This window comes from Daucus carota, chromosome 1 (genome assembly GCF_001625215.2).
Source record: "Daucus carota subsp. sativus chromosome 1, DH1 v3.0, whole genome shotgun sequence".
Lineage (NCBI taxonomy): Eukaryota > Viridiplantae > Streptophyta > Magnoliopsida > Apiales > Apiaceae > Daucus > Daucus carota.
In genome coordinates, this window is record NC_030381.2 from 16,560,782 (window position 1) to 16,632,870 (window position 72,089).

At 36.0% G+C, this 72,089-nt stretch overlaps 5 protein-coding genes and 1 long non-coding RNA gene across 8 annotated transcripts in view; 2 read left to right on the forward strand and 4 right to left on the reverse strand.

The window, feature by feature from the left end:
• Nucleotides 1-5,297: 5,297 nt before the first annotated feature.
• Nucleotides 5,298-8,878, forward strand: LOC135152214 (uncharacterized). The gene is made up of 3 exons (XR_010291325.1): nt 5,298-6,783; nt 7,087-7,228; nt 8,133-8,878. It is a non-coding gene; the product is annotated as an uncharacterized LOC135152214 (long non-coding RNA).
• Nucleotides 8,879-13,380: 4,502 nt separating this feature from the next.
• On the forward strand, nt 13,381-15,468 carry LOC108204795 (L-type lectin-domain containing receptor kinase S.6). The gene has a single exon (XM_017374411.2). It carries the CDS (start codon nt 13,381-13,383, stop codon nt 15,466-15,468), a length of 2,088 nt encoding a protein of 695 aa, XP_017229900.1.
• A 239-nt stretch (nt 15,469-15,707) lies between these two features.
• Nucleotides 15,708-16,640, reverse strand: LOC108204797 (U-box domain-containing protein 28-like). The gene has a single exon (XM_017374414.2). The coding sequence runs from the start codon at nt 16,638-16,640 to the stop codon at nt 15,708-15,710; it is 933 nt and encodes a 310-aa protein (XP_017229903.2).
• Nucleotides 16,641-17,141: 501 nt separating this feature from the next.
• LOC108204796 (F-box protein SKP2A) lies at nt 17,142-20,962 on the reverse strand. 2 transcript variants are annotated; one of them, XM_017374412.2, is made up of 5 exons: nt 20,724-20,962; nt 20,146-20,364; nt 18,889-19,237; nt 18,659-18,800; nt 17,142-17,899 (listed from the first exon to the last, which is right to left on the reverse strand). In XM_017374412.2, the coding sequence occupies exons 1-5, from the start codon at nt 20,942-20,944 to the stop codon at nt 17,535-17,537; spliced, it is 1,296 nt and encodes a 431-aa protein (XP_017229901.2). In that variant the 5' UTR covers nt 20,945-20,962; the 3' UTR covers nt 17,142-17,534. The 2 variants fall into 2 exon arrangements, with proteins under 2 accessions (XP_017229901.2, XP_017229902.1); XM_017374413.2 differs by having other exon boundaries at nt 17,269-17,899; nt 20,146-20,338; nt 20,724-20,873.
• Nucleotides 20,963-46,921: 25,959 nt separating this feature from the next.
• Nucleotides 46,922-53,246, reverse strand: LOC108205081 (ACT domain-containing protein ACR3). 2 transcript variants are annotated; one of them, XM_017374863.2, is made up of 9 exons: nt 53,006-53,246; nt 52,004-52,060; nt 50,956-51,069; nt 50,644-50,689; nt 50,221-50,335; nt 49,954-50,021; nt 48,694-49,311; nt 48,331-48,435; nt 46,922-47,382 (listed from the first exon to the last, which is right to left on the reverse strand). In XM_017374863.2, exons 3-9 carry the CDS (start codon nt 51,021-51,023, stop codon nt 47,059-47,061), a joined length of 1,344 nt encoding a protein of 447 aa, XP_017230352.1. In that variant the 5' UTR covers nt 51,024-51,069; nt 52,004-52,060; nt 53,006-53,246; the 3' UTR covers nt 46,922-47,058. The 2 variants fall into 2 exon arrangements, with proteins under 2 accessions (XP_017230352.1, XP_017230351.1); XM_017374862.2 differs by lacking the exon at nt 52,004-52,060 and having other exon boundaries at nt 53,006-53,245.
• A 17,509-nt stretch (nt 53,247-70,755) lies between these two features.
• Nucleotides 70,756-72,089, reverse strand: part of LOC108211163 (pentatricopeptide repeat-containing protein At1g43980, mitochondrial) — a 6,231-nt gene continuing 4,897 nt past the window's right edge. The window contains exon 3 of the mRNA XM_017382690.2: nt 70,756-71,107. The gene's annotated coding sequence lies outside the window, so the exon portion shown is untranslated. The remainder of the gene's footprint in view (nt 71,108-72,089) is intronic.

The following is a 72,089-nucleotide window of genomic DNA, read 5'->3' on the forward strand; positions in this document are numbered from 1 at the left end:
GTCATTTCAGGAACTGTTAACTCCACGACTTTCCAATCCTGTGAGGCTGCTGGATTAATCATACTGCAGTTCTTCTCTATACGAATATAGATCATATTGGTGGCCATGGAAAATGGGTCTGACCCATACCCACTTTCAATTCATTTTGTACCATTCATGTATTCACATTTCTTTCCATCTTTCATTCTTTGTTTCTCCGTCAATGCAGGCTTCAAAGTGCCTCCACTTTGTTATACTTATCAATTTTTACAGTCTCCGTTCTTGATTTTAAACTTTGTGCAGACATCATATCACCGTCACTGTTTGTATCGTTCCATCTATGGACCACGGAGGTATGTATGCTTAGTGTTCTTATTGTTCCATGATTTTCTGCATTAAATTTTCTCTTGCGACCTACATTGGTTTACTCTTTTCTTTGATTTTGATTACATAATGCTCTATAAGAGTTTACATAATAGTATTACTATCACTGAATATGCTTGCTTTTAATCGAGTAATTTTATTTTTGCTTTGAACTAGATCATGTTGTTCTCATCTCCAAGCGACATTGTAATGGGTAATTATATTTAATTTTTATATATCTTCACGTCGCTTTCCACGTGTTTGATTAAAGGCCGAGTAGAATTTTTGACTGTTTTTTTTAAAGTTTTTGTTTAAATGTGTAGTGCATTCTAAGTGTTAGGAATTCTACTACTGCGCCCATTATTTCGTTGGATTCGCTTTCTGCTGATTCACAGGATTCAGGTTATATTATGTTTACCAATGATATTGGTCTGTGTTTCCTAGATATATAAACAGTTTTGTCAATTTTAAAGTTAATGTCTTTGCAGCATTTAATCGTTTTCATGGGAGAAAAAATTTCAACACCCAGGTTTAAGTCTGGTGTCACACAAACCATCAGGTGCGATTGATAATGCTTAATTTCTCTGCAACACGTTCAAGTCAATTTTGTTGTAATATTTTACGCCATTGCAAAGGAGGCTCCACGGAGGTGATTGTCTGTTATATTTTAAAAACATCTAATGCATACATGATCCTTATATATACAAGCTCTACATGTGTTGCTTTTGTCTTCACAGCTACAAGGTCACCTTTTTCAGTTGTAAGGGACACAGTGAGGAAGACTACATCCCTTGCAAAGTTGCCTCCATTTCAATTACAATCCTCTACAATCTCTTCCGGTTTTAAGTCTCATTCATCCGGCGAGTGTGATATTTTAAAGGACCCTATTTTAGGACATTTATATTTTTACTGTTTTGTTGATCATTTTTTTGCACATATTGTTTCAATTCATATTATTTAATATTAGGTATCATTGGCCTATTGTGAGCCACGTATAAATTAGTTGTTAATGAAGAAAAGATTTTCATAAAGAAACTCTATTTTGTTGCTGATGTGTGTAAAAGCAAATAAGTTAATGCGGGGTTCTAGGATTTCTATTGGTCTATTTTTTTAAACGCAGATTCTTTGCTTTCTACAGTGAAACATATAAGTCCTGACAATATATATCGCTGGGTAGGTACCAGCAGAATCGTGTTTTTTGATGTGGTTGAATTACAGCAATGACTTTGTTGCAGAATTCTTTGAAACTGACATTTTATATTGCTACAGATGGGGCTATGCTCTAATGCAGAAGTCTTGGCAAGATTCAAGGTGAACTTGATGTGGGAATCTTTTAAAATACTGAACTTGATGAACTTGGTGAGAAACTCTAATTTTGCTTTAACTACTGGATAACTTGAAGTCATAAACTTTCCCTTAGTTTAATTTTCATACCAGTTTTCAATACTGCTTATGGTGTTTATGTTAATAGTATGTTGTCTATGTTGTTGGATAACTGAAGAGAAAATAGAACAAGTAATAGGGCTTGCTATATATATACATTATTGAATATTGATGTCCGAAAAAGTAGGAGGGATATTCATTTATCAAGTTTGGATGAATTTTTCAAGTTATTAGCCTTTTCATTCTAACGGATAAAGCAGGTTGATAATGTATTTGACAAAAAATGCTAAGTTTGTATAAAGTTATCTCAATACATATTTAGGCTCTTGATATATTTTTGATTTTTTTTCCAGATTCCAAGTGTGGCGTTATGACATGTATACTACCATAACTGTTAATTCAAGTACCAAACTGGATTCAAATTGTAAAATCATATAAAGGATTCAAGGATTCCGCATTGGCTATTAGTGAAGTTTCGGGCAATGCATTATAGAAGATTTATCAGGTTCATAGTTTTTAAGATTTATCAGGTTAGATCTATCATAACAGTTGCTGAGGAATGTGCTGGGCGAAAACTTGCTAGCCTAAAGGTTCTCAATTCTTACCGGGTTAATGAGGTATGCAGACATTTCTATGCACTTGACATGATTTTAATGATGTATCAGTCTAATGGATGAGAAATATTTACTTTGCCAGTCATCTCTATGCATCTGCACTTTTATTTGTTCAGAAATTTACTGTAGTGCTCATCTGTCATTGGTTTTATGGATGTTAATTGTTAATAGAGGGGCCATTAATAACTACGTCACATTTGTTATTAAGGATTCAACATACAAGTACTTTGAAGTAATTTCGGTTGATGCTGCTCACACTACTATCCGCAATGACCCAAGGATCAACTGGATTTGTAACCCCATACACAAGCCATTAAGATTAACAAATGTGATGTTTGCTTAGTACACATTTTTTTAATTTGGTGAGTTCCTCTTGCACTAAAAAGAAAAACAGAATCTCACCATACTAAAATTCCTAAATAAAATAATTTCTTGGAAGTTTCTAATAAAAGACCTTATAAGTTGTTGCGTAGTGAGGTGTACAGAGCTTATCACCCTGTCAAAATCTGTTTGCGTATAAACCATTCCGAGAAGTCATTGGTTGTTTGAAGTGTAGTTTGTTACTGAGCTTTACATTGCTTTTTTACTGTCTACTCATATCGTTAAAAGACGGGGCCAACTTAAACATTGTTGTTTTGCAGTACATGAGAGTACATGAACACACAACACAGTTTTATCAAAAATAAACTATTTAATGTTCGGTCTTTGTGTTAATCTTTTGTCAATTATGACTCTTGCCTGTATGGTTTATCGATTCTTTTGATCACTTTGCAGAATTGGACAATTCATGGGCTTTGCTTGGAAAGTCATAAATTAAACAAACCCGGAGTTCTTGAAGATTCGTTGAATGAACTGCTAAGGGTTTAATTACCATTAATGTGTCTCATACTTTCAGCCTGTGACAGGTTACATGCTCTTAGTCACTTTTTTTTTTGTATCGAAGTGGTCCTTATTTTTTATTTTTTTTTTAATAATTCTTATAGTTATTAATGTCTAATATAATTCAATAATTTGAGGCTATAGGAGTTTTGCTATATGATAGATTATGAGTATTTTTGCTTAAAAATCACATGAACTGTGTTGTACTGTTATCTTCATTTCGGATTAGACAGTAGAACTAATATATATATGTTATGCTTTTGGCAGGCCAACCTTGCATTTGCTGCCACTAGGGATAGAAAGGTGATTGGAAAGGTGATGATTGTTTTTGATGATTTAAAATATGTCAAGTCTAAGCTTTAATTTGTTTAGAATTGTTTTTGGAATTGGCCGCATAAACTCGGCAATTTACTCGAATATTACTTTCACACATCAAATAGCAAATGATTGTCCTGTTTCCAGCATTAAGATCACAGTCTGGGTAGTATGGAGGTAAACACTCAGCAGCCGACTTAATAAATGTAGTAATAATATGCCAGTGTGTGTGATTATGAATGCTATTGTAACTTAAATAATATTTGAGGTAGAAGGAGGAAGACATGAGAGTGTGCCACTTGATGAGAAAACAACTTAAAAGTTTGAGAAAAAAATGAGGTGATTTTCTCTTTTTTTTCCTAATGTTTCTGCTATAGGTATGTAAGAAGCATTTAATTTTTTGCTTCTATTTTTTAAATATTCAAGCATGGTCATGTGTTGAATCACTTTCAGATGTTTAGTTATTAACTGTAAAATTTGTAAGTAGCAGTCATCACATCATGTATCTGTCGAGCATTATGTTTTGTAATATTAAATTAGACTAGACCATCTCAGTATGCGCTTTACATTTTTGTAGATTCTATTTATAAAAATTGGATCAAAGTTTTCACCCTGCCACAAGAGTTTCTCTACAGATGCTTTCAACAGACATGTCGAAACATAACCTCCAAAGTACTGTTGATAGAGTTCCTGCTGTCCTGTAGTTGGAAAAAGAAATCAGGGTGCCGCATGCTTTCCATGTTGTTGACGTGGACGAGGTTTCATGTCAATATTTTGTACATTAAGTATATTGCAAATTTTTTTGACCCGACTGGACTACCAAATATCATAAAAGTGTGGCAGCTAAGAACTGAATTATGTAAGACTCCGGAAATTGTCTCCAGTTATGTGTGGTTGATAATACCATTTTATTCGCTCCGTTCTATGGCTATAGTTATTTTTTTTAAATCCTTTTTAATGGCATTTATTTTTTATATTATTAATATTTGTGTTTTTCTTAATTTTAGTTTATGTAAAGGAGCAACTTTTGTGTACTAATCTTATAAATTAACTCCGTGAACAGATTTTGCAGTGTAAATCTAATTTGTTAGAGCGATAAGCGACCTTCTACTATGGAAACAATAATTTTCACATTTACAGGTCTTTCGCTCACTTATGAGTTATGACATTTAAAAACAATGCCTGTCAGTATTGGAAATAAGCTGATCTTCTGAATACCAAAACTAAGCTAAACGCGCACCGCTTCAAAACACTGGTTGACAAGCTCAATAAATATGCAATTTTAATGGAGATCAATAAATATGCAATTTCAATGAAGATCTTTTCCAAATGACAATATCATGTTACAAGCAAAGTAACCGATTTCTAATTCTTTGATCTGCAGCTTGCATTATGATTTAAGCTTACAGATTCCATACGGTACTTCTGCCATGAGGAGAAGTAATATTTCTTTCAATTGTCTTGGAGCTTATTCTCCACTGTTAGCAGTGGTTTCGTGCAGTTCATTAAACTCAAGTTTTGTTCAGACCTTTTTATCATACATGCGGAAGCAATCTTGCCCTTTATCTGCAACAGGCACTTTACTATGTTTATTGGCCAAAGTTTCAAGACTAATGCTCCTCCCGTGTAAAGTATGATATTCAGTTTTGAATAAAACTTTATTTCGTTAAACTCCGAATCAGATTAATATTATATTGTGGGTAATAACTGTGGTTCATAACATTATGAGCGATTAATATTACATTGTGGGTAACAAATGTGGTTCGTAACATTATAAGCATTTATTGTATTTTTATTAGTTTATGTTATAATTAAAAACATACCCTAAGTGGTGGGCTTATCCTCTGTTGTCCCGAGACACCGGGTTCGACTCTTGCTCACCCAAGAATTATTAGAACAGATACTAATTTGTAAGGCATATAAGACCGCATTGTCAAAAAAACATATTACAATCGATTATTTAAAATTAAAAATTCAAACGTTACCCGTGTGCGAAGCACGGGCAAGATTGCTAGTTTAACTAATAACTTCTTGCGGTCATCAATTACCCGTCCAAAGTAATTAACCGATATTTAAAGTGTGATATTTAAAACAATTATTTTAGGATAAAATGTGTAATTTCAAAAGTAAATAGTGGCCGAACCAACCAGCTTTTGCCAAGATCGGTGGAAAAGAGGAGTCACGCTTAGTGCTTGATGAAATGCCTGAACCGGATTTAATTTCCTAGAATGTTTTGATTTCTTATTATTCTCCGCAGGGATTATTTGAGATATTGACTTGATGGGTTTGAAGCATAATTTAGGTAGCCTTGCATTAGATTGGATTGCTTGTTTATTTGAGTTTAGCACAAATGAATATGCTTATAGTTTGGGATCAGTACTACTGTAAGTTGTTACTCTGACTGTCGTTTAAATGATTGCGGTTAAAATGTATGATAGTTCACTACATTGATTCTAAACTTAAGGCTTATAATCTTTAGTTGCATTGATTAGAAAGTGTTGGCTCATATCGCGGTTGGATTTTAAAGCCAAGGGGAAACTAAAATTCTCCAGCCAAACTTGAAACTTAACCAAATAAGAGTAGGAAATCACTCTTTTAACACTTTATTGTAATGTACGCGAAGAGGGAGAAGAACTGTCTGACCGTCTCAGGCCCCCTGAGCCACCCCAGAAAGAATGTGCATAGTAATCAAAAAGTAATAAAACCTTCACAGTAGTGTTTATAAAACCTTAGCATGCTTTTGTAGATTGTCATAGTCAGAACTAGTCATGCTGATTTTCTTGTGGATATGAGAATGAGTATCATCTGTGACTTTGTTAAGAGGCTTAATAAAGGCATGAAATATAAGCTTTGATGATGTCTTTAAACTGTGAAGAATATCGAAAGTTAACACAACATATGCTAGCTATTAAGTCCCTGCATGGTGTGCATATGGTTCACATAAAGCATAACTGCATAAGCATGTATAGTGGTAATGTCAAGGAGAAGAACATGAGCTTCTTCAGTTGTCGCTCGTGTGCTAGCTTATACATTTGATACTGAGCAAGGTTATCACAAACATTGTTCTTCAAATAGTCAGGCCTATGTGGAATTCCAAAAACAATTTGGCCGCGAAGAAAGTTCTAGATTAATAATCAACTCTGACTACGAGGTTTCTAATCCAGGCACTGCTTGAAGTCTTGAACTCAGATACAGAAAGACCGTTGAATCCCTGCAGTCCTGCAGAACCAGTAATAGATCCTATTTGAAGGTGAATCTTTTGAACAAGTAGTAAATCCTTCTGATTTGTGGGCAAATAGCATTAGTAAATCATAACCTTCTGGTGTGGATTCTGCCTCGTATTTCTTTCCAGCAGAATGCTGAGCTTTTACTTTGTACTTTTATAAAAACATCCACTGTTATATTAAAGTAGGCACAAATTTTTCTGTTTAAATTTCTATATTTTTAGTACTACGATGATGTCCTCAAAGAGTGTTTAGGAAAATATTGGAGTGCTATTAACAGACTGTTGTATTGGAGTCTGCCTTAATTTCTCTGTAAAAATTTCTATTAGGCAAACATTATATCTGCAGAGTGTTCAGGGACCGCAGCTTGATCTGAGCAGAAAAAATATATGATGGTCTGATGTGTCATCGATGAAGGGACAGCGATTAAGGAAACCTAGATACATCAAGATCAGCAATGCTACGATTCTGGTGAGTCCTCTGAACAACTTTTGCACTCAATGTCTGTTGTTTCTTTCAATTTATATACTATATGATCACTTCAAAGCTCGGGGATTTCCACAAAATCAACAGGTATTACTTGTATATATCTAGGAGTGGAAATATTTGATGCCATTTTTTTGTTTTCAACCTCACCGAATTGCATTTGCTATAGAGTATTTGAAATGTGACGTGATTTTAACAATGTGTCAGGCTGTCGGCATTTGAATGCTAATTCGCCAATTTATATTAGTACTACATAGAGATATAGAAATATGTAAATCAGCCTTAAACATAAAAAAAATTCTCAATAAGCTGCTTTGTAACGGGAATAAGATTACACCACTTGCACAATTGAATTAAATATCTGTTCCACTTCTAGAAATTGTATAAACCAGCACATAATTTCCCACCTAACCTCATCAAACTTGGAACAAATATATATAATACTGGAGTGAAACACCACTGTTTTCCAGGGTTGGATACCTAAGATAGATCAATCTTATCATTCTACAATAATAGTAATTGACTATCAAATAAAGGTAAATTACTTGAAGAGTCCGAATGTCCCATAATCAGGGTCCATTCAGGCACCTGTCAGTTGATATCTTCATAAAACACTACATAGATGAGTTTCCAGGGACCCTGGTCATGGACTCAAGGCCGTTTGTCTAAGCTTTTTTTGTTAACTTGTAAGTCAAAAAATTTGCGGAAAGTACTTTTAGCTACTTGTATGTCAGAAAAGAAAACTTACCCACACTGGAATGTATGGCCCTAGATGTCATAGAAATTTATGAAATAATCTTGGGAATTAGGCGAATAGGCCATAATTTTGGGGGAAAATGCATTGTTTGAATGAGTAGGCTCTAAAGTAGTGTGATCATTGTCCATATAGTGTTTGCCACCAAGAGGACTCGTCTCAGACAACGGTAAAAAGATATCTTGTGGAATAGGTGGAAGAGAACTCGGAGGAGGTGACAAAATCCCTGGAAACATCCCAGTAATTTCATCTATACCTGCTCCTATATCAGCTTCACCCATTGCTCTACTACCTGTTTCCCCTTTCGATGCCCTGTCAACATATTCAGTCACCGCAAAACGAGCAGCAGGAGAGATCACGCCACTATTCCTGTCAAAAACCGCAGAAGATGATTGGCCAACCGGGCCTTTACGGCCAGTGAGTCTTTGAACAACCTGCATGAACTCATTTGGTTCTACTTTATAGACTTTTGGTGAAAGAGTATAAATAATAACCGGCGGTGGATGGTGATGATGAGGTTGAGACACTCTTTGCGAAACATTAACAGGTGTTTTTCGGATGACATGTGAGTCTTTTCGTACTTGGAGTGGCGTGGGGCGCGGTCCTTGGATTTCTTTCCGGGGAGAATTGCCAGAAAAATTGTTGGAAGAGTTCATTTTCAGTAGAATATTTCAAGGGGAAGCGAGGCTAGTAAGTTTTGTTGTATGAAATGAGAAAGAAACAGAGATTATTTATATGTATGCATGAAATGATTTTAAGAGAACAAGTCAGTGACTCAGTTGTATAAGTGTGTCTGTACATGTAACATAGCGAATACTCGCTTTTTTAGCTGCTGGCTGTTTCTTTGCTTCCTTAGTCTTTGAACTTGTCAACTTTTTTTCTACGCGGCCACTTCAGTCTCCACTTAAGTTTTGTTCAGCGCTTCACCCATATGGTTAAACTACTTATAATATATACTCGATTAAATTTTTAATTTAATCATAAAGATTATTTTTGATTACCAAAATTTATGAATAATCTTAAACATAATTAGGTTATTCAATTTTAATAATAAACAAATAATTTTTAAATTAATGAAAATTATGTCATTACTCGGAAGTGAATATTAATTAATAACTTAGATATCGAGGGATCGTGACTTATCTTAAAATAAGTGTTTATTATTTGTAAGTGACAGGTAATTTTTAATTTATGATTTTGATATATTTTTTATATTTATAATTTATTGGGTATAAAAATTATTAAATGTGATAATAAAATATTTAAATTATCTTTCAAAGCGGTTCATACAAATTTGTAAAATTAAATCATTAAAAAAATTAGATTATTAAAAAGTTTAGAATTTTCAAATTATGATATTCAGATTCATAAATCCAAATTTGACATATAAATATTTATATAAACAATTGTTTACAACTCGGTGTTCGGAAGCTCTTTCGATTCTGACTTGTATATGTAAAAAGCGAACATCGGACTTAGTCGGTAAAAACACCGTCTAGCGATTATCGGATCATTAATCGGAATCAATTTAATATTATTTTTTTAACTAGATAAATATAAATATAAATATATTTATATTTACAATAGATTTATAATCATATAATATCATAAGTTAAAAAATCAATGATTTTATCCACAAAATATCCATTTTCTAAATATTCAGGTCAATTTATCCCATAAGACAATACTACAATGTGTTTAAAAATTATTTTTAAATTTTTCAATTTTTTTACTATGATTTTTAATTTGTTTTAAATTTGCCGATTTTACCGTCTTTTGACCGATTATTCCCGTCTTTAACCGATTTTTCAGAAAAAACATTTTTTCCATCGATTAACACTTAATCGAGACGGTGGCCGTCCGAACAGCGTTTGATCCCGATTAGTCGCCGACTTTTAAAAGACTTGATATAAGCCCGCCCATAACCTAGAAACACCCCGCAACTTGTTAAACTCAAACATTAAAATAATGTTCCTGAAGGATAACGCGACTTTTTATTTTCATTTTAAAAATAGCAAATTTTGACTTTTTACTTAGCAGGAATAACCGGTCAAAATAGTTAGTTTTACTGTTTCACCGACGTTAGCTACTGTATTAGGCGACTGATAACCAGAATGATAACCAGAATTATTTGATTCTATATTACCCCGCAAAGTGATCAAATCAAAGCAACTAACTACAAAACAAGTAATAACGCCCTACTCATTTATAGGTAAATAATTTTTAACTCAAAACCTTATCTGAAACATTTAAAATTCTGAATTCATAAAAAATAATTACTTTATTGGTTTAAATTATATTTTCACTTTTAAACAAGATAAGCAATATTAAAAAAAATTATTTTTTCTGACGGTTTATCTAGTGTGTGTCCATGGTTACATGCTAAATAAGCATATAATTTGGGATTTAGCATGTGCCTATTAGCACACCATTATTAAAATCGTTTTTATATATAATAATATTTATTTCTTTGACCAAATATAATTAATATACATGATATAGTTGATATTATAATATAAACTAAAAATATGTAACACAAAATTGATATTCATAATATAATTAATGAGCCATATTGGAAGTTGAATTGCACAACTATTTTGAACATTTTTCTTCTTTTCTAATTCTAAATGAAGAAAGTAACGTAAAATGTTCTCAATTTTTATCTAATTTTCTTTGCTTTCAGAGAAGGCATTAATATCGGTAGGATAAATTTTATATTACGGTCCACATGTAATTCGGTAAATTACTATATATATAATATTATATTATATTCATTCCATTGATTTTTCATTACTTAATGAAATATTTTTAGTAACCGGTCAAGGCAGACAGAATTCAAAGGCCAAGTGTGCACAAAATTAGAATAATTTAATATTAAAATCGTTTTTATATATAATAATATTTATTTCTTTGACCAAATATAATTAATAAACATGATATAATTGATATTATAATATAAACTAAAAATATGTAACACAAAATTGATATTCATAATATCATTAATGAGCCATATTGGAAGTTGAATTGCACAACTATTTTGAATATTTTTCTTCTTTTCTAATTTGAAATGAAGAAAGTAAGGTAAAATGTTCTCAATTTTTATCTAATTTTCTTTGCTTTCAGAGAAGGCGTTAATATCGCTAAGATAAAATTTTAAATTACGGTCCACATGTAATTCGGTAAATTACTATATATATAATATAATATTAAATTCATTTCATTGATTTTTCATTACTCAATGATAATATTTCTAGTACCGGTCAAGGCAGACAGAATTCAAAGGCCAAGTGTGCACATGATTAGAATAATTTAAATTATTTTTGAATTATGATATTTAAAAATAAGAAATTTAAATAATTAGTCAAAAACACGTAAAAATGTGTTAAAAAACAGAGCAAAGTTTTTTGCAAGTCCATAATTTAGTTTATATTTTAAAAAACAAATTGTTTATTTGGTTCCTAACCCTAATTCTCTCTAGCCTCTCTCTTGTCGTAGCCGCCTGGGGCTTCCATCGGTTTTCACCGGTGGAAAGCCCCAAATCACTTGATTGCTTTGTTTTTCTTTCTAGTTTTTGAATAATACATCTTCTCGAAAAACTTAGATCTAAAACCATCGGAGATTTCGCTGTCTCTCTTCCAAGCGGGTGAGTTTCGGTCTGATTTCTCTTGTTTTTGTGGTTCTCATTCGGATCTATTCTCGGAAGAATTCTTAGATCTAAAACCATCGGAGATTTCGTTGTCTTTCTTCTTTGTTTAAAGCGGGTGGATTTTCAGTCCGATTTCTCTTGTTTCTGTGGTTCTGCTCAGATCTAAGGTTGTTTTCTCTCCCTGGTGAGAGTTTTGTTTTTCGCTTCTTAATTGTAAGCGGGGTCTTGATTTGATGATGAAAGTTTGTATGGAATCGCCGTTTTGGTCGATAGCTCAAACGATAGCTCTGTTAGGGCATGATGAAGAGGGTACCAGTAATTCAACGAGGATGCATGAAGCGGGTACTTGTATTTGTATATACATTTTCTTCAAAATATCGTTTAACTGTCTCTTTATGAGAACAGGCGATTGCAAATTACTGTTTGTTCGACTCGATCATTGGTGTAGATGCCGTATGGCTTTTTATTATTAAAATTAACACCTTTGTTTCAAAAAAAAAAAAAGAAAAACAGAGCAAAGTGGCGTGCGATGGCATGACAGTAGGAGATGAGCAAAGCTCTAAACTAGGGAATTGACCAAGACATGGGTGCGATAGGGTCAAGCTCATTTCTCCTGTCTTGGCTGATTAGTCAAGCTCTCTTGTCTCGTGCAGTAGAGCCAGCCTTACTCAAGTCCCCATAGCTTAAACCTGGACCAAGTCTTGTGAGCTGCTTTTTCCTCTTTTTCTTTTTAATTTTCCAAACCAAGTCTTGAGAGCTTTATGGCTTCTACTTGGCTGAACAAGTCAATAACCAAATCATATGTATTCGACATGTTGTTTTTAGTTTACATATATAGATTATAGATAGGTTAGATTATATAGATAGGTTCCAATTCAATAGAAATCTCTTAGAAATAAAATTTAGGATTTTGAACAAAATTTTTCTAGTTTGTGGTGCGGTTTTAGAATCGCAAACCAGACGGCATGTTAGAACCGTAATCACATCGTGCTAGGATAAAAACAGCATAAATCATATCACAAAAATCTTGTGTGTTTTGATTTTTATGTATAAGAATAAATATTCTTAGTTAAAATTGTGAATTAAATTTAAATATATGATAATTAAAATATTTTCTTATAATAAATTTATATGGTACTTTATCATTTCGGAGTTACAACAACTAAACATATAAAAAACTTGTAAATATAATAATAATGAGTACTAAGAGACGTATTACTTCAACAAAAAAAAAGACGTATTTTAATATTATAATTGTTTTATAAAATTTGGTATAATGATAATGATAAATTTATAAAATAATATTTAGTTTTTATTTAAAATTTTCTAAGAGATATATACCTAACATGATTATAAATAACCATACATTTATAAATATGTAATACAATTTTACTTAATAATTACTAATATATTAATATATGTGTTTTATATTGCACTGCGGTACGATTTAAACCTAATTACTGATATGTCAATAAAAATGAAAGTCGCGTTTTATAGTTCGATACATGCCATTTATGCGATTTTGTGATTATCCCGAGTCCCTACCCCCACCTCTAGAGTCTGGACCGATTTCTTGAATTTACTAGTGAAATTAGTACCCACATGAGTCTTTTAAAGTCATGAATGAACCAAGAAACACCCAAACACTTAAAAGTTGAAATTACACAAGTATGGTCTGTGTAAAATCTCCAATTTTACATAAAACCCATCAGCCTAAACCCTGATTCTTGAACCACAATGCCTTCAAACTCAAAAATTCTCTTCTGGGTACTTGTCATCTTGTTCATTTTCACCACCCTTTTCACCTCATTCACTTTCTCAACCCCTTTAGTCAACAAAGATTTCACCTTTCTTGGTGATGCACATCTCAAGAATGCCTCCCTTATTCTCACACAAGAAGCACCCTCATGTTCTTCTTCAATGTCCAGTCCTTATGCTTCTGGTGTTGGGAGAGCTTTCTACAAGTACCCAATAAGGTTTCTTGATTTTTCCACCAATAATGTTGCTTCTTTTACGTGTAAGTTTTCATTTAGAATTGACCCTTCTGCTCCTTATTGTGCATTTGGTGATGGCCTTGCATTCTTGATCACATCTAATGTTGATTCTGTCAGTCTTTCTGATGGTTATATGGGTCTTCCTCAGTCTAATGCTCTAGATTCTTTTCTTGCTGTTGAGTTTGATACTAGCTTTAATGCTAATCTTGGTGATATTAATGAGAATCATGTTAGTGTTGATTTCAATTCTCTTCTTTCGGTTGCTACTGTTGATTCTTTGGCTAGAGGGATTGATTTTAGGAGTGGGAGGAAAATGAGTGTGTGGATTGAGTATAGTCATTCGGAGAAAGTGATTCGTGTTTGGGTTGGTTATTATGGGTTCTTGAGGCCTTTAAGTCCTTTACTTGTTGGTAATGTTGATATTTCTAAGAATTTTAAGGAGTTCATGCATGTTGGGTTTTCTGCTTCAAATGGCAGAGGTTCTGCATTTCATGTTGTCGATGAGTGGCGGTTTAGGACTTCAGATTTGGAGTCTTCGATGGTGGTTGATAGATTTACGGATGAGTTGGAGGAGTGTTTGATCTGCTTCCCTGGGGAAGATAGTAGTACTAGTATGAATGTTGATGACTCGGATCATCTTGGTCAGAAACATAAATCGCCACTACAGGTAGCCCTTGTTGTGGGTGGCTTGGTGCTCTCTGTCATTTCTGTCATTGGATTTCTTCGTCTGTTCTTCATGTTCTTGCAACAGAGGAAAAGAGACGTTGCTATAAAATGCAGTGAAAGGCGAGTAAGCAAAATTCAGGCCAATAAAGTACCAAAAAGGTTGTCGCTGACTGAAGTTAGATCAGCTACCAAAGGATTTAGCCGGAAGAGAATTATTGGTGCAGGAGCATCAGCAGTTGTCTATGAGGGGTTACTCCCTTCTCTTGGTAGTGTCGCGGTCAAGAGGTTCAATGAGGTAAAAAGAACTAGTGCTCTGTATAATCGGTTTACTAATGAATTCGGGACAATGGTGGGGTGTATGAGGCATAAGAACTTGGTTCAGCTTTTGGGATGGTGCTGTGAGAGGAATGAACTAGTGTTAGTTTATGAGTACATGCCTAATGGGAGCCTTGACAGGACTTTACACTCTCGCTCTCGAGCCACAAAACTCCTCACTTGGGAGCGCAGGATATATGTAGTTCTTGGGATCGCTTCTGCACTTGCATATCTACACGAGGAGTGTGAGAAACAGATAATTCATAGAGATTTAAAGACTTCTAATATCATGCTTGATGCTGAGTTCAATCCCAAGCTTGGAGATTTTGGCTTAGCAGAAGTCAATGAGCAGAGTTCTAAAGCAAGAGAAGTGACTCTGCCAGCTGGAACCATGGGATATCTTGCTCCCGAGTATGTTTACTCTGGTGTTCCGTCTCTTCAAACAGACGTGTACAGCTTTGGCGTGGTTGCTCTGGAGGTAGCAACAGGGAGGAGGCCTGTCAATGACGATGGGACTGTGTTGACTGATTCAATGTGGGATATGTGGGAGAAAAGGAATTTAATGGCTGCTGCTGATCCTACACTCACGGGGAACTTTAACAGGGTGGAGATGGAAAGGATCATCTTGGTTGGGCTCTCTTGTGTGCATCCGAATTATGAGAGGCGACCTTCAATGGGGGAAGTAGTGCGAATGCTAAGAGGGGAGGCACCATTGCGTAAACTTCCTACTACCAAGCCAACTGTGAGGATTCGGGCTTTGAGTGAGAATTCTGAAGATATGATACAGTTTAACGAAGGGTTGGATGGCACGCCGTGGTCTACCCCCAGAACTCATTTAAGTAAGACCTAGTTATAGAATGATCTGCTGATTCAATTTGTAAATTTGCATCATTTCATTTCTGCATTTTATCCTATCATGTAGTGTATTCTACCAGCTCTGGTATATGCCCTTTACTTCAATGTAATTAGCTGTACTTTGAATATACCATGTTCTGAAGATTGAATTAGAGATTGAATTACTATGAACAATTTGTACACAGAAAACACTGGTAAACACTGATGAAACAGATTGAACACGAAGCAGTCGGGTTATGAAACACGAGTTGTCCTGGTTTCGTAACTCTTTAGCCATGGCTTAGAGTTAGCCTGGAACAGCTTCACCAGATCCCCGCACATTAGTCTCACACTACCTGAACACTTGCTCTGCATTACCAACACCACCTTCCTGTCTCCGTTACTCTTGACCAATGCTTGATTCGCCATCCTGTCACCGGAGAGATAACACACGCTCCACAATACTCCAATGCCATGCTCCGTGGCTGTTACTGATACATTCATCAGCCTTGTTATGATCGCCTTTAGGCATCCGTCGTCTATGCAAATCGCTGTTCGGCCTTCTGGACACATCGACACAATTTCTAACACTTTCATCACTTTCTCAATAACTGCAACTTCTGTTTCCTGATTGGAGAGTATTTTCCCTCCAGTGCGGACTATTCCGAGACGGACGAGCTTAGTTTTTACGTTTCTCGATTGTGAAACAGCGATCAATGACGATAAACCAGCAGCACGAGCTGTCTGGTTCGTTTCCAAACTCACTAACTTGTATAATCCTGTTAACAAGGCCTGATTTTCAAACATTGTTGTTTGAGAATTCATCGTCGATGCAATTGATTCCAACACTTTCGCAGAACTAATCTTCGCCTTGAAATTCCCTTTCTCGAGCAACAAAACGAACGGATATAAACAATCTCTCTTGTTTCTGAAGATCAAATCATGCAACTGTCTTTTAATTCTACTATCTTCCTGTATAATCAACTCCAAGACCTTCATTACCAATTCGATAACTTCAACTTCCGAATCATTACTCAAAATCTCAACAATAGCCGGAACAAATCCTTCATACTTTGCAATGAAATCGCGGTTTTCAGCAGACAGCTTTGTGAACTCATGTACTCTGAACAGCAAATCCCTGCAATGTGTAGAACCATGATTGACAATGCTATCGAGGTGATCGAGCATTGAGCTGCTACAACCATTGCACGTGAATCGGATCGTTGAGGCCGCGGATGCAGGACAAGGAAACATTCCAGGGCTGCAGGTGAGTTGTAGCTCCTCCTCCTCATTGAGTACCGCCAGTTTTGTACAGTGTGTGTTTGATCAAGTAGAAGAAGATGTTATGGTTGCAAATTAAGCAACATGTTGCACATGTATTTAAATTGCTGAGAAGAGGAACCCCCTTTGAATTCCGTGTTGGCGGTTGCGAAAGTTCAAGACGCGTTTCCCACATCTGCATGTAATATTATTTGTGGGCCGAAAGTTAAATCAGATATCTGGCTAGAAAGTTCAGCAGACCATTCTTACTTGTAAAACTATTATGATTAGTTTAGTATCAAGCATTTCTTAAATCCTTGAACAAAAATTTGGACAATAATATTACTAACTGTGTTACGTGTCGATATCTCGTGTGTTGCGTGTTATTTCTGTGCAACTAGCATCGGTGACGAAAAAAATACGACCAGCTTATCTAGAAAAGCAGAAGCCGACTTTTATGAAAACAAGAACCCTTCCGAGTCTAACAATGTTTGGAACATTGCATGTTTGGTTTGAACCAGACCCAGCCCGGAGCTGAAGGTAGGTGGGGAAGAAATGATCAACATTTTATGCATAATCTGTGGACAGAATAGCCAAATTTGGTTCACGGAAACACAACCATAGAAAAACTGTTGACAATATACAAACTACACGCGGACCGGACCATCAAAGGGTAGTCGGAAATAATTGTCCATTTCACAGTCAGGCAAGTGCACAGCCTTAACAAATTTCATTGTCCATGCACAACATTATTTTTACCTTCCTACGCCTGGAGGCCCGAACCCTGATCTTACACAATAGGGCTTTCATCTTGGTTCTTGCTCAGTGAGCCTGAACATTACCGGTCGCGCGATGAGCTTGAAATGCACAGGCACAGTGGACAGACGTTAAGTTGAGACACCCACTTATGATCAGCGAATGTCTTCCTGGGCATGTATGAAGTGCAGGACATGAGTCACACAAGGCTTGCACAGCTGGAGGAGTAAGAGCTGTGCACTGACTGATGTTCAAACTTTTAAGCCCTTCTTCCTCGTACCTATTCCTCACAGATTCCCACACACTCTGTTTGTTCTTCACTCGAGTGTGAGCAAGGGCATAGATTGCTCTATCTGTGATATTTTGGCAGTAGTAGAGACCGAGAGACTGCAAACGAAGGCAATTGTTTGCCAAAGCAACTACACTCGCATCTGTAAGAAAATACCAAAGTAATTAATATAGCATAAAGATTTGAGAACAATGAAGATAAAACAACCACATGGAAGGATATTCCAGTAACTATATGTAACTAACAATCATCAAAAGGTGCAATTAGTTTCATAAGGCAACAGAATCTCCAAATTAGGCCTGTCAGATATCAAAGTACATTAGAAGTACAAGTCGATGTGATCCACTCTCTCAGTTGCACACATATACAACTTATGGTTAAAACATATAATAATTACTTTCTAACAAAGGTGATGAATACAAGGAAGAATTCATCGCCAATTTCGAGTAATAACAGTCCAAAATCTCCATGACTGCTGGTCAGAAGAATATAAAAATATCAAAGGTGACATGCCAGCCAAATTTCACCACAAAAATGATAATAGCTACATTTAGAGGTTACTAAATGGTATTAAAACAGCGTACACCTATCTCAGCACACAGGCATTCTCTAGCTAATACAATTAAGAACATTTGCATCAGTCAATGACACAAATTAAATTCGAGGCTAGACTAATGTTACAACTAGTAGTGAATATTGGCAAGTAGCTGAGTACGATGTTAATCTTGTTTTTAAGTTTAAAGCTGTTAAAGCTTTTAAAATCATGACACAGATTATATTCATATTACGGAACGCAAATATTGTCAGCCTAGGGTACTTTGTCATACGGTGCTATATCCAAAGATGAAAGAACAGAGAATAGTAGTATATACACTAATGCCCATTTCAGCTCTTATTATACCTGTTATAAGAACACAACCGCACAAATCAAGTACTTTTAGATCAGGGCACCCATAAGCTAGACTCATAACACCTATATCTCCAACATTCTCACACCACCCCAGGTTAAGATACTGCAACCGAGTACAATTATATCCAATAGCCTGCACACAGTCCATGAGAAAATTAATAGACATATATAAAGTGAAGCACTGGGATACTACAAGTCTACAAGTGCCAACCCTTGCCTACCTTCAAGGCAGAGTCAGATGCAGCTTTGACGCATCCACAGAGATTTAATGTTTGAACTTTTCTGCAATAATCGCTTAAATATGAGAGAGCAGTATCACTGAATGCCGAGCACCCACTGATGTTGAGCTTTGTCAGATTAGGGCAACCATGAGCCAAGGCATATAGGGAGCAATCAGTGAGTTTGAAACTCTTGCTTAGGTCTAGATCCTGCAGGTCAGGACAAAAGTTTGCAATAGCCTGAACAGCATTATCCTGCAGCTGTGAGTTATCCTGACGGAGAACTAAAACTTGCAGTTTTGAGAATTTAGGAGCCAGAGATAGCACCAAGTTATTCATGTTCTTCTTGGACCTTGAGAAAGTAACAGAGATAACCTTAAATCACAATGGAAGCATGAATTCTACATGGAAATGGGCATGAAAAACATAGAATTTAAAAATACAATGGCAATTTTTTTATTGTTTACCATTTAAATTTGTCATCATCGGACAGTTTAGTAGCCACCAACAGTTACTCGTTCATATAATCAATAGCAAGGAAGAACATAACCCATTACATAATTAGGCAGTCAAGCAACCAAAAATTACCTAATACAGTGTATGGAAACATAAATTCATTATAAATGATAAATTTCATACAATATGGATTGAGTAGTCATTCAAATTCTCAAACTTATGCTTGAACACGAATGACTTGAAATTTAATCAAATCCAAATTATTTTGATTATCCAAACACGCATTTATTTAAATGCAATATTTTAAATGAATTCTAAGTGTTCCCAAACAAGCCATAAACTTAATGTCCATGTTATGTAATACAAATAATGCAGAAAAGAAAAAATATACACAGCACCTGGAATACTTATAAGTATAATCAATCAGTAATGAAAGTGCACATAAAGATAATGGCTACAATTAAATTATATGCTTTCACACAGGAGACTTTTAGTCTTATGTTATTCCCCTCTCTAAGCCTTCAAAAATAAAAACGATAAAAGGTGTACTGCCCAACTCTATTTTTCTCATAAACGTACAAAGTGAAAAAGTAAAGATTAATATATTTTGGATGAACAAAATGGATATCATGTAATTAGACAAGTTAAACAAGAAGATAAAATCACTTCAAGCACCGTAGATATAAACTTATGTTGCTAAGGTATCAGAACAAAAGGATAAGAACCTGGGAAATCTGTTTATTCTTATTATCAAGACATCAAAAGTATCGTAATCCAAATAGTTGGATAAGTTGAAGAATATACCAAGAAAGGGACAACCGAGTTAATCCCCAGCAAACAGCATCTCTCCAGCCACTACAAACACCCGAAGTAACAATCACTGTTCGATCATCAACGAGCGACACAATCCGCAGCAGAAGCTCCATTGGAATGTCTTTCCATTCATTGATCGCTCCACCACCACTTATCTTCATCCCCCCACCAGCAACCATTTTATCTGATAACAAAATGCACTTCTTGATTCTGTAAAAAGACACAAACTTTATCTAACAAAAACAAAGGGAGCAGTTTTATCTATCAATATATTATATATACACTAATGTTCTGTATTTGAAACAACAATTTATCAAAATCATCAAAACCAAACAAACCCCACCACAGAAATTAAAGTTAAAATACAATCAGATAACTTGCAAATCATATATACACATGTAAAGAAATAAAATTGAACTGGGTATTCATATTTATAGCAAAAAAAAAAATGATCATCAAGCCTAATAACAATTAATTTTCACCATACACAACAGTTACACTAAAAATTACTCAACAAAAACACATGGAATTGAGTGTATATGTGTGAAAAGATGGGTTGTAGAGGATACCTATGATCTTTCTTCAAGTTATGTTGTGTGAGCTGCTCTTTCTTGTGTGTATTATTATAAACAGCTCTCTCTCTCTCTCTCTCGCTCAGGAGATGCGTACGGGTAAGAAAGAGAATTAGGAGACGCAAGGAAGCCACCTGGCACGAGCGTGACTGGGACCTTAAAGTGGGCTCTACATCAAGTATACATTTTTTTAAGAGGATATCTTTTTTTATTATCATGATTATTCAACTTGTTTATAATTTAAATTAGTCCTTTTATCAGGCTGTTATTCGATTCCGGTAGTCAAGTTTAATCGAGTCCTTATATTCAAGTTTAATCGAGTCGATCTGAACTAGTTTGTTTAGTTAATCGAGCCTAAATCTCTGCTCGAACTCGACTCGTAAAATTCCACGAGTCAAGCCAAGCCAATAAAAGCCGGTTTTAACGAGTCGAGTGGAGCCAACTCGTATAATTTTACACTTAATCGAGCCTAAACCTCTACCCGAACACGACTCGTTTAATTTCACGAATTGAGTCGAGCCGGCTCGTTTAATTAAACGAGTTGGAACTTTTGTCTGAATTTGGCTCGTTCAAAGAATCGAGCCCAATTAAACGAGTTCAAGTTGGGCGAGCTCGCGAGCCACCGACTCGAATTACAGCTCTACCTTTTATATAATGGTTTTTTCAAACATATAGAGTTTCTGAAATATTTTTGTAAGAATGTTGAAAGTTTTTAAAAATATTTATATAATATAATTTCATAAATAAAACTTGTAAAAATATTATTTTTTATAATTTTTCGTAAAATTATTGTTTATAATTTTGAAACCGTATAGGTAATTATTAGCAATTATATTTCCCGCTACATATACAATTTCAAGAAAACATTATCAGGGATTGTTTTTAACTAAGAGGGGTGTATTGGATTGGGATTTTAAAGTATTTTTTTGCATTCATGAAATCCGAGGGTATTCGATTGGGATTGTTAGAAATCCATTAAAATCTTGAGGTATTCAATTGGGATTTCAAATTATGCTACAAAATCTTGAGGTATTCAATTGTGATTTTAAATTATGCTTTAAAATCCGGTGGTATTCAATTGGGATTGTTTAAAATCCATTAAAATCTGATGGTATTCAAATGCTGATGGATTTTTTTTCATTTCATAAAATGATGGATTTTGTGGCATTCTTCAGTGTATTTTAAGTTTTTTGAAATCCCACCAAAATCAATGGGATTTTGAAGCATTGTACCTAAATCCTATCAACTCTACGACATTTTATCAAGAATCCGTAAAAATCAAAATCTCATACAATCCATTAAAATCCATAGACTAAAAACAATCCATTAAAATCCCAATCGAATACACCCCCGTAAGATTTTAATGATTTTTCATCGACTAATCTTAATGAATTATATTTGATTTTATCATACGAACTCTTGATAAAATGTTGTAGAACTGATGAAAATATTTAAGATTTAATCATAATACTTCAAAATCTCATAGATTTTGATTGGTTTCAAATATCATAAAATACACCAAACAATCCTATAAAATCTATCATTTTATAAAATCCAAAAATCTTCCATCAGTATTTGAATAACATTATATTTAAAATAGTCTCTATCGAATACTATTAAATTTTAAAATATAATTTAGAATCTTTATTGAATATCACTAAATTTTATAACATGGATATTCCAAAATTCCAATTGAATATTTCAAAATTTTGATATAATTTTTAAAATTCAAATTAAACATTCTTGAATTTCATATATCAAGAAAAAACAATTAAATCCCAATTAAATGTACCCTAAAACCTTCAATACAGCAATCAGACACCCTAATCACGACATCACAAGATCATATCCATAGCAGCCACCATCATCATAGCGGCGGCGGCTCTGTAACCACCCCAATCATATTTCCTTTATCGAACGGCTCTGTAACCACCCCAATCATATTTCCTTTATCGAATTTTCCGTGATGTGTTCATAAGCACACAATAATAACTACTCCCTCCGTCCCCCTGAATTGTATACATTGGGGGACGGGGACGCGGCACGGACTTTAATGTTCCTGTAAAGTATAGTTGTGTAATTTATTTTTAAAATTTTCTTTTTCTGAATTAAAGTTTGGATATTCTATTTTTATTCAGAAAAAGAAAATCTGAAAAATAAGTAATGGAACTATATTTTATAAGAGCATTGAAATGCGTGTCGAACAGTTAAAAAGAAACGTATACAATTAAATGGGACAGATGGAGTAATTCACATGAGAATACTAACTTTTGATTGGTGGATAGATAATAAATGTTAATAATCCAACTGTATTTACATCAATTTCATCAATCAAAAGAAATATTTTTTATGAGAATTGGTGCTTATTGTGTGTTCTTAGCAAACATTAGAAAGAACGTTCTTTTATATACCCGGCTTGTTTACTCAGTCTACAAGTGATAATTATAGATTTTATTACTCCCCTCGTTAATAGATGTATACTGTTATAAAATAATATATTAAGTGATTGTCAAAAGCTTAGTCAAGAAGACTCGCAAATCTTATCAAGTAAGTTTGGTGAAACTTACTAAGGAAGACTCGCAAAGCTTATCAAGGAAGTCCGGCGAAACTTACTAAAGAAGACTCGCATAGCTTATCGAGGAAGACTTACGATACTTACTCGAGAAGAATCGTAATACTTAACCTAGAAGTATTGCAAATCTTAGTTAGGAAGATTCATCAACCAACCTCTATAAATAGCTGGTTCAGTTGAAATGAATTCAATTCTGAAATATTCTGAAATACAACTACTTTCTCTCTCCATCTCCTATTCTCTTTATACTTTCCAGAATAGTTTCCTTTTCTTATTTTTGTATAGTTTAATAGTATATATTACAAGATTTACAACACGTTATCAGCACGAGACTCTGCCGAACTGAGATATGCCAAAGAAGGACTCTGCCAAACTGAGATAAGTCAAACAGGTACATCATAAACAGGTACAATCTAACCAACTCTAAATACTGCGACTTTCACAGAAATAAGGTACGATCTATCTCTACTCATTTTACGATTATTACTATCGTTATAGCTTATGACTTTACTATTGCTTGATTTGTTAATGGCGACAATGCCGTTAAAACTTTTTAGTTATATCATACTGTATAGATATTAAATTGTTTTTGTATTAACTTGAAATATTGATAGGTCATGTTTTAAATATTTATTTTACATTCAGAATGACGAACCTTGTAAAATTAGAATTTGTTGCCTTGGATGTTTCTGGGAATAATTATCTATCTTGGTTCCTTGATGTGATATTACACCTTAGTGCTAACAGCCTAGGACACTATTGATTTAGAAAATAATCCCCATTGTTTAACAAAATGTCAAACCAATTATCTTTCTAAGACATCACATCCATGAAGACCTAAAATCTGAATATCTCATTATCAGAAATCCCCTTACCCTTTGGAATAATCTCAAGGATAGATTTGATCACCAGAAACCTATTCACTTACCATCTGCCCGTTTTGACTGGTTGATTTGAGGTTACAAGATTTCAAATATGTAGCTGAATATTATTCTGCTTCTTTATGGTGAAAATATTATTGATGCTGAAATAATTGAAAAGACCCTATCAACTTTTCACCCAAATACTATGATTTTGGCACAACGATATAGAGAGCGGAGTTTCCAAAAATATGGTGCGATGGTATATCTCCTTCTTGTGGTTGAAAAGAATAATGAGTTGCTATTGAAAAACCATCAGATTCGTCCCATAGGCTCTGCCCAGGTACCTGAAGTACATAACACGTCATTCCTGAAGAATGAACGTGGGAAAGGGCATAGAGGAGGACGAGGTTATGGACGAAACTGTGGACGTTGAAATTTCCATAGTCGGTTTCGAAATCAATATCATTCTGGCCACCTGAAGGGGCAACGTGATGGTTAAAACTCAGGCCACTAGAAATGACAACGTGAAGTGCCAAAAGAAAGGCATCCAAGAAGGAGAGAACCGAGGCATATGTCATTGGTGCGGATCTGAGGGACATTGGCAATGTACCTATCGCACACCTAAACATCTTGTTGATCTGTATGGGTTATCCAAAAGAATAATGGAAAGAGAGTAGAAACAAACTTTTCTAATTATAATCTAGTTGATGAACCAATCAATAAGGTCTCAAATGAAATAGATACTGGTGCTAACCTTTATTATGGTTGAGAGGACTAGACTTCATATGTATTGTCTTGCTTTACTTATTACCTTTATGTTTTACTTATTTTCTTTATCTGCTTGTTTCATGTTGTTTTTTGGTATACTCGGTGTGTTTTTAAAAGATGTTTTTCATTTATATATGTATAAAGATGGAAGATATATGCATTATTGATTGCACAACCACACACTATTTTAAAAAGTTAGAAATACTTTCACAGTTGACTAATAAAACCAACTTACATGTCTGGACGGTATCGGGTACATCATACATAATAGAGGTTTCTGAGAAGCTAGTTTTATTCTGCCAAATAAGACGCACATAAGATGCTCTATACTCTAGAAAGGCAACTAGAAACCTACTAAGGTTTAAAGATACTCGTTTGTAATGGTTTCACGTTGAAACTACTGATGAGAATGAAAAAGAATATCTTCTCATCACCTCAAACACCGTTGACAATAAAAAGGTCTTTGAAAAATTTCACTCAATTTCTTCAGGATTATATGTTACAAGAATAAGAGCTATTGAATCTCATAGTGTCAACATTCCCAAAGTCACAAACCTAAAACTACTTTTCCCTTGGCATGAAAGGCTTGATCATCTAGGAATATCTATGATGCGTCATATTATTAAAGAATCTAGAGGACATCCTTTTATAACTCAAAAGGTAATGCCCAAGGTGAACTTCCTTGTTCAGTATGTTCCTTAAAAAGTTTTGATTGTCTGATCATTCCTAGTTAAGCTTCAAACTGAATCCCCGAAATTCTTAGAAAGAATTCAAGGTGACATTTGTGGTCCTATTCATCCATCTTCTGGCACATTTAGGTACTTTATTGATGCGTCAACTCGATGGTCCCTTATATGCCTTTACCAAATTACTTGCCTTAATAATCAATAGAGTAAAGAGCTATGTGAGCTACAATTATTTAGTATCTTGTCAAATAGTAGTTCACAAATAAAATCGAATCATATGATTGTCATAGACAATCTTTTGGTTAACTGGTCATTAAAAAGATTTTAGAGATACTAGTGGGGGACTTTTGATAATTGAAGAATGTGCCCTTATTGCATTGTCACAAAGAACTACACTGAGGCACAATAGTATATATGCTGGTTTTGATTCTTCGTTTGATATAAGGTATCTAGAGCCATTAACTGGTGATATTTTTTCTGCTCAGTATGCTGATTTTCATTTTGGTGAATCTATATTCCCTAAATCAGGGGGAGAAAATATTTTGCATAAATTATGTGATATCTTCGAATGCATCAGTTTTGAATTATATTGATCTACTAATAATATGGGTCATAACTTCAAAGAGTTATTTATATGCAAAATATTGATAATCAATGCCGAATTCTTTTAGTGATTTTTAGACATATTATCACACATACATGCTATTAATGCTTTGGTAAGGATTGAAATCCTGATTTATAAAGCAATTTTTGAAGAATTGGTTAGAATATAATAAGCACGCCGGAAGCGTGGGAAATCTATTCGTACATATGATATTGTACTGTGAAATTACAAATTGATTATACTTGCCCCAGAAGTGGCAAGCTTTTTGATATATACCCTAAAAGCGGTATTACCCCTTGTAGAGGTTATTCTTTTATGAAACGGAAATTAATTAGACTTGCCAAGAAGTGGCAACAATTCCATAAAATACCCCAGAAGTGGTATTACCTCCTGAAGAGGTTTGAGCCCCTGAAGTGGCTGAAATAAAATTCCTAGAAATGGGATTATCTCTGAAAGATGATATTGTCCCAGAAGTGACAAATACATACCCCAGAAGTGGTATTGCCTCCTGAAGAGGTTCAAGCCCCTGAAGTGGCTGTGACAAATCCTCCTGAAGAGGAAATTGCCCCAGAAGTGGCACATGCCCTAGAAGTGGCAAATGCCCCAGAAGTGGCAAATGCTTCCATGGAAGCAAAGGTACCTGAAAGTTATGAGATCTCTATAATTTATGTACATAAAGGGAAATTATTGGATCGTGAGAGTACTAAGATTGATGATGTGTATGTTTTTCCGTGATATGTGATATTATTATAAACTCCGATCCTAAAGTGTCGACAATGAGATGATTGGATCGTGGGAGTATTGAGATTGATGATATGTATGTGATATTATTATAAACTCCGATCCTAAACCACAAAGTGTGGAGAAGTGTCGACAATGAGATAATTGGATCGTGGGAGTATTGAGATTGCGATATGTATGCAATATTATTATGAACTCCGATCTTGAACCACAAAGTGTGGAAGAGTGTCGACAATGATATGATTGGCCAAAATGAAAAATTGCAATCTAGGAAGAATTGCAATTCTTGCGCAAGGTAAATGTATATGGACCTATAGTTTAAACACCAGCTGGTGAAGTCCCTGTTGGGAATTGATGAGTATTTGTATGAAAATGAAATGAGAGATGAAATTGTGAGATATAAAGCTTGGTTGATAGCCCAAGGATTCTCTCAGAGACCTGGATTTGATTATTAGGAAACATACTCTCCTATAAGGGATAGAGTTACTTTTATTTCCTAATGGGTATAATTTTAATCACCAAGAAATATACTCTCCTGTAATGGATGGAGTTACCTCTCATTTTATAATGAGTATGGCTTTGGAAACACGTCTGATGGACGTTGTGATAGCATACTTTTATATATCACTTGATAGTGATATTTTTATGAAAATCCCTGAAGGATTAGAGATAGAGGACACTAAGCCTTGACATTTATATTATGTTATATCCCAACGATTATTATATGGTTTGAAACAATTTGGTCGTATGTGGTACAACATGCTTGGTAAATAATTATTGAATGATGGATATGTTAATCACCAGGTATGTCTTTGCATTTTTATTCAACGTTCACCAACCGTTTTTGTTATAATTGTTGATATGTGGATGATTTGAATATTATTGGTACTTTTGAAGATATTACTAATGCTATTAACCATTTGAAAAATGAGTTTTGAAATGAAAGATCTTCGAAAGACAAGATTTTATTTAGGTATACAGGTGGAACACTTATCTTCAGGCATATTTGTTTATCAATCAAACTACATTGAAAAGGTCCTTGATCGGTTCTAAGTGGACAAAGTTCATCCACTAACCACGTCAATGGTTTGTCAATCACTTGAGGTTGAAAAGGATCCCTTCCGTCCTAGAGAACAGGATGAATAAGCACTCGAATCTGAAGTTTCCTACCTTCGTGCAATTGGAGCCCTTATATTGCATTTGTTGTGAACCTGTTGGCGAGATTCAATTCTGGCCCAACTAAAAGATGCTGGATACATGTCAGATCTTCACTTTGGGCGATTACAAACAAAGTTACTGGAAATTCATGAAGCAAGCAAATGATGTATTTGGTTAAGACAACTCAAGAAAAGACTTATCTAAGGAGATCGAACAAAACACATATTGTCAGAATTCTTCTATACTCAGGAGTTTCAAGAAAATGGTGATATTGATGTACAACAAGTTCGTTCATCCAATAACCTGGTGGATAAACCTGCAAAGTCATTACCGACATCAACATTTGAGAAGTTACGAAGTTATATGGGTATACGAAGATTAAAAGGTCTACTAGATCAAGATGTCGAAATGTGAGTAATTTAATTCAGGGGGAGACTGTACTCTTTTTCCTTCGACAAGGTTTTTATCCCACTGGGTTTTTCCTTGCAAGGTTTTAACGAGGCAGTCAATCTCTATGATAACTCGCATTTGACAATCAAGGGGGAGTGTTATAAAATAATATATTAAGTGATTGTCAAAAGCTTAGTCAAGAAGACTCGCAAATCTTATCAAGTAAGTTTGGTGAAACTTACTAAGGAAGACTCGCAAAGCTTATCAAGGAAGTCCGGCGAAACTTACTAAAGAAGACTCGCATAGCTTATCGAGGAAGACTTACGATACTTACTCGAGAAGAATCGTAATACTTAACCTAGAAGTATTGCAAATCTTAGTTAGGAAGATTCATCAACCAACCTCTATAAATAGCTGGTTCAGTTGAAATGAATTCAATTCTGAAATATTCTGAAATACAACTACTTTCTCTCTCCATCTCCTATTCTCTTTATACTTTCCAGAATAGTTTCCTTTTCTTATTTTTGTATAGTTTAATAGTATATATTACAAGATTTACAACATATACATTGATTATTTATATGTACTAGCCTTTAACCCGTGCGAAGCACGGGCGGATATATAATTCGTAATTTATTATTTATAATTTAAATTTTAACATCATTTAATTAAATTCAGATTAAATGTACTAAAATCCTAATATGAAAATATAGTCAGTTGAATAATATAATTTAAGTACTAAAATATAGTTCGTAATTTATTATTTATAATTTAAATTTTAACATCATTTAATTAATTTTTTTTTTTTAACGTAGGAACCCGCAGCCGCTACCCTTCGGGTGCGCACTGGGTAAACCCACGAGCTCACGCAATAGCCTGCAAACTACGTGAACCAAGGTAAACCGCACCTAAACGCGACAGGCTCTGATCCAGGTAAACCGCACCTAAGCGCGAACCAAGGTAAACCGCACCTAAGCGCGACAGGCTCTGATCCAGGAGGCATAATCACAAATTCTGCTCCCTTCGGGAGTCGAACCTGTGACCAAGAGGATACATGTCCTCTCTTTAACCAGCTGAACCTGTTAGGTCCAAAGTATCGTAGAAGGGGGGGTTGAATACGATACTCACTACAATTTAAAATTCTTTCGAATCTTGCGGATAAACAAATTGCAGTTCTGTAATGGGTTTCGTGTTCCGGATATTTATTAGGTCGGTTTCTGAGGATATGAAAATATTAAACCAACACACAATATTTTCCAAGGTATATCTGTATATTGATAAATACCTCGAAGGGTGCTATAAATCCAAACCCGAAGGTTGGCTACAATGACCACTCCTCTAAATATTACAAGCCCTATCCACTATAAATATTTACGGTACAAAACTAGGCTAGGGTGTGTGTATATTTGAGAGAGTTTGTGCATAGCACTTGGCCATCCATCCCGAAGGATGTTGTAAATTGTGAGAACCACAATCACATATTTATAGGCTTTCATAAACTAACCATGGTTAACGAGTTCGTCCTGGACGACTTGAGTTCGTCCTGGACGGATTCGATTTATAAAAATAAATCTAACTCAGAAAATACCAAGGGGTGGCGCAACTTACATATACATATATATGAGTATATATATATATATAAATCAAAGTTGCGCCTCAAATACATTCCACCTTTACAGAAGTCAAACTTTGCGCCACTTCAGTCAACAGTTGCGCTTATACAGTGCTCCACAGTGTTGATCAACTTAGAATTTTCCACAGCTCTTCAAAGTTGCGCCTAGAGATAATGGTTGGAGGCGCAAACTTTGACTTAGTCAAAGTTTGCGCTCCAGGAGACTCTCCTCTGTGCCCAGTGGATTTTCTTACTTAGAAAAACAATTCAGGAGAATTGTTAGCGCCAAGTTTGACAAAGTCAAAGGTTGCGCCTTTGACTTTGGTCAAAGGTGGCGCCATTCCCTTCAGTCAAACTTTGCGCCAAACACTCATCCTTAGTGTGACAGTGGTGACTTAGAAATTTTCTAAGTGTTTAAAGGAAGGTTGAGGCGCAAACTTTGACTTAGTCAAAGTTTGCGCTTCATCAGTGATGATGCTTCCCCTGTAGTGATCACTTAGACAAATTTGCACCATTATATATATTTATATTATATTATATTCATAATATTATATAAATATATGTATAAATAAAGATATATATATAAATGTATATAAATAATATTTATATAAACATATAGTAATATATATATATACATATATTTAAATATATTCTCATATATTTAAATATATATAATATACATAAAATTATATGTAAATATAAATATAAATATATATATAGGTATATATATATAATTATCTATAGATATAAATATACACATATTTATGTACATAATATAATATATATATACACTTAAATATATAAATGTTTATGTAAAATATAAATACATATACTATATACATATATATTTATTTAAATATATATACATATAAATATACATATACATATGTTTAAAAAACATATATACATATATATTATATATATTATATTTAATTAAATATACATATATACATATATAATTATATTTGTACATATACAAATATATAAGTGCACACATATATAAAATGTCACTTCTGGATATGGCTTTCTGTGGAAGCTTTGACATATGGCATTTGAGCAGTAAGCATTGGCATAGCTGGCATTTGGCTTGACTTGGCTTTGGAACAAATGACTTGATATGACTGGATCAATTCTTCGATCGATAAATACTTTGCAAAGCTCCGTACGTGCTGACGCTTAGTGCACTGGTCTGGTTCACAAGCGACTAACACTGAAGTTAAACATTGTACCGTCTTTGTCAGCAAACATTGATCAGTCGGTTCCGGGTTAGTTTATGCTTCAGTTTGTTGATTATAAATAACCAACCAAGATACATAGAAATATCTTGCTTCAGGGGTTGCACTGAAATCTTTCGAGTACTTAAACAACATCTTCATTGCTTCCACAATCTTGAATACTTCAATCTTTATTCTTCACTGAGGCATGAACATATTAATGAACTTCTTCCAGTGAACTTATTCCTTCAAGACTGTAGATGGCTTCTTCAACCTTTGTCTTCGTATCTTCCGATTCCGGTGCAGGCGTAGTGTTATTTACTTGTCCTGTTCTATTGTTGAGTTATTATCCCTATGTAACAGATAGGGTTGTCTTTACATTTAGACTTACAATCTCCCCCTATTTGTTTGTTAATCATAACAAGCAAATCCTCTGGAGGATAACTCAACTAACACTAGAAAAAGTAAAGTCCTGGACTAGTAAATAATGCTACAAAGTTTCTGGATCATATAATACATTTCCAGATTTCATGAATAGAAATAACAGATGTGCATATCACCTTCATTTCTCTGGTTTTTGCTTACCTGCCAGATAATCCTCATAGTCTGTCTTGAAGAGAATTCAAAACATTCCATTATGCAAAGAACAATCAGCAGCTTCATTGAATTCTCCAGTGGTAATGAATAAGTTCCTGTCTACCACTTACTGAAGAATAGATGTATCACCATGAATCCTCACAAGTAAAGAACAAGTCTTTGCTTATGCTTCTCCCTCTGTCAGAGATAGTGGTGAACCAATACCACTGTTTCTTAGGAATCATACCACGTACCACCTGAATAAAGATACAACACAGTGGTGAGGTGTACATGAGTTGTTATTACTTCTCCTCCCATTACCTTGATCAGGTACCCCTTTGTGATAAGTAGCTATCTCCCCTTAGATGAAAGATCAATCCTCCCTCTTAGTTGAAAGAAGAATCTCCCCCTCAGTAGTACACAGCTAAAGAGTAGTTTAATCCCCCTTAGTCGTAGACAATAGAAGAAAGCTAACTTACTTTTTCTTCCCCCTTTCATATATTCTCCCCCTAAATATATTCTCCCCCTTAGTTGTGGAATCCTCCGAGGATATGTGGTATCAAATAGGTCAAGGAACGTGTACAATACTTCCTGTACCAAAAGATAATCTCCCCATAGAGAACTAAACAACGCTAAAGCTGGGGTCGAAGAAAGAGTTTAGAAGAAGGGTTTACTTTGATTGGGTTGGTCCCTATGCTGAAAGAATAGGTTCCAAACGGAAAAGTAATGAATAAGAACTGACATTCCAGTAACAACATCCACTTTGTCTTTAGGTATAAATTTGGTAATTAGTAGGTGTCTCACTAAAATGTTCTGCAGGTGTATCACTCAACACTCAATTTTCTCTCGGTTTTAGGGTAAGGGTGTCACTCACGAGTTCTGTAAGTGTATCCCTCCACACAAATACTGAGCTTCCAAAATGCTGAGTACCTGCAAGAAAATCACCTTAGCCACCCTTAAAGGGGGTCACCGGTGGTGCAATGGGAGTTCGTAATTCCCAGTCCCTGTAGACTCATCAGATAAATCTGAATCATGGTCCACAAGTTGCCAACCACTAAGTGGCTTATCCAATTGAGGATCCAGAGTTGTTTGCTCTGGGAGGTTAGACAAAGGCTTAATTATGGCAAAGGCCTAAGTCCTCCTCAATGTCTGTGAAGACACTTGATTCAAGAGAATCATCAACCATAAATTCACACCGTGAAATGGAACGAACCGTAGTTGCTTCCGTCAATTCTTTCAACAACTTGTGAGCTTTCAATACCAATTATTATTATATGTACCTCACAAGTGTTTCACTCTTCTCAAAATCCTATGTGTTTGCACTCACTCATGCTCACATATTTCTCATTCTGATGTCTCACTGGTTCTTCTCAGAATCTCACCAAGTGTTTAACTCTCAGTGTTTGGCTCACAGTGTTTCTCTCAGCACTCAAAGTATGGTCTTCTGTACCTGCATGAGAAAATCACCATAGCCCCTTCAAGAGAGGTCACTGGCGGTGCAATGGGGTTTCGCAAATCCCCGATCCTCAACTGACTCATCAATAAATTGACTCATAGTCAGAGAGTTGCCGATCTCCTATAAATAGGAAATCCATTCCGATTGGATCCAGATCTGTTCTTATCTGGGGAGGGAGACGAGAATCCTGAAGATTTGGCAATTGAGATCCTCGTTTCCTCCTTACACCTGTAAAGGCATCAACCATCTTATCTACCGTAAAATGGTAAATGAAGAAGTTGCTTCTGGAACAAAACCTTTAACCTTACTGTGCACTCTCTTGTATTGTGTCCATAAAAAATTTTTGTTTAGGCTCTTCATCAGAGTGATTACTGATGATGTGCTTGACTCAATACAAGATGCTCTGGCTGACGAGCGAATTTCAATGGACTCATCCTGTTGAGAAAATGATTCCAGAGACTGTTTTATTGCCTTTTCAGCTCTATATTCTTTTGGGAGAATACAGATGAGCAACAGTTACCTCAAGTTCAAAAACACCTTTTCTCCTTGAGAGGTAGAGCTGTGGGTACACTATCCCTCACATCCTTATTTGCTGCAACATGTACAGTTTCTCCCTCATTGACCTCTAGTCTAATAAGTTCCTTATTACTCCAGGGGGAAAGTTGGGATGTGTTCTGAATTTGGTTTTATAGTCTGGGATAAAGATTGTTGGTTTTCAACCTTATGACTATTTAGGAAAGCCAAAAGGCTGATTAAGTTCCAAAGAACAGAATGAGATATAAATGCACTTTAGAAAATCTATGATTTTAAATGAAAGCAATTGCATTTAATCTTTTGAGGAAAAATGAATCAGTTGTGATTGTAAAAATGATTTTCATAAAGAATGACAATCACAACCGATGAAAGAATCAAAGTTTTCCATTAAAAACTGGTTTGAGTACGAGAGTCTGAATCTATGCATAAAAGGTTTAAATGAACTTGTCTTTGAAAAAGACACAGACTCCTGTTTCTCACTACAATTTTAAAAAGAAAACAAGAAAATTTATGCGCTACAGTGTATAAAGCACTCGCCACACTAATTAGTGAAAAGGCCTCATACTAGCACATCGTCAAAACAGACGTTGCAAGTGACAAAGATCACCAAGTACACAAATACAAGATAATCAATGTCTCGTCCTATGACGCTACATGTATAGATGCAAAATATTCTAAGAAATATTTATGAAATAGAGTAGTGGATACCAATTGTTGAAATCAAATGATAAGAAAATTTCTTTAAAGAAACTCACCACTCCAGAACATAAATATGAGACGGAATAAAGATTTTGGTTGTCTCCCTTGTACTCAGAATATTAAACACCTAAAATATATTAGCACTAGTGGTTTTAAGAAATATGCAACAATATTTCACTAGTGCCAATACATCACAATCAATTCAAAAATAAAACATCAATAAAGCATCAAAAATAGATACCAATTAAATATTTCAAAAATGAATCAATCATGCTTCGATTATTCTATCAAAGTTAATCATGAAACAAATAAGCATATAATTGTCATGGATCACAATTTAACTAAGATAAAATAATAATTACTTACGGAATATCATATAATTATCATATCAGCATATAACAACAAAAATCATGATAATCATACAAAGATATTCGTAAGCCCGAGGGAAAGTTGAAGAAAAGTTTACAAGTCTTATATAGATAATCATTAAACACAAGTGAACTCACACAACTCCTCGCAGAAAAATATTAACAATTAATATTAGTGATCTATATATAAGCATGCAAAATATCACTAACACTAAAAGTATCACAACTATATGCAGTTAGACATGAAATAAAATATCAATTAATAAATCATCAAATATCCAACACAAATAGTTATGCTTCAAGTATATACACTAATATAAATGGATTCAGCCTAGAGAGAATCTAAGTAACTCCACAAATACTAGTATATCATGACTAAATTCTAACTAGATTCAAACTAGATACCAATTACTGATACAAGTCATAAGTCTAGAAACAAATAAGTCATGCAACCGATTATATATCAATATAAGTGAATTCAACCTAGAGAATCATCCTAAGTATGTTCACATATACAGATATATCACAACTAGATTATGATAAATTTCTCTACTAGATACCAATTGTTGAAGAGGTATAGATCAAGAAAAAAATAACATAATTAAGTCATGCTTCATGTCATCCCTAATTTTTAAATCATGAACAAATAAGTCACTTAATTGTCATGCAACACAATTTAAATAATTTGAAATAACAAACATTCATGCTAAAACATATAATTACCATATAAGCATATAACATATTATCATGGCAATCATATATAATGCACAAAGCACGAGGTAATAGATTTTAAATAAATTCACAAGTCCTATGTATAGACAATTTAATACTCATGAATTCATTCAAGAAATACGATAGACATGCTCATGAAAGAAGTAATACCTTATAGAAAATATAACATGTGATCATTTTGCAGTTAAGTAAAGTGATAAGTTGAATACCTCTTAGACTTGACATTTCAGTTGATGTACCTCTCTTGTACTGATCAAGTCCAGTGGTTGTTGGCATAAGTCTTGGCAGATCTAGAATCTTCCAAATTGCGCATATTCAAAAGATCCTTGACTTCCTTTTATTGCCATCATTCTTTAGGCTAACTAGTAGACCATAAAGAATTGCAACTTTCCAACAAACTCATCATACCACTAATCTGCATTCACTTAGCAATTATCTTGCACAAGTGACGTTAGTCCACATATAATATAATCATGGTATCACAGCACAGATAGTTGTATTGTGTGTGCCTTGTATCATGAGAGGTAATGATTTGAATACCAAATATGACTCTAGCAAATAGATATTTTAAAATAATATGCTAGTCAGAAGTCATACCATGTCCGTGACGATCATCAGGTGTTGGATAGCAACTCATAGAGAGCTGGTGAAGAAAGAGAATACAAATTCTATTGGATCTGCAACTGCAAAGTCCTTCAAATGTTGTATGAATCTTCATCCTCTAGATCACTGTAATATCCTGAACCCGAGTCTTGTCAATGGTGCTTTAGTTCAATCATGAAGGTTGTTGAGTCCCCTAAGATGTAGAGTCCCGAACTTGAAGATTCTATTTCCATCATCTTCATAACCTTCTCTTTTGTAGTAACTCTTAGCAACCAAATTGGCTTGTCCCTCGTAACAGAGCCAAAAACATCCAGTTGGAATCTAAATACCCGATAAGTACAATGTAATGAATTGTCATTAGGTCCGGGTATCAGAATCCGCATAATCTGCTTTCAAACTGACTGAGATCATCTTGCTGTGCAATCACTCAATCTGGATCTCTTTAAGAGCTTCTGAATCTTCCTCTAGTTTCACTTCAGATTGAAACCCAAAGAAATAACATCCTTTTACAATAGCTCTCCTAGTCTTCACTTCACCATTCGGAACATTTAAGAACTAGAACCCGGGAATGATATTGACTCCAAACCCTTTGTCTAAGCAGATACGTTCTTGATATGTCATGTTCATCTTCAATGTGGTGTTGAGTTTGACTAGTGAATCCACCAAATGCTCCCCCTAAGCTGTTGCTGGGATTTCTTTAATAATCCTTATCCTTGCAAAGAGATTCTGCTTGGATCTAAATCATTATTAAACCAATAATATCACCTTTAACAGCTTGGAGCAAAGTGTCGTTCAATCTCTTGTCCAGACTTACAATCACCTTCTGTTGATTAATCACAATCACCCTGTAGACTGCAGACTCCATAGGGTAGCCGAGGAAAATATTCTTTGATCTTCAAATGCAAGACTTGTAAAGAGGCATTTTCCTCCAAACACATACCAAGAGTTAGTGTTTGCTTCTGATTGGCCACTGGCAAAAATGGTGTCTTTCTGGATTTATCAATGATCAGGGTTCATCTTGATCAACCTTCATTTGTGACGTCTCGTCCTTCGAACACATACGAACAACACGAAAGAATCTAGAGGAGTCAATGATCATCGCAAAAAGATATCTAGCTTTGTTTGCAGACATGACATTAGCTGATCCGTAGAAATCCATACGTATCATCTGAAGAGGCTCAGTAATGTTAGTCATATCTTTGCTTCTGTGCGATGCTCCTTCGACTTCCCTATTGACATACCTCATGAGCTTCATCCATATTGAATTCCAGATGAGGTAGTCCTCTCACCAATTCTCTTCTTACGAATAGAAAGAGCTCCTTGTTTTGACATACAAGTGCGAGAGCTTCAAGTGCCATAGCTAATACTCATCTGATGAGGCTTCACTATCAAAACAGCTCACTCCATCTTCAGTTGAAGTTCCATATTAGCTACGAGCAAAATTCACATCCTTCCTGATTTGAGATAAAACACTATTCCATGAACTGACATACTGTCATTTGTTAGAGAACAGTCTGATACTAGGAATTTGTGTGCTTTGACTCTTCCAAGAAAGATATGCTTCCATGATGACATTCCAGGAAAACAGGCATGTCCCGCAAGAGAATCTTTGTTGTCATCTTTCAAAGATTATTGACGGAACTGCTCATACGATCACATTTGCTAACAGGGTACTTTTGGTGAATCATATGATTTCAGCTACTCAGCAAACAGAGTGCACCAAAAATCACATGGAACATATGTAACCTGCAATCACAAATGGAAAGAGTTCTATGGTCCCCAATCATAACTGGGTCCTGATGGATTAGAGATTTTTCTTTAACAATGGTAACAACAGAAGCAACCTTAACATGCTAATTCTTATCTAGACATTGCCCTAATGTGATTCTCAAACATGCTTTTCTAAATTCAATGCAAGTACAAAGAAATGCATTCATGACATGAAAATAAGCAGACATGATGTTGAATACACATGGCAAACAATCAAAGATAAGACAAGAGCAAGACAGGCAGTTATGCAATTCAGAAGATTCAGTACTCTCTACTTAAACCAATTAACACAAGTGCAACAGGTATAAAGTAGAATTACATATATTCAATAATCTTCTAAGAGCATAAGGATCTGATTCCAATCTGTTGTTATATGGCATTATACTATCTCTATTACCTAAGTCAGTTTTAGATCTAACATGAATACCTGAAAGTTCTACTGACACAAGGTAGACATTCCATCATAGAACAAAATAAAATCCTTAACAAAAAATTCAGATTAGATAAGCAAATCTAATTGTACAAAGTTATACATGCTAGGATCATAACCCCTAAAACTAAGAGTTGTGTTCCAAAGGAAAGCTTCTAATCTCACCATTGCAAATAATCAAATCCTAAATATTCATACACATGTTAAGAATCTGCTAAAGACACATGCACAAGATTATCATCAATCCTAGTTACCAGAATAGTGATCTAGCATACTAGTCCAATCATTATCTATTGTGATGTTATCATGCTTGTGCTTGTGTGTTAAACAATTCTACTCAGAGATTTATAACATGCTTTGAATATAAAGAAATATGTATTGCATAGTTAGAAAGAATTCGTACCTGAGATGTGCGAGTTGAGTCATCTTCAGAGAATGCTAGGATAGCCAGATAACCATAATCATCCTTCTCATCAGCAACTGATCCAGCTCACACCTTTCCTAAAATAGCATAAGAACTTGTTGTGATGTTTCTTTCAAAACATCCACTTGAATTTCAGACAAGCCTTATCATCCTTGTTTGTCGAGGCTTCAATATATATAGCAACCCTTCTTTGCTAAAGATACCAATCAATATTGTGTGTACTGACCAACTCAGTTTTCAAACAACCTGTCGAACTGAACCCTGAAGAGTCTCCACTTGAAACCAATGGATTCCGTCTGAATCTGACATGACTAAACTTCTCAGACAGTGTTATGCTAATCCTTGAAGTTCTTTCCTCACATTCTTCAAAAGTGTTAACTTTCGTCGACTTGAGCTTCCTCAAATTCAGCAGTTACAAACTCTTCTGTTCAATTCTAAGGTTCTGACATAAATGCACGAAACTGATTTGGTGCGGTAGTAACTCGATAATTATATCCTTAAACCTCCACAGTTTTCTGTCTTTGATTCAGTTGATTCTGGATGGATTTAGCATTTCTACAATTCACTGTGTAATTGTATATCCCCGAATCACTGAGTTAGATTGAAATCCCTTGAAGATTCGTCCGTAAAAACTTCTCTTTTCCTACTACCAGTGGTGCCATTCAAAGTTGACATTTCGAGCCCTGGAAAGATGCTTCATTGTAGATGTAGCAAATTTCCATCCTGATCTGGTGATCTGATAATCAAGTCGGAGTAATTACTCAGATCAAGGCCTGAAGTGCCTTCTTCAAAATCCACTCTTAGTAGTACCAAATTAGTCTTCAATAGAATCTTCTTCGAATCACAATCAGCTTTGTCGAACATAGAAAACTGCTTCTAATAATCCTTTGAGAAATCAATTGGATTGGGTCATCAATGTAATTCCATTACCGGTTCTGAGAATCTGATATTTGAAAGCCCGGTGTTTGTCTTGTAATCTGTCAGCCTGATCTGTCTCAACTAAATGTCAATCTGATTTGTCTTGGAGTAGAATAATTAAAAAGGTTACGGGACACTTGATTATTTAAACTAAGTTTAAATTATAAAGAAAATAAATTTTAAAATTAAGTTTTAAAAGATGAAAGAAAATAAAGTATAAAATAAACTTAGTTAAATCTATAAAGTAAATTTAATTATATTTAAAAAATAAATTCAAATAAATTCATAATAAACTGAATAAGTTTAGAATAAATTTATTTCAAATTCATTTAGTAAATATATTAAAATTTATTAGATAAATTTAATTTTTGAAAATATTCAAGTGTCTCGTCTCCAATTAAATCATAGCTTCCAGAACAAATGAAATTGAACCCTTGAACTTGAACTTATATCCATAATCAGTTAAATCCTCTTAAATTTATATTTTATATTTTAACTTAAATTTAAATCATAAACTATACAAATTTAAATAATAAATTTATAAAAATTTATGATAAACTTGATAAAGTCTAAGAGTAAACTTTACAAGTCTAAAATAAATTTAAGCAAATTTATTAAATGAATTTAGCAAAGTTTATAAAGTAAATTTAATTAAGTTTATAAGATAAATTTAATTAATTCATAATAAACTCAATTAATAAGTTTAAAATAAATTAAGTTAAATTTATAAAATAAACTTATTAAAATTTAAAGTATAAATTTATAAGTCCCGGTCCAAAGTTCAGTATCCGACAGATAATCCTTGCTTAGGCCTACGGACAAATTCAGCAACACAAACCGGAAGAACATTTCCCCTAATCAAATATCGAAAGCTAGGTTCTTGATTTTCCGTACGATAAGGATCCTGATTTGTATATCAATCAACCTGGCTCTGATACCAATTGTTAGGTCCAAAGTATCGTAGAAGGGGGGGTTGAATACGATACTCACTACAATTTAAAATTCTTTCGAATCTTGCGGATAAACAAATTGCAGTTCTGTAATGGGTTTCGTGTTCCGGATATTTATTAGGTCGGTTTCTGAGGATATGAAAATATTAAACCAACACACAATATTTTCCAAGGTATATCTGTATATTGATAAATACCTCGAAGGGTGCTATAAATCCAAACCCGAAGGTTGGCTACAATGACCACTCCTCTAAATATTACAAGCCCTATCCACTATAAATATTTACGGTACAAAACTAGGCTAGGGTGTGTGTATATTTGAGAGAGTTTGTGCATAGCACTTGGCCATCCATCCCGAAGGATGTTGTAAATTGTGAGAACCACAATCACATATTTATAGGCTTTCATAAACTAACCATGGTTAACGAGTTCGTCCTGGACGACTTGAGTTCGTCCTGGACGGATTCGATTTATAAAAATAAATCTAACTCAGAAAATACCAAGGGGTGGCGCAACTTACATATACATATATATGAGTATATATATATATATAAATCAAAGTTGCGCCTCAAATACATTCCACCTTTACAGAAGTCAAACTTTGCGCCACTTCAGTCAACAGTTGCGCTTATACAGTGCTCCACAGTGTTGATCAACTTAGAATTTTCCACAGCTCTTCAAAGTTGCGCCTAGAGATAATGGTTGGAGGCGCAAACTTTGACTTAGTCAAAGTTTGCGCTCCAGGAGACTCTCCTCTGTGCCCAGTGGATTTTCTTACTTAGAAAAACAATTCAGGAGAATTGTTAGCGCCAAGTTTGACAAAGTCAAAGGTTGCGCCTTTGACTTTGGTCAAAGGTGGCGCCATTCCCTTCAGTCAAACTTTGCGCCAAACACTCATCCTTAGTGTGACAGTGGTGACTTAGAAATTTTCTAAGTGTTTAAAGGAAGGTTGAGGCGCAAACTTTGACTTAGTCAAAGTTTGCGCTTCATCAGTGATGATGCTTCCCCTGTAGTGATCACTTAGACAAATTTGCACCATTATATATATTTATATTATATTATATTCATAATATTATATAAATATATGTATAAATAAAGATATATATATAAATGTATATAAATAATATTTATATAAACATATAGTAATATATATATATACATATATTTAAATATATTCTCATATATTTAAATATATATAATATACATAAAATTATATGTAAATATAAATATAAATATATATATAGGTATATATATATAATTATCTATAGATATAAATATACACATATTTATGTACATAATATAATATATATATACACTTAAATATATAAATGTTTATGTAAAATATAAATACATATACTATATACATATATATTTATTTAAATATATATACATATAAATATACATATACATATGTTTAAAAAACATATATACATATATATTATATATATTATATTTAATTAAATATACATATATACATATATAATTATATTTGTACATATACAAATATATAAGTGCACACATATATAAAATGTCACTTCTGGATATGGCTTTCTGTGGAAGCTTTGACATATGGCATTTGAGCAGTAAGCATTGGCATAGCTGGCATTTGGCTTGACTTGGCTTTGGAACAAATGACTTGATATGACTGGATCAATTCTTCGATCGATAAATACTTTGCAAAGCTCCGTACGTGCTGACGCTTAGTGCACTGGTCTGGTTCACAAGCGACTAACACTGAAGTTAAACATTGTACCGTCTTTGTCAGCAAACATTGATCAGTCGGTTCCGGGTTAGTTTATGCTTCAGTTTGTTGATTATAAATAACCAACCAAGATACATAGAAATATCTTGCTTCAGGGGTTGCACTGAAATCTTTCGAGTACTTAAACAACATCTTCATTGCTTCCACAATCTTGAATACTTCAATCTTTATTCTTCACTGAGGCATGAACATATTAATGAACTTCTTCCAGTGAACTTATTCCTTCAAGACTGTAGATGGCTTCTTCAACCTTTGTCTTCGTATCTTCCGATTCCGGTGCAGGCGTAGTGTTATTTACTTGTCCTGTTCTATTGTTGAGTTATTATCCCTATGTAACAGATAGGGTTGTCTTTACATTTAGACTTACAGAACCAACCCTTGAGTATTAATGAATTGAGTTTTAATTAAATTATATTATTCAACTGACTATATTTTCATATTAGGATTTTAGTACATTTAATCTGAATTTAGTACACGTAAATTTAAAAATAAAAAAAATCAGAAAATTCAAGTCTTTTCCAAACATAACCGATTGTGTAATACCTTTGAAAGATTCAGTACTCTAATCAATTGAATTTCAACGTAATTTTGTAATCTTGGTTTTTTTGATAACAATAACTTTTAAGATTAGACTTAGAAATGATTATGTAATGGTTCGTGTTTATCTTGAAATTGAACACGTTAAAATTAAAAAGAGTTATATGAAGGTTGTTGTTAAAAAAAATATTCAAAATTGTATATTTATAATTTTATTTATAACATTATTATAATTTTTTAAATGAAATATTATATGATAATGTATTGTTATGAGTGTTTTTAGTATTTGAAACTGTTTAACAATGTAATACTAATAGACTCCACATTTGTAGACTTGTAGTACCAAAAGGAGAGTACCGAACCAAAAAACTAAAACCTTGGACTACAAATTATACCCATGTTGGCTTATTATAGTACAGTATAGATTTCGAGATTTTTATTAAATATATTTTTATAATGACTTTTAAAATTTTATTTTTTGAATATAAATTTAAATATCAAATTTTGTTTTAAAGTAATAAAAATATATATATTATATTTTTAAAAAATTTAATATATATAAAAAAGGATGTATATCCTGGTTTTCTGTGCCTGAGAAGAATGTTTAAATGTCGATGCATATACGGGGTGAGCATTCAGTCAGTTCGAACCAAAACCGGACCAAACCAAATGGATCGAAAACTGAAATTTTATTTTTTTCCTAATAACCGGTCCGAATTTTATTATGGACCGAATCGGACCGAACCGAAATAGTTCGGTCTTGATCGAAAAAATCAAAATTATTTTATAATATTAAAATTTAATATTTTGAATAATGTTAAAATTCATAAATTATATAAAAAAATAATATTAATTAATCATTACCACTTTACCTAATTAAATTTATAAATTAGATATCAAAATAATAATATATAATAGATATATATAATATAAATAAATTTGTATTATATTTTATTTGGACTATTTGGTCCAAACCGAAATATTTTTTTTTAAAAATAGGATCGAACCGAATTTTATTTCGATCTATTTGGTCCAGACCGAATAGACCAAATTTTCAAATAAATTGGACCGGACCGACCGACCGAATAAACTGGGTTCGCTTTTTCGACTCCAGTTCGTTTTTTGCTCACCCCTATTAATTAATACATAAATGGATGGATTGTCACGAGTCAGCTATTTTATAGGGGTGCTAAATGTCATTTAGGTCACTCAACTCGATACTAACTTTAAATTGGGTCATCGAACTCAAAAAGCTATCAGTCAACTCACTATTCTCTTAAGAAATTTCAAACAGGTCACTTGCCGTTAGTAACGTTAAATAATGGATGGAAAGCTGAGTGAGCAATCTAGCGTGGCATAGACCTCATCCAAGAATTACACCCGACCCGACCCAATTGATATAACCTAATTAATCTCCTTCTCCCCTTTTATGCCTTTTCATCTTCTCCACTGCACTCCGCCACCACTACCCACGGTGGTAATTTCGTCTCCCTTTACCATCGAGCTCATACACAACTACATACCCACAAACTCCTCTCCATCTCTCATTAAACCTTTCGCCCTTGCCACCTGTTCTTCCATTTCGGCCGCCGCCATCGCCCCACACTGCAACCCCCACACATCCATCACACCATCATCCACCTTTCTGCCTCCTATTTTCTCTTCCTCTCCCCCTCGTACCAAATCTCCCTTCAATGCAAACTTTTCCGAGATTCTGCAACACCTAATCGAGTTCGAACCATCTTTGAAGTTAGGTTTATAATTAGAAATTTATTTATTTCTAGTGTTGAAAGTTAGGTTTTCACTATCAGGGTTATAAGGGTTATAAGGGGGTGGGTTGTGAGTCGGGTTTACAACTGGGTAGTTAATTATTGATGTGGCAGGTGATATGTCACCTGATGGGGCAACAATAGACGGAGTTCCGTTTATTGTCAACGCCACTTAACGGTTGTAAAACTTTTATGGTGTATGATGACTAGATTGAATATCATTTTTTGATTTGTGATCTCATTGATACTTTTTTGAGTTGGATGACCCAACTGAAAGTTAGTATCGAGTTGAGTGATGTAAATGCCATTTAACCCTTTTACAGGGTCACTGTTCAGTGTTAGCCATGAAAGATAAAAGCACAAGAATAAAAATTTCTATGGGAAGATTATGAAATTCTAAAAATATAAAAGTTAAATTTAGTTGCATGGTTGAAAGATACATTCACAATCATTTTCTGAAGATATTAAAATTGTAAAAGAATAATAAAAATTGTTAGTTTTAATAAATACCCATTATAATTAGCATGATTAGTCAACTGCATGTTTTAAGGAACTACTCCCCAACCCAGCTTATTTATATATAATTTTTTCCGTTATTTGAAACGTATTTTATGAAATATAGTTTTATAATTTATTTTTTAAAAAAATTAATTCTGAATAAAAAAATTAAATATTATATTTTATTCTAAAAAAGTAAAATAAAATATAAAACTATATTTTATAAGTGTTTTAAAATGCGTGAAGAACCTTGTCTACATAATTTATCGAGATCGAGGGAATAACTAACAAAAAATGAATAATTATCTTTATATTAAATATAAAAAGTGTATGACTAATAAAATTAACACCAATTTAAATATAATAGATAATAGATAAATTTGGACTACAAATCGTATAAAAAGTGTAAAGCCTAATGTAACATAACATGTAATAATCATAATTCAACACAATAATCAAGACATAAAATCATGAATAAGTAGGACAAGACAGAATGAATATCAAGTAATATATGATCAGACGGTCAAGAATTCTAAAACCCTCACGAGTCATTGGAACAAGTTCATTAAAATGTTCGAGTCTCGGTCAATAAAGTTCTAGAGATTCGGTGTTTAAAGTAATGTACAAATTCAATATCAATGCTAATGGATTTCAATATCATGTCAATAATTATTCGTAATCAACATCCTAAACATGTTTAACCCGTAATGAGTTGATCAAGTAATTTATGAAAGACGGCACAAAGTTCAGAATCAAAGTTAGTCGTTTGTGAACCAGACTAGCACACTAAACATCAACTTATATTTATACGAAGATGTTCATCGTATTGATCATAAGAAGAAAAACTGATCAAGTCGGAGGATAAATGTCTAAGTGATCTTCAAAGAATGACAGCTGCTATAACAAAATTATATCATCAGAACTCGTGTTCAAAGACTCTGTATTTATACATATGTATAAATACTCATTTATTGGTGGGATCAAGTGCTTTTGCTAGGTAAAATTAACTAAGTGAAGCACAAGTGTTTATGTATATATAAAAGAAGCGCCAGAGGCATTAAAAATTCTATATTGGCACCATGTGAAGTAACTTCGTTATTTAAAGTCAAATGACCCGGCGTTCTATACAGTGTTTCGACAGAATCTAAGGCAACACATTGCGCCACACACATACACCATATTGTATGTGGCGCCAAGTGATGGCAAATACTGAAATTGACTAAATATGAAGATATTGACCCGGCATTCCATACAGTGTTTTGACAGAATCTAAGGCAACACATTGCGCCACACACATACACACCATTGTATGTGACGCCAAGTGATGGCAAATACTGAAATGACTAAATATGGATATATAGATCCGACCACCTAAACACTAGAGCCGGATTAACATGATTCCCAACTACCTAAATACCAGAGTCGAAATAACATAGGTCCTAGCAAGCAATACTTCGGTACATTAAAATGTGCCAGATTGTTGTGTAAAAACATATGTGGATATTAAAATTTATCAACAGTTTGGATTCAAATCTTAAAACATAAACTATGAGAAAAGAGATTTCAGAACAACTGCTAGATGAAAATATAGATATTTCACAGAGACGGTGAATGTTACAAAGTATCATAGGCCAGGGCTGATTTTGATGTGGCCATAGCATTATTCTGTGCAATACATATAACCTTGGACCACAAGTTTCAAGACAAAAACTTCCCCATCAAGCCTCCTAAGGAGAAGCTTGGTTTTGCTGACCACTTACTAGCTTCAGGTGGCTTTTCACTTGCTGGGTCCAACTTCACGTTTAGCATCATCCTGTGTCCGATTTCTTTTCTCAGTTCCTCGATAGTCTTCATATTCACCGGATTCCCCGAAGAATCTCTTATGTAGAAGACATTCATTGCTTGCTCTCCAACTGTTGTTACACCTGCTCTGGCAACAATGAGTCCATTTTCTCGAAGAATTCTTGTCACTTCCGATAGTAACCCTACCCTGTCCTTTGCACACAGCTCTAGCCTTAATCCCTATATATCATCCAGAGCCAATTCAATATATGCATCTTATTTAGTGTTATAAAAATACTAAACCTTCGCATAATATGTGAAAATAAAAACAACCATTTCGATATTCATGTATTAGACAGCAAAAGTTGAGATATTGTAGCAAATGAAACTTCATCCCAGCGTTCTATGAATCACTATGCCGACCTATGCGACAGAAGAAACCTTTGGCAATTTTTCTTCTAGTATCTTGATTCTAAACTTAAGTGAACTCTCAGTATGAAGCAAAGTTCCTTTACACCTAATATATTAACAAATTCACTCTGTGGTGTGAATCTATTATAATAAGAAAGACAGTTCAACAACATGAAACAATATACTCACTTTAATTTTATATATTGACACCAATTTCAGTTTCTCCTTGCTTGTAATCTAAGGCATGTTTTAGGTTTGTACAGGCAATAAAAGCAAGTTCTTATATGTGATAACAGGAAAATATCAAAGTTCAGCATTAAGACAATCTTGCAAGAAAGATATACAAGAACTGTCACCAACGAAAAGTCCTGAAAGCAAACAAGAATTGTGATTGTAGACTGTCTATGACCTAGAAGTTTTTTTCAATTAAATACAACTTCCTCTACTTGCACATTATAATCAAGAGATGTGGATCAGGAATGATGCAACCTTCGTTAATTTCTTCTGTGCAATTTCACTTCCACTATTGACTACTCATAGATAAAAATATAAAGGAGTGCATCAAAATTGATGCAAACACCAGTCTGCAGATATTTGGGACTTTGAAGTTAAAAAGAGTAGGCTAACAAGATGCTAGACATCAGCTGATGTACATTTTACTTGTGGCTTAGAGTAAGAAAGAAGTGAGAACACAATTTAAGATATGCAGAGCAATTCATGATTATGCTTTTCTATTTCTATTAAGCAACATATACCACTTTAGTTAAGACTACTTACCTCACTCACTCTTCGCCGTATTGCAGCCTCAAGACACTTTATGACCCTTTCTTTTTCTCCATCAGTATTCAGAGTGCAACCATCCACATGACGAATATAGTACTCCTACAATTGTACAATGACTTTGTTAGATATAAAGAAGAAAAACAAGCTCAAAGTTTCTTGTAAGAATTTATTTAGAAACTAATCAATAATAATTAATGAGCATGTGATAGCAGCCTCAAAAGTTACACAGGGTTAGAATAAGCATGTGTCTTGGCATGAAACATATATATTTATCAAAGTGCACCAATGACCAGGTATTTCACACCGACGACATAAGTATAAACAAATATAACATGTTGAATTTAACCTTTAATTTACCTGTGATGCGTAAGGACTGTCGGAGGAGATACTGGCATGAAAAACCACATACTTCATGTATGTTAGGGTGCACACGATGTCAAACATCAGTTTTGACCGATCTTTGCACCTGACACTAACCACTGCATACCCTTTCTCCTCACAATGTTCAATAGTTATATTCGGTTTAAAAGCATGATGGTGATCATTCCCAGATGTAAAACCAACACCTTCATAGTCCCTATCAGCAAACAGCATTTGGTGGAGCCGCCGATCAATATGGGTGGAACCTTCAGAAAAATCAGTATGAGACACTTTTTCCTCTTCCTCGCACCCGCCAAGAATGTTCCTCAGCTGCTCTTTCATTTTAGATAACTGAGTGGGGTCATCCACAGCACGGCAAGTTGTATTATTATTGACATAAACAACAGATGCTACTCGTTTATTATGTGTCCAAACTTCAGCGGCAACAACATTGATGTGAAGGTTGCTGAGAATGGCAGAGACCTCTGACAATAGCCCTGGGCGGTCTCTGCCTATTAGCTCTACCACAGTGTGGTCACCCATAGAATGAACCTCTACTCTTTGTCCGGACCAAGTTTTTGATACATTTGCTTTGCGGCATTTAGGTTCTAGAGCCTAGTAAAAAAAGAGAGAAGAACATACGAAGAGATTTAACTATTATGTTACATGTAGGCCTTGGTTAACAAGGTCGGATTTAAATGTAACCGCGTGATATTTTTGGGCTAATTCAGGGTACCCTCCTCCAAATTGACTAAATCCGTTAAACCCCTAACGGTGCTTAAATAGGTTCATATGTTGGTCAGTCTGTTAAGTTGAGGGGATTAATAGGTACCTTAAATTCGAGTCCATGACAAGGAACTGAGGAAGAGGAACTAAACATCCCTAAACAAGTTACACAATTGAATGGATTATAAAAAAGGACAGCATAAATAGCTGATGCTACACTTGTTTGCAGTATACAGAAAGACTTTTTAATAACAAATCTAAGCGATTTTTTCTTTTGTTAAGTACAAGTTAGGAGTCGGCTAATTGGCTGCTTCGTCACCCTTCTCAATTGCACTCTATCCTGGAAGTTTATCAGAGCACTGAAAGTGCAGACATTTTAAAGCATCAATGAAAAATGAGATACAGAAAACAGTTGGAAGTGGAAAAGAAGGTACATGCATTAGTCACAAATAAAGCGTCTTATAGCTGTAGTTTATATGCATCAAATTACTTAATTTTAAGCATCTTATAGTCTGATACTAGAAAACATACCTGTTCTAAGTCATTAATAGTTTTACTGTCTGTGATTTTGTTCCCTTGCTGATCAGTGACATGAAATACTGTACAAAGTCAAATATGAAAGTGGTTACTCGTAAGCGCGTGAAATAATGACGAAATGTGTGTATTGCATCATATCAAAAGGATGGCTTTGGTGTATATAACAGAGCACATTCTGTTGTATCAACAATCTCACAGACTCCAAATAAACATGAATTAGCTATGTCCATAAAAGCTAATATAGTATTAGACGACTCATACCATCCATAAACCATCCACCATCAGAAGAGATGTATGCTTTGGATATGCTGAGGTCAAGGTCTGACAAAATTTGCACAACTTCCAAAAGTATCCCAGGTTTGTTTACACTGTCAACCTAATAAGCACATAACCCTTATCTAGTCAATTCAGTAAAATACATAAAATGCTATTGATCACAACAAATTAATAACATGATTCAAAACAAATGCACGTCGTGAACATATCAATATTTATAACCCAAAAAAAAAATGTATGAGAATAACTTTTTTGTATTCCTTGCTTTTATTAAGACGCTTACCACATGGCACTGTGAATAGCAAGGTAACATATTACAGACTAATTGGATCCAAAAATTAGTCGGGATATTACATTTGGGGAAGCAACACATTAATTGAAACAATAAGTCAAGAAACAAGCAGCTACCTGGACCAAGGTATAGTTCTTGCAACTACTGTTGTCCACGGACACCCTACAAAAAGATTTGTAGAGATAAGGGATTAGGAGAAATGATTTTACCCCACTAAAAATAATGTACTCATCTTAAAAACACTGCCGGATGGTACCAGTTATAAAGACAGTATGTGTTATATTGTGGCGTATAAGTTCTTTAACTAGTTTGCAAATTCTGATTCCAAAGATTGTGCATAAAGACTGTTGACATGATGGACGCACTGACTAACTAAAATACTACAGCCAGAAATGCAGTGCTTGGGAAAATAATGTGAGAGGGATTACCTTGGAGGGTTTATTCTAGAGCTCAGATTCTCATAGTCAGGATCAAAGTAAGGCAAACCTGAAGCCATCCCTCACCTGTTTTCTTGTGAATGCAGAAGATGTCTCTTCTCCTGCCTGCATTACAACAAAATGGTAGAGTTTAGAAGCTCCAAATGATAATGCTTGCAAAATCAAGTAGTGACAGATTATTCTTTGTACTTATACAAGTAAACTTTTTCTGATAAGTGCAGACTGTTATGGTGAAACAGGTGGACAGAAAAGATCATCATGCACACAAAAGGAAGTGCGTATACCCACAATCTATAACACACGATTTCCACCCAAACTGTTGATCAAGATATAATCATTTATTCATGTCAGAAGATACTGAATAATGTCGACACAGACTTTTTATTAGAGATGATAAACCAACTTATCATAATAAAGTATCGATGTGAACAGATAGAACATTTCGATGTGAACAGATAGAACACACTCAAAGCAGTAAGAGCATGAATACCCTGAATTTTTATAAATGTATGTGCTTGGATGTTCAATAATATGCAGGATTTAAGAACTTGCACATTTCAGTTTCCCAGTATCTGAAAGCAACTTACACATTAATTAAAATCAATAATTGAAACCTTACGAGTTTAAGATATGTACCAAATGAAACTGGAAAACTGCTATTGTAGCTAGCTTTTGAACTTTTGTTCAAAACTAAAGTAAACACCTGACCTAAAGGTGGTTTTGCCATTATCAGATTGTAGTAACATATTTCAGCTATCATTCAGAGACTTATGTCACCAGTAGCGACAACACTTTTTTTCACAGAATAACTTCACCCATCTTATCAATTCTTAATTCTTGTCCAACAAAGAATCAATTTCTTGTGCCCATTTTTATGCTCTTGGCGCTTCAAAGCCATTAATTATAAGGCCTAGTAGAAAACCTCGCTTTAAAACCATAACTTTAAGTGTAGCCTAAAGCAATAGAAGACTCAAAAATTAGAAAATTCAAACTTCATCAACTTTCCACAAACAAAGGATGTATCTTTGAGTAGGGATACCCTGTCAGTAAGTGTTGTATGTATGTGTGTTACCAAGGCTCCTCGTGAGATAGTAATCTATACAGAAACATGAGAAGTAAATCGTCAATACGACAGTGCATCATGATTTTGATTCCTCTGCATTCTTTATCTACCCACCATACATATCAGAAACTATGCAATCTTGCATAATTCTCAAGCTATGTTACAACCTTTTAACACATTATATTCTTAACTATTCGCGGAAATATGTATGTGTGGGTGTCAAGAGTGGAGGACCTTGCTAGCTTATGGGAATCGAAAATTCATCCTGAATCTTTATAGCAGACATAGAGAATAATGCCATGAGGGTCTGTCAATCAGAAAGCTAACAGTCCTGACAGCTGTGGGATAGGAACATGGGATTCATTTTGTCATGGTAGTACTACTAGTACAGCATATAATGTTACACACACATAAACAACACGTAATATACACGTGGGGATAAGAGCATATGACTCAGGTTATGAGCAATAGAGTAACAGAGCATAATACACACATTCAACCTTTTATTAGTAACTTGGTTATTCCAAGTACTTGTACTTTGGAAAGCCATAAAAGTTAAACCAGAACAGTAAAATGCTCGACTTGAAATAGTAAATCATTTTGTCTCTTAAGAGGCTTCAATTACATTATCACAATGTTTCGTGATATAATTACGGGTCGTTTGACTTATCTTATAAGTAACTTATAAGTTAAAAAAAAACGTAAAATTGAGTGCAATAGAAATATGAAACATAAGAAGAAATTAAAGATGTAAATTATCCCAAATACTAATTACAAAGTGAATAGTGGTGAATTGTGACCGAAGTTGCTATGTATTCTAAATTCACCTGGCAGATAACAAGCAGGAGTATATACTTAAAATGACAATTATGAGGAGGTAAAAATATTAAACACAAATTCACGCAATCCATAAGCAGACAGGCGCGCAGATAACCACATGCATAAATGATACGAGAGAGAGAGAGAGAGAGAGATGACCTGAGCTGAGGGGGGAGGAGGCGTTTTAATTGACAGAGGACATATGTGAAGGGGATAGAGATGGCAGAAGATAAGAATGGAAACTATTCACATGTAATTGAAAGATGTATGAGCAGAGAGAGAGAGAGAGAGAGAGAGAGGATTTGTTTGTTTTTGAGTGGGCAACTACATGATACAACAGTGAGCAAAGCAAGTGCAGTGCGATGAGGTTTTATGCACAACACAACACAAGACAAGAGAGGTAGGCTCTTTCAGTGCGCTTTATATACTCCCAACTATTCTTCTCTTCATCGTTTTCACTAAATTCATTAACAACAAGAATATACATAAATTTGACATGTAAAGAATTACATATTTTTATATGTTATTTTTCAATTCCTTTAAATAAAACTTTTATATATTATATTTCTTAAGAACTTTAAAATAAACCTCTAAATTATAACCAAAACACGATCGAGATTTATTTTTGTTACATCGGATTCCAAACTAAATCAATTTATACATCGAATATATTTATGTGGGGTATTCAACTGAGATTTTAATGAATTTTATATGGTTTGTGGATTTTAATGAATTGTATCAGATTTTAATTTTATACAGATTCTTGACAAATGTCAGAGAGTGATAATAAAAGAGCATTTAGGATTTAAATAAAATACTTAAAATCTCATGGATTTATAAACTCTTATGGATTTATGATTAAACACTCTCACAGAACCCACCAAAAAATCAATGAGCATTTGAATACCATCATATATTCCCTTTGTCCCAAAATAAGTGTCGCTTGACTTTTTGCACGTAAGTTGAGATGAAAAAAAAAATGATTCCATATGTTGTTTCAAATTTTTTTTTGTAAATATATATATATATATATATATATATTAAATATTATTCGAAAAAGTGTTCTGAAAAATATTGTGTAATAGTATAATTTAGTTTCACCTTAAATTATGTGTAAAAAGTCAAAGCGACACTTATTTTGGGACGGAGGGAGTAAATTATTAATGAATTTCAAATTCCAATCGAATACCATCATATTTTAAAACATTATTTGATATCCTGAATATAACCAGATTTTATATCAGAATTCAATATCTCAAAATTCTGATATCTATACTATTATATACTTATATATAATAAGCGTAAGGGAGATAATTTGGTCGCATGGTCCTACGGTCCAAAAGCTTATCATCCGTTGGATCGTATATTGAACAAATAAGCACCGTTAGATTAGAACAAGATTAAATTCTTTTCAATAAGGAAACTGACATCTACTTGCATGTTTATAATTCTTTTTCCGAATCCAAAACAAATTCTGTCTTTCATGTGTTTTTGGTTTTTTTAATCCACAATAAATATTTCCTACAAATTTTAATTATAGAATCGTATAAATCACACCGTCAAAAAATTATTTTTATCCATCGGATCCTATATTGAACAAATAAACACCGTTTGATTATAACAAAATTAACTTCTGTTCCATAAGACAACTGATATCTACTTACATGTTTATAATTTCTTTTCTAAATCCAAAACAAATTTTGATTTCACGTGTTTATGATTTTTTTTAATCCAAAATAAATATTTTCTACCAATTCTATTTGTAGAATCATATAAATCGCACAGTCACAAAATTATTTTTATCTAATATATTTCAAAATTAATAAGCCTGATTTATGTGAGAAACGAATACAAAAACTTTTTCTTAATCCAAAGCAAATTCTACCATCTTATTGCATGTTTATAATTCATCTTCTTAATTCAAAACAAATTGTGTTTATCAATTTTAATCTCGAACCATAAAAATTTTTAGAAAAATATTTAAATCACATTATAATAATTTTAATATAAAATAAATTTATTAATATAATCTAATAGGAGTTGGCGTCAAATATTCTACTTAAAATAATTTAAAATTTGATAGAAAGAATTTAATACATTGGCATGATACATAAAATTTTAATTTATTATTTATAATTAAATTTTTTCACACCATTTAAAATATATTTAAAAAGTTTATAAATAATTAAAAAGCTCCCGTGCCTTGCACGGGCTATAAGCTAGTACTATAAAAAGCCAACATGGGTATAATTTGTGGTCGTACAAAATTTTGGTTTGGTACTCTCCTATAAAACTAAAAGTCTACAACATGCAGATATCTATTAAACAGTTTTATATACTAAAAACACTCCTTATGTATATTAATATCTTATTAAATATAATTTATAATTAGTTGAAAAAGGTGAAACTACTGTTAATAACATATATTAATATTAAAAAATACTTATAGACAAATGTATAAGTAATTATAAATATACAATTTTTAATATCTTTTGTCTAAAATACATATAAATAATTAGAGACGCTACTTTTTAATTATAACGTATTTTACTCGAAATTTAACTCTAACGTGTTCTATTTCGTTACAAACACGAACCATCACGTAACATATGAAGATATATGAAATATGAAAAATTTGATTTAAAATTAATTGAATAATATAAATTGTGAAAGCTAAATTTCCGTTAGAAGATATAATCAGTTGGTTAATATAATTTAACTAAAATTCAATTCATTAATACTAAAATACTAATAAAATAGTGTTAAAATTTAAATTATAATTAATAAATTACGAATTATATACCCGCCCGTACTTTGCACGGGTTAAAGGCTATATTATTTAAAATCTGAATTAAATAATCACAGATTTCTCGAATGAAAAATTCGTAAAAATTCCTATTAAATACACGCCTAAAAATTATAGTACTTTCTTTAAGCTGTATTTGATGTTTAAATTAGGCAAGAGCGACTAATCCATGGAGTATATGATTGAAACTGTTTTAGTTGACCTCGGTGGATAATTTCGGTGGATGTTTTGATTACACAGCGATCTGCGACACGTAAAAACTCATATTGGAAAACGTCCAACAGCTTTAGAACGTTAGTTAAGTTGTTCCTCACATTTTTCGCAGAGACATTATTTTACTTAAATAGAAGTGCAAAAATCTTTAATATTCATGACATTTAAAAGTGAAAGTATTATTTTGACCAATATAAAAATAGGCTGTACTCATCGAATCGCAAAAATTATCCGCATCATTCTTCACAGTACTTCAAAACACGATTTTTATTTATCGTGGTGTAATTGCGGCTTTAAATTTAACAAACAACATAGTGCGAGTGTGATACGGATTGTGACTTTGACAAACAACATAGCGTGAGTGCGATACGGATTGTGACCTGACAAATATCGTAATTTTTTATTATGGACAAAAATATCACATAAAATTACAAATTTTATATTATACATATATCTACACATATGCATTATTTTGGATTATGCTATTAATATATATGTTTAAGCTTCTAAATTGTTTTGGTAGTTTCATACTATATATTAAGATTAGTTCTAATATTACAAATTGTTAACGGAGGAATCTGGTGATAACAAGATTCGGGGAGGGTTGCTGGAACTTGTGGTGGACGATGACGGCGGACGACGGAGTATGGGTGGTGATTTTGGTTTTGGCTGAGATCGTTTGGGGGATTAGGGTTTTCTCACAAGATCGAAGGAGTATTCGCTCTTGCAAGGGTTGCGACCTCCCCCCAAACAATGTGCCTACGTACCCTATTTATAGGGATCAAGCCAGACGTAGTTCTTGGGGAACAAGTAACCTAATCAGAATAGGTTTCTCATTCCTTGGTTCCAGCTATGGGCCATCGCCTTAGATCAGACGGACGTGGGCTTCTGGAGCCCAGCCTCCTCCGAGGAGCAAGGAACTAGGTGGGCTGACCAGCACTAGCCCAGGTGGACCTCCTCAGACTCAGCTGTATGGGCTAGCCCTCCGTCCGCTCTTAGGGCGAGGCTGATGGTGGGCCTGGGCCCAAGATAAAACAATAATAATCAGGCCTGAGAAGCAGGCGTATCTGGTCCATTCCGCACTGGGCGAGGAAGAAGCGTATTGGGCGAGGACTCAATAGCTGAGGACGAGGACCCCATCGAAGACCTGGGCCGCGTGACTTGACCCACGTTAAGGGCGAGATTCCATATCGGGCGAGAACTTGGCTGAAGACCGGGTCTTACCTGATGCCGGGCCTTGTGCCCTGGACCATGCTGATGGCGAGGAAGGTAAGCATTAGGCGAGGCCTCATCACAGAGGGCGAGGACTCCTTGAAGACGGGCCGCCAGTCATTGGGCCGCGAGGCCGACACATGCCTATGACGAAGGTCCATACTGGGCGAGGACCCTTCTGCTGACCCGGGTCCATCTGTTGCTGGTCCTCACTTCCTGGGCCACATAGATGGCGAGGTCCACGTAATGGGCGAGGACGATCCCGGAGATCGGTCCTTTCCTTGAATTAAGGCGAGATTTATGCAATCATCTTCCGAGTTGATATTTGGCCATAACAACTACCCCCCAAGCCCTTGAAGCATAAGTGCGAAAGGGTTTGAAGAAGCTTCAGGCGAGGAAGATGGTTAGTTGGCTGGTTTCCTGTAATAGTACTCTGGCGAGCTCCATCCTTGGGCGAGGACTCCATCAAAGAGCCAAGTCATTTAGATAATCAAGTATCACATTCCGGACATGACTTCAGGAGAGGACTCATTGAAGGCGAGGATGGCATAAGTCTTCCACTCCGGTTAGATAATTGCTAGAATCAGCAACGGGCGAGGACGCCCCTCAAGCGAGGACTCCGTTAAGGGGTCGAGCTGAAGGTGAGGCTTAGCTGAGCGAGACGATCAGTTGAGTGAAAAGATGGTCAACAGCTGAGTGAGAGGACGATCGATAGCTGAGTGAGAGGACGATCATCAGCTGAGGTAGACGAAGCTCATCGGCTGAGGGAGAGGACGATCATCTGCTGAGGGCGAGGATGATCATCAGCCGAGGTAGACGAAGCTCATCAGCTGAGTGAGAGGACGATCATCTGCTGAGGGCGAGGATGATCATCAGCTGAGGTAGACGAAGCTTATCAGCTAAGGGAGAGGACGATCATCTGCTGAGGGCGAGGATGATCATCAGCTGAGGTAGACGAAGCTTATCAGCTAAGGGAGAGGACGATCATCTGCTGAGGGCGAGGACGATCATCAGCTGAGGTAGACGAAGCTTATCAGCTAAGGGAGAGGACGATCATCTGCTGAGGGCGAGGACGATCATCAGCTCAGGACGAAACTTATCAGCTGAGGTAGACGACGATCATCAGCTGAGGGAGAGGACGATCATCTACTGAGGGCGAGGACGATCATCAGCTCAGGACGAGCTTATCAGCTGAGGTAGACGACGATCATCAGCTGAGCGAGAGGACGATCATCTGCTGAGGGCGAGGACGATCATCCGCTGAGTGAGAGGATGATCATCTGCTGAGGGCGAGGACGATCATCAGCTCAGGACGAGCTTATCAGCTGAGGTAGACGACGATCATCAGCTGAGCGAGAGGACGATCATCTGCTGAGGGCGAGGACGATCATCCGCTGAGTGAGAGGATGATCATCTACTGAGGGCGAGGACGATCATCCGCTGAGGTAGACGTTATCTTCGAAGGATGACTCAAAATTTGGCTATAACGACTACCCCCCAGTTCCTTGTAACATAAGTGCGAAAGGGTTTAAAGAAGCATTGGGCGAGGAAGATGGTAAGTGCTCGCCTGTTGTTGCCCGTCATATATCAAAATTTTCGTCTTGGCTCAGAGATTCTTGCAAAAATGGTGGAAAAATCACATTGGCTACACAAGAGACGCCAGCAGGATTCAAAAGTCCTACCTCGAAGCGTGAGAAAACTGGCCATTCGGGGCGTGCCACGTGGCTTTGATGTCAGTAATTTTCCCGCCTCATCCTTCCTCTATATAAGAGCAGCTCCTTTCATTCCAAAAGTATACACCCGAAGTGCTGCTGGATTATTCTCCTGAATTGATAGCATCAGGCGACGCTTTTCTCAAAGCCTCGCACCTTCTACCGCTTTCAGAAATTGCAGGTACGCATGTTCACTTACTTCCTTTTCAAATCCAATTTTATTTGTCCACGTAGGCACCTAGGGTTTCCCAATTATTAACATAAGCGTTGCTCGCAAGAGTTAGAGTAATTGCAGGCGAAGGCTCTATCAAATCGATAACATGCTTACTTAAGGCGAGGACCTATTACCAGCGTCGTCGCCCTTCGTGACTTTATTTCCTCTTTTCTTCCTTATCTGTAGCCCCATACTAAATATCACTATTGATTCCTTTCCCGCCATCTCTCTTTCAGATGACGAACTCTCAACAATCTCCTCCCAATGCTAATGCTCAGGTCGATTCGTGGTCATCTCTTCACGTCGACCCAAAAGCTGACCACGACTTAGATCAGGCGTGGCTGAGGGCTCATCAGGACGAGGCCGGTCCTTCTCGTCGGCCAGATCCACTCGAAGTTCTCAGCATCTCTTCGAGCGACGAAGATAGTGTGTACAATCCCCAGATGGATGATGATTCTCCAGATTCCCTCTTCAAAAACCTCGAACGTTCCGGTCATTCTCGCCCCCTCTTGGGAGTTGGCGAGGGGAAGCAGCTTCAAGTGGTCAGAGATGCCTACGCTGATTACTCAAAGGGCGAGGAAGACATAGAGGACGAGGACAATAATGAAACTGAAACTGGGGAATCAAGCCGTAGTAAACACTTATCCGAGGGCGAGGATGATGCAGACGCTATATCTGCCTCGCCAATTCGTTATGAGATGAAATGCCCTTCGCCTGCTAATAACCCTTTTGTTCCAGAGACCTTCAATTACGACTATGATTTTGACTTTGACGAAGACGTCCCAGAGAAAGAGAGGAATCGACAGCGCAATGTCAATAAGACAGTAACCTGTGCGGGACTCTCTTCGCAAATTTCCTCGGACGAAATAATGTGGATGATTGAGTACTACAATCTCCAAGGCAAGTGGTACAGGCCTCGCCGCTTCATGAGGATGCACAGGTTCAACTTTGACGGTCTCCCATGTCCTCGCATGGTGGTAACTAATAAGCTTGCGGAGCTGGGTTTCGGATGGCCTATGCACTCGTGGTTGCTAAAGTTGGCAAACCATTATGACGTCGCCCCAATCCAAGTCGGTCCCAACGGTTGGAGGCTGGCCATAGGTATCTACATAGTGTATCGCCGCCTTGGGTTCCCCGAACCCTCAATGCTTGAGATGGATCACTTCCTCTCATTGAGGAAGACAGGCGACGATTACGGCTTTTTCTATCTGACGCTCCATCCCTGCCATCACAAGAAAGGCTTCTCCGTTGGAAATCCTAGCAACATGAAATTCTGGAAGCCGGATTACTTCTACCTCTACGACATTCCTCGCCAAAGGGTGTCTTTTAATCTTGACCCTTGTAAATATAACCTTCATCGCCTTCTTCTCACCTTCTCGCCTATCATCTGTACTTAACTTTAACTCCTTATTAGATAAACCTCAACAAACCGACCTCGAGGGCGAGCTCTTGACTCGTGCCCAGGCTGTTGACAATCTTGATGCCGCCCAGAAGAAGCTCGACGAGATTGTTACTCCGGAATCGCTTCGCGAATATGGCTTTTATAACAAGGGTTTTGGCCAAGTCCCTCTGATAAAATTCGACAAGAGGAATAGGTCGAAGAAAGCTCTAGAGTGCCTTAAAAGGTCATTAGCATCCTTGACTGGTAAAGGTAGAAGCGTCGCCCTTTGTCTGCTTACGTCTCGCCCTTTATCTTTTCCACGCTTTACTTTTTTTTTTTTTTTTCATACATGTTCCTTGCCAATCATATATTCGTCGCCTAATGTTTACACTTGGTTTCTTTTCAGGAAAGATGGCCGAACTCCCTTTTGGTAATAACCCTTTTGCTGGCAGGCAAGTCCCCGTTTCTCAGCCTCGCCCAACCATCTCTATGAATGCCACTCCTACTCCTCGCCGGAACCAGACCCCTCCACCGGAGAAAGAATTGAGGGCGAGGAACAAGCAAAAACGGGGGAACGAAGAGGAAGTTGCAGCCTCAAAAAAGAAACCAAGAAAGGGCGAGGAGTCGACCCCCTCTGTCGTGTCTGTCGCCTTCAGTGTTTTGGCCGAAGACAACTATGATGCTGTGGACGTCAAAGTCTGGTCGTCAAAGAAAGCTGATGAAGCTGAACATGGCTTCAAGTTAGGATTGGGCGAGGCGTTTTTTCAGGGCCTCAACATCCTTGCCGCCAAAAATGCTCACATAGCAGAGCTGGAAAAGGCGAACACGAAGCTAAAGAGCGAGGCAACAACGTCCGCGGATCGTCTGAAAGACCTCCAGAAGAAATACAAAGATGATATCAAGACAAGGGATGCCCAGATCAGGAATGTTCAGGATACCCTCAATGAACTCACTGAGTCCTCAACTTCAGCCGCCAACCTCGCCAACTCTACCATCGCAGGTCTCCAGTCTGAGCTTGAGGGCGAGAAAGCCTCCAAATCCAAGGAGCTGAGCGACGCATACCGCCTTGGGTTCTCGGAATATCTTATCAATTTCTTGGCTGCGGACCCTGACTACGACTGGACGACGTTCTTCGCCCCTTCTACTCCTGCTTTCATGGTGGGTTTCAAAGAGGCTAATGCTACCGCCATTGAGAAGGCGAGGAAGGATCTTGAGACGAAGATCCTTTCAGAGAAGGAGGCGTTGGCCAAGAAAGGTGGCGAGACCACACAGGGCGAGGCAGGAGACAAGGGCGACGGTGAGGCCATCACCACTGAGCATCAGAAAGAATGAACTTTTTATTTTGAACAGTCCTAAATACATTTGGAGTGCGAGCTCTCTGTAATTGGCCTTGCCAGTTGTATTTGAATTCTAACTCTTTTGTTGTTGTAGTCCCGTGCTTTTAATTTATCTTGCTTCATCGTCTTCGCCATGTCTTTTTGAGAATATTTATACCTGCTTGCACCTCGAGGGTTCATCCTTCCCTTGACCACTCATCTTTAAGATAGCTGCACAGGGCGAGGATCCATCCTCGGGCGAGGCTCTTAGCCTCTTATTTTTATTCTTCCTTGTATGCTCATAAATGAAGACGAGGATTCACCCCTCCCTTGACCACTCATCATTAGGATAGCTGCACAGGGCGAGGTCTTTGATATCAGGCGAGGACTCTTCTTGTCCTTGGTTGCTTTCCTACGTTTGAGATAGGCAGATATGGCGAGGACCTTGATGGGGCGCGGACTTCAATATTCTTTCTCGTGAAATCTAAGAGGGCGAGGACTGTCCTTCCCCTTGTTTACTTTCATCCTCACTTCACGCATCTCCCTTATCTGAGTGTCCTCGTCCTCGCCTTTAGCAAAAGGTGAAGTTCTCCCTTGTTCTCATATGCAGTCGCCGTCCTCATGCATCCGAACATTGCTTCGCTAGCATTCAGGGCGAGGACTCTTCAACGGGCGAGGACTGTGCCTCTGGTCTTTGCGTCTTATTCTTGCTTACTTACTTCATCTTTTCCTTTGTCCTCGCCTGTAGCAGGGGGCGAGGTTCATCTTCTTCGTTTCAAATCTTCTCCGAGTTACTCAACGGTCGGCTTCCCTTGAAGAGTCGCGACCTTTCGCTGAAAACGAGTTCAGAATACAAAAAGTTCAGACGTACCTCCTCCGGGACAGTAGGGACCTCGTCTACTTAAATCCCAGGCATCCAGGACAGTAGGGACAACATCTACTTAAAATCCTAAGCATCCAAGAAGGTGGGTCATCGCCCTCCACCTTACTTGGGGACGAACAACCTCCGGGACAGTAGGGAAATCATCTACTTAAATCCCAGGCATCTAGGACAGTAGGGACATCATCTACTTAAATCCTAGGCATCCAAGAAGGTGGGTCGTCGCCCTCCACCTTACTTGGGGACGAACAACCTCCGGGACAGTAGGGAAATCATCTACTTAAATCCCAGGCATCTAGGACAGTAGGGACATCATCTACTTAAATCCTAGGCATCCAAGAAGGTGGGTCATCGCCCTCCACCTTACTTGGGGACGAACAACCTCCGGGACAGTAGGGAAATCATCTACTTAAATCCCAGGCATCTAGGACAGTAGGGACAACATCTACTTAAATCCTAGGCATCCAAGAAGGTGGGTCATCGCCCTCCACCTTACTTGGGGACGAACAACCTCCGGGACAGTAGGGAAATCATCTACTTAAATCCCAGGCATCTAGGACAGTAGGGACAACATCTACTTAAATCCTAGGCATCCAAGAAGGTGGGTCATCGCCCTCCACCTTACTTGGGGACGAATAACCTCTGGGACAGTAGGGAAATCATCTACTTAAATCCCAGGCATCTAGGACAGTAGGGACATCATCCACTTAAATCCTAGGCATCCAAGTAGGTGGGTCGTCGCCCTCCACCATACTTGGGGAACATAAACCTCTGGGACAGTAGGGAAATCATCTACTTAAATCCCAGGCATCTAGGACAGTAGGGACATCATCCACTTAAATCCTAGGCATCCAAGTAGGTGGGTCGTCGCCCTCCACCGCACTTGGGGACGAACAACCTCTGGGACAGTAGGGAAATCATCTACTTAAATCCCAGGCATCTAGGACAGTAGGGACATCATCCACTTAAATCCTAGGCATCCAAGTAGGTGGGTCGTCGCCCTCCACCGCACTTGGGGACGAACAACCTCCGGGACAGTAGGGAAATCATCTACTTAAATCCCAGGCATCTAGGACAGTAGGGACATCATCTACTTAAATCCTAGGCATCCAAGTAAGTGGGTCGTCGCCCTCCACCGCACTTGGGGACGATCAACCTCTGGGACAGTAGGGAAATCATCTACTTAAATCCCAGGCATCTAGGACAGTAGGGACATCATCCACTTAGATCCTAGGCATCCAAGAAGGTGGGTCGTCGCCCTCCACCTTACTTGGGGACGAACAACCTCCGGGACAGTAGGGAAATCATCTACTTAAATCCCAGGCATCTAGGACAGTAGGGACATCATCTACTTAAATCCTAGGCATCCAAGTAAGTGGGTCGTCGCCCTCCACCGCACTTGGGGACGATCAACCTCCGGGACAGTAGGGAAATCATCTACTTAAATCCCAGGCATCTAGGACAGTAGGGACATCATCCACTTAGATCCTAGGCATCTAAGAAGGTGGGTCGTCGCCTTCCACCTTACTTGGGGACGAACAACCTCCGGGACAGTAGGGAAATCATCTACTTAAATCCCAGGCATCTAGGACAGTTGGGACATCATCCACTTAGATCCTAGGCATCCAAGAAGGTGGGTCGTCGCCCTCCACCTTACTTGGGGACGAACAACCTCCGGGACAGTAGGGAAATCATCTACTTAAATCCCAGGCATCTAGGACAGTAGGGACATCATCTACTTAAATCCTAGGCATCCAAGTAAGTGGGTCGTCGCCCTCCACCGCACTTGGGGACGATCAACCTCCGGGACAGTAGGGAAATCATCTACTTAAATCCCAGGCATCTAGGACAGTAGGGACATCATCCACTTAGATCCTAGGCATCTAAGAAGGTGGGTCGTCGCCTTCCACCTTACTTGGGGACGAACAACCTCCGGGACAGTAGGGAAATCATCTACTTAAATCCCAGGCATCTAGGACAGTAGGGACATCATCCACTTAAATCCTAGGCATCCAAGAAGGTGGGTCATCGCCCTCCACCTTACTTGGGGACGAACAAATAATAAAAAATATTTTCGAATAAAAACTCCAACCCCTGAGGGTTTTCCAAAGCTGCACCCCTGAGGGTCTTCCTGATGGTTTACCGGAAGTACGGGCCACCAGGGCATAGGAATTCTTTTGAACCATCTTATGAAGATGGTTGTCCAGGCATCCCGAGGGTGTCAAACATGTGTCTCGATTACACATGAAGACGGATTCCAAAGCAGCAGGGAGGTTGTCCCTGGTCTTGACGCTCCAAACAAGACACAAATATATAGATTCGAAAAAAGATATACAAAAGGTTCTAAATTTGTTGTTAATAGCATGCTTACATGATAGCGTGGTCGGAGGGAACGTACCATTGCCACCCCCGAGTCTTGGGAGTGATCTTGTCGATTCCAGGACTGTTACGCAAATATCAAAACAGAAAATATAACCACAAATTTAGAGAAGGAGAATATGAACTTTCCTGATAATAATTCTGATGTCCAGCGTTCCATGTCCTCAGAATATCCTTTCCTTCAAGATGTTCCTGATAGCTGGTTCCGGACGTCAAGAGAGGCGACGGTAGCTGATTGGTAGCCGGAGTCTCCGAGGTCTTCTTTCCCTTCCATAGATTGACAACGTCGTTCTTCGTCTCATGTGACATCCTTCCTCCAATAGATGTCAAAAAGCCCCTCCTTCTAGCGCCAATTGTTAACGGAGGAATCTGGTGATAACAAGATTCGGGGAGGGTTGCTGGAACTTGTGGTGGACGATGACGGCGGACGACGGAGTATGGGTGGTGATTTTGGTTTTGGCTGAGATCGTTTGGGGGATTAGGGTTTTCTCACAAGATCGAAGGAGTATTCGCTCTTGCAAGGGTTGCGACCTCCCCCCAAACAATGTGCCTACGTACCCTATTTATAGGGATCAAGCCAGACGTAGTTCTTGGGGAACAAGTAACCTAATCAGAATAGGTTTCTCATTCCTTGGTTCCAGCTATGGGCCATCGCCTTAGATCAGACGGACGTGGGCTTCTGGAGCCCAGCCTCCTCCGAGGAGCAAGGAACTAGGTGGGCTGACCAGCACTAGCCCAGGTGGACCTCCTCAGACTCAGCTGTATGGGCTAGCCCTCCGTCCGCTCTTAGGGCGAGGCTGATGGTGGGCCTGGGCCCAAGATAAAACAATAATAATCAGGCCTGAGAAGCAGGCGTATCTGGTCCATTCCGCACTGGGCGAGGAAGAAGCGTATTGGGCGAGGACTCAATAGTTGAGGACGAGGACCCCATCGAAGACCTGGGCCGCGTGACTTGACCCACGTTAAGGGCGAGATTCCATATCGGGCGAGAACTTGGCTGAAGACCGGGTCTTACCTGATGCCGGGCCTTGTGCCCTGGACCATGCTGATGGCGAGGAAGGTAAGCATTAGGCGAGGCCTCATCACAGAGGGCGAGGACTCCTTGAAGACGGGCCGCCAGTCATTGGGCCGCGAGGCCGACACATGCCTATGACGAAGGTCCATACTGGGCGAGGACCCTTCTGCTGACCCGGGTCCATCTGTTGCTGGTCCTCACTTCCTGGGCCACATAGATGGCGAGGTCCACGTAATGGGCGAGGACGATCCCGGAGATCGGTCCTTTCCTTGAATTAAGGCGAGATTTATGCAATCATCTTCCGAGTTGATATTTGGCCATAACACAAATTAAATATTATTTTCCTAAAACAACTAGAAAATTAAAATTATATTTTACAAAGGAAATTAGTTGAGTAAAATACGAATTGACAGGAAAGTGCTTGGCTTATTGATAAATATAAGATGATCTTGAAGATAAATTTTTATTTGTTGAAAAACTCGTATCATTTCAATAAAAAAAAGTAAAATTTGACTCGACTTAAACTCGGATCATTTCAATAAAAAAGTTAAATTTGACTCAACTCGAACAAAACGCAACTTGACTCACGGTGATCTCAAACGATCAGACTGTGGCACACTCACTTCCCGGACAATGCAACCTTCAAAATTATGCTCTCGCACATTTGTAACCAGTATGTTCGAGCTCTTTACAAAAATAATCAGTTTTTTCCAATTTTCAAAAGTAACCGATCTAATCAAAAGAATACGGGCGACCCCAACTCTCAAGCACAGAACCCCGTGCAAAGGGCGACCCATGCTTTTGCCATGAGCTTTATGCCTTTATATGAACAAGCACACATCTATATAATATATTATATATTATTATATTATATAATATATTATTATATTATATTGTATCGTATTATATTATATTATATTATATTATATTATATTATATTATATTATATTATATTATATTATATTATATATTATATTATCAAAATAATATAGTATACATTATATTATCAAAATATATTATATTATATAGTATATCATCAATATGTATCAATATATTTAATAGAATTAAGTTCTGTGGAGACCAATATTCTTTGGAGTATTGGAGGACAACATATCCACCATTCATTCTGTTTTCATCCAATGGCCAGTAATAGTTTGTCAGTTTTTTAATTTTTTTATTAACTAAACTCACGTTTCAGAGACCGTATATATAACAATTGTTTATACGTATAAAGTCATCATTTATTAGCAGTTATACACTATGCAAGATTTAGCATTACAGTTACTGAATTTTTGTTGAGTATCTTCATCTCACGTTTATCCATGTGTTTATCATGTCCTTTGATTTATCGTCGGAGAACAAACATGAGTTCTAAAGTCTTTCCTGGCCAATGCGTATGATTGTTATCAACAATCAAAAGGTACTGATGATTTGTCCTGCAACTTTGATACAAGCGGTAACAGTCGTCGAATCTCCATTACCACAGTCTCGCTCTTAAGATTTGTTGTTAAATGTGCTTATCGTGATAGTTTTTTTGATGAATCGGGTGAGAAACAATAGAACGTTAATTGATAGTAACTGTTACGGGTGATAGTGGTGCGGGCGGTGCGGTTTTTGGCTCAAACCGCAAACCAAACCGCATATGCGGTTTTGTAAATTTCTCAAACCACAACTGCACCGCGAAGAATTAAAACCACATAAACCGCACCACGAAAAGGCAGTGCGGTTGCGGTGCGGTTTGCGCGGTTTACACCTATTCAAATAATTAATTAAAATTTGTCCATAATCAATTATTTTTCAGAAGAAATATAATACGATAAAAGTGGAAATTAAGTCACAAATACATGTTTTCATATCCGGCATACATTGAAGTTTGCTACATTCTAGCAAATTTCAAAACACTAAATAAATAACAAGAACAGAATAGCGCTTGGCTACTGGCTTCCCTCCTGCTCCCTCCTGCTGCTACAAAAAAGAAATCAAATAAAGTCTTATTAATTTTATCATTCTCTTAAGTAGTTAAAGACTTATAAAAATAATGCAGCAGCTCTGGAAACATACTCCAGCCAGGCTAATGCAAATAAGTAGCAGAATAATGTTATAATGTATATATAATATAATATATATATATATATAATAAATATATAGTTTTTATATAATATATTAAATACAGTGCGGTGCGGTTTTAACCGCGGTTTATAAAATCAAAACCGCAACCCGAACCGCGCCTTGCGGTTTGACAAAATTCCAAACCGCAACCGCACCACGAACTTTAAAAACCGCGTTTTGCGGTGCGGTGTGGTGCGGGCGGTTTTTGCGATTTGGACGGTTTTTTGATCACCCCTAGTAATTGTCTTTCAATGAGACCAAAAAGCGGGGACAAATTGATATGCAGGACAATACGACCTGTATAATATAATACAGTACCAGTTTTTTAAATTTAAAAAATATATCCACCTGTCTCTCACATCTGCCATTTATTTAGTTTTAATCCAATGGTATGAGATAGGGTGTCCAAGGACTCCAATATATCTGTACTCCAAGGAGCCCAACTCGTATATTTTATTATCAAAATATATTATTATATTAGAGTTGGGCTCTTTAGAGTCTTTGTTTTTTGGAGTACTTGGAGACCCTTCCTAGAACCATCAGATCTAAATTAAACTGTACGGCTGAGATGGGTGACAGGTGTTTTTTTTTATTAAAATAAAAAACTACCGTATAGATCAGCAAACATACGGTACCGTATACAGGCTTGTGTCCCGGACAAATAGGCATTCAAATGACAGTTACCTCTATCTTGTTCCCCCAAAATCACTCCTCTAAATCAAAACCGAAGATTTCAGAAGATAAGCATTGACGAGAAGCACGATTCTAGACAACATCGGAACCCTCTTGATAAGCCCTACAACTCGCCGATTTTTGAAAACCCTGGGAATGAGTTCAGGTCAGTGACAAGCAACTTGAGTTGGGAAACAAGTAATTTGCCTTTTTTACCCCTTTAAATTACTGTTTTTGTGATATCTCGTTGTTCAAATCGTGCTGCATGTTAGTTTATATTGAAAAAATGTGTTCAATTGAGTTTCGGAGATACATTATTCTTGTAGTATGAATCAGCATTGTCTCTTTGTTTGTGGGTAATGTATGTCCACTCTAATTTGACATACATTTATTCGTAATAGTAGATGACAATGTGTGCTTATTGTGGAAATTAGCAAATGTTTGGTTTGATGCACCGTTAGTAACACCTAAACTGGTGTTTTGGGTTTATTAGTAAAGTGGTGAGGAACAACTTTCTTTGGTAAAATTTAGACTTTGTGTTATTAGCGTGTTATGTGATTTTTTTGTTCTGTGTTAATTGTCACCCTTTTATTGGGTTTTATCTTTATTGTATAAATGTAACCCGTTTCTTGTTTTGATTTTAGATTTGGGAGACAAAGTAATGGGTTAGACTATATTGACATGCCGTTTTTAAATCAAGTTATAGTTTCCTGACTTGGTAAATAGGTATATGAAAGGGAGACAAATACTAATACTTCAGAAAAGTGCAAGAATGTCCCTCAAACCCCATCTTTGTCAGAAGAAGAAAATGAAAGAGCTAAATTACTTATTGAGCTCTTCTGCGTGCACCCCTGCTATTGTGTATAAGTTAGTGTAGCTAGTGGCTGGGATAGTTTAATTTGAACTAGTTTGCTTGTTGTTTAAGGAAGTTACTTTAATTTGTGCAGGACAATCAGAAGAGCCTGCTGAACAAGTTACGCGTGGTGTATGATCATAAAATCCTAACTTGGGAGTAAAACAGTAAAAGGGAATATGTCATGGGAGGGGCGAAATACCTGGCCAAAGGCAAGAAGATTGCAGAATAGAGATTTATTGTAAATTTACTTTATTGTTCTGCGAGGGATTTGCTAGTACATTATTGTTCTGCGAGGAATATGTCATGGGAGCTTTTATTAATAATGTTTAGATGTTCTCTTCGTACTCTAACTAGAGATCTATTATGGATAGTACATTATTGTGCTTGTTTTATGCTGTTTGGAAATTGGAACGACAATTGATATTTTACAAGTTAAATGTACTCAGGACAGTGGTTCATTATTAAGAAAAAATCTTGTTGCCTTCTAGGAATTCATACCTCGTCAAATCTTACTTCTGTCGGTGTCTTCCCACTTAGTATTGTTGCTTGCTAAGTATAGCCTCACATTTGTCCAAGGTTTCATACAACATATTCATACCCGTTACAACAACACCAATAAATGGTTTGAGAAGACAACAATGAAACCTCACCTCACTTCATTAGGGGCTATCTGTATCACAATATTAAGTATAATAAAAAAAGGGAAATAATACCAATTAGAAGGACTACTGACAGCGAGCAAGTATTGTTTCCCTTGTTGCTGATATTAAGTGGTATTGTTTACCTTTTAAGTGCTTTTGTTTCCCTTTTCATTTCTATTGTTTCCCTCCTTTTACTGGTAGTAATTGGTATTGTTTCCCTTCTAATTGCTATTGTTTCCCTTCTAAATGATATTTATTGGTATTGTTTCCTTTTCAATTAGTATTGTTACCCATTTAATTGGTATTGTTTCCCTTTCAATTAGTATTGTTACCTATTTAACTGGCATTGTTTCCCTCTTTCATACTAGTTGTGATAAAAGAGGACCGTTATACAAACCAATCAAACATAATATCTCGAAACTCTTATAAGCAGTCGAGGTGTTTTTGAGGTATATAGAAGCAGTAATTGTTGTCGACCAAAGTGGCGACACGTATAAGTGTGGTGACAACACAGACAAATGCAGTTCGAATATAAGACTTACAAATGAAGGATTGTTCACTGAAAAAAAATGACAACAGAAATAACTCCAATATAAGTAATTTACTTCAAAATGAAGTTTACAATGCATCCGTCTTTTTGGGTTCAGGGCATGTCCTAGCATTGTGGCGTACAAGATGGCCACAGTTGCTGCACTTTCTTTTTTTTCCGATCTTCTTGAGATAGTTCTCGACTGCTTTTGATTCGACTACCACAACCCTTGTTCCGGCTTATGTCTGGATTTTGGACAATTACATCAGCAACAAGAGACGAATCCTCGGATTCAAAACTCTCAACGTGCGGAACAACTTTATCACCTGAAGAAATTTAACAATTTGACAAAATAATAACTTTAGACTAATAAAAAAATGACACACCCAACAACATACGTTTCATTGTAGTACAGAGCTTATTGGTGTGCCCTTGTTCTGTAAACAATAATGTATACACACTCTTGAGGCCACATGAGACAATAAACAAAAAAAAGATAAGAAAAAATCCAAAATTTTGAACATGATATTAGAGGCCAATCTATTTGAGAAACAAAACTACAAAGGATGAAACACCATAAATCTTTAAAACATAACAACCATTGTTCTTTACAACGAGTGATAGTCAAAACCATTGCAAATACCTAATTATAACTCTAAATTTCAGATTCAATTACGACAACTACAAAATATGCAATAATTGACAACACCAACAACCTACTATATTAAATTGAAGAACAATCGATGATAAATGTACCTGACTTTTCTTCTCGAATAGTCATCTCTAGAACAACAAGATGCGAACTCAGAGAGACAATAATATCTAGGGGGACAATTCGGAAAAGAGGAGAGCAAACCGCTGCGAGCAACATAAAAGGAAGGCATTTCAGGGAGACGATTCCCTAAACACGGGCTCCACGAAAAAACTGCCTCCTCAATTGGCGCTGTATACTGTTGCGAGTAGTTTATACCCCGTATTGACAGTAGCGTATACACATGTATATGTCTATATATTTTTTTTTTTAATTATTAAACAGAAATATACAAGCCGTAGGATGAAAGCCAGATGAATGGTCAGGATGGAGGACTCCAATACTCCAAGTATTTGAGGACTCCACAGAACTTTGGCCTATTATATTATATTATATTATCAAACTAAAATCTTATATCATATATTATCAATATATATTATTATATTATATTATCAGAATAATATATTATATATTATATTATCAAAATATATTATTACTTTATTATGTTATTATATTATATATTATTACATTATAATATCAAAATAATATATTATATA

Coding starts and splice junctions, on each gene's coding strand:
- LOC108204795 (XM_017374411.2), top strand. CDS start 13,381: ATGCCTTCAAACTCAAAAATTCTCTTCTGGGTACTTGTCATCTTGTTC.
- LOC108204797 (XM_017374414.2), bottom strand. CDS start 16,640: ATGCTCGATCACCTCGATAGCATTGTCAATCATGGTTCTACACATTGC.
- LOC108204796 (XM_017374412.2), bottom strand. CDS start 20,944: ATGATAATAAAAAAAGATATCCTCTTAAAAAAATGTATACTTGATGTA. Junction 20,365..20,723: donor AACTTGAAGAAAGATCATAG/GTATCCTCTACA, acceptor GTCTTTTTACAG/AATCAAGAAGTGCATTTTGT. Junction 19,238..20,145: donor ACTCGGTTGTCCCTTTCTTG/GTATATTCTTCA, acceptor TACTTTCTCAAG/GTCCAAGAAGAACATGAATA.
- LOC108205081 (XM_017374863.2), bottom strand. CDS start 51,023: ATGGCTTCAGGTTTGCCTTACTTTGATCCTGACTATGAGAATCTGAGC. Junction 50,690..50,955: donor TCTAGAATAAACCCTCCAAG/GTAATCCCTCTC, acceptor ATCTTTTTGTAG/GGTGTCCGTGGACAACAGTA. Junction 47,383..48,330: donor TACGGCGAAGAGTGAGTGAG/GTAAGTAGTCTT, acceptor GATGATATATAG/GGATTAAGGCTAGAGCTGTG.